We start from the raw sequence: 71,058 nt of genomic DNA, 5'->3' as shown, positions 1-71,058 counted from the left end.
ACTTCGTGTACAAAACGGACAATCTCTTTCAAAGTATCAGGATTTCATCCGGAAACTCGTCTGTTACAAAGGGATTTCATTTTTTGAAACTTATTTGAACTCCTGACTTTGTGTGTGTTCAAAATGCACCATTCAAAGCCACATCATCATTTTTCAATCCTTTCTGACTTCATTTGTTATTTTTCATGCATTTACTAATTATTTTGAGCTATAAGACCCTAAAATTGAAAAGCATTTCAAATGAACTCTGAAAAGGTTGAAAATTGGCATGATATCATCATTTCATCCACATAGCATGTGCAAGAAAGTTGAGAGGGTTACGGCATAAACTGGATGCACTTCGTGTACAAAACGGACAATCTCTTTCAAAGTATCAGGATTTCATCCGGAAACTCGTCTGTTACAAAGGGATTTCATTTTTTAAAACTTATTTGAACTCCTGACTTTTTGTGTGTTCAAAATGCACCATTCAAAGCCACATCATCATTTTTCAATCCTTTCTGACTTCATTTGTTATTTTTCATGCATTTACTAATTATTTTGAGCTATAAGACCCTAAAATTGAAAAGCATTTCAAATGAACTCTGAAAAGGTTGAAAGTTGGCATGATATCATCATTTCATCCACATAGCATGTGCAACAAAGTTGAGAGGGTTACGGCATAAACTGGATGCACTTCGTGTACAAAACGGACAATCTCTTCCAGACGCATTTTATTTTTATTTATTTTACTGCTGCTATTTTTATTTATTTTACTACTGCTATTTTTACTTAATTTATTAAGGTTTATTTATTGTAGTTACTCTAGTTTATTTTATTTTATTTTATTAAGGTTTATTTAGTTTTATTTATTTTATTAAGGTTTATTTATTTTATAAATATAAAAAAATGAAAATAGATGCGCTTATAGAGAAAATTCAACCTAAATTCATAATAAATTTCTATGAAATTTACTGTGAATTTAGGTCAAATTCCCTATATAAGGGCATCTATTTTCACTTTAAAAGGCAGAGAGGGACGGGCTTATAAACTGGTGTGAGCCCCCTTCGGTTGGCGAGGTGGGACTAAACACTGGCCGCAACTAGGACCAGCCCTTTAGTCCCGGTTTGTGGTATGAACCGGGACTAAAGGGTGGTGGGCCAGGAGCGTGGCCCATTGGTCCCGGTTTGTACCACCAACCGGACCAAAGGGTCCATACGAACCGGGACCAATGCCCACGAGGCCCCGGACGGCCCCCTGGGCTCACGAACCGGGACCAATGCTCACATTAGTCCCGGTTCGTGACTGAACCGGGGCTAATGTGAAAACTGCCCTGTGACCTTTGCCCCGTTTTCTACTAGTGCCTCGTGCCCATGGTGTGGGCCCCCTGACCTTGATTATTTCGCCAATATTTTTAATATTATCCAAAAATAAGCTCCGTGAAGTTTCAGGTCATTCCGAGAACTTTTGTTTCTGCACATAAATAACACCATGGCAATTCTGCTGAAAACAGCGTCAATCCAGGTTAGTTCTATTCAAATCATGCCAGTTAGAGTCCAAAACAAGGGCAAAAGTGTTTGGAAAAGTAGATACGACGGAGACGTATCAGTCAGGATCGTAATCCTTTATGCGTGTCATGTTAGACAGCAAATTGTAATAATGAAAGTACCGGGTGGCTCAATGCCAGCCACGGTTCAGCCCCTCGTATATATATACATATCACAGGAGATTACAGAGTTTGTTTACAAATACATCGAGACTAATATGGAAACTATCGATTCGGTGGTAGCTGGACGTGCACGCCAACGTGAGTTGTAGCTGTCGTAGGATAGGACTCTAACACGCCCCCGCAGTCTGAACCGGGAATGGTAGTGACTTGAAGACTGGAGCAAAATTCTTGGGTGTTGTTGGCAAACCTTTAGTGAATATGTCTGCAAATTGCAAGGTTGATGGAACATGTAAAACGCGAACAACTCCAAGTGCTACTTTCTCCCGAACAAAATGAATGTCAAGCTCGATGTGTTTGGTCCGACGGTGTTGAACCGGGTTAGCGGATAAGTACACAGCACTGACGTTGTCACAATATATGATAGTAGCACTCGAGATTGGCCTGTGAAGCTCATGTAACAATTGACGAACCCAGCAAGACTCCGCAACAGCCGCAGCAACAGCTCTGTATTCAGCCTCTGCGCTAGAACGAGAGACCGTTGTCTGTCGACGTGAGGACCAAGAGATGAGATTTTCTCCAATATACATGCAAAATCCGTAAGTGGAGCGACGTGTGTCCGGACATCCAGCCCAATCGGCATCTGAGTATGCGGTAAGTGAGTGTGAAGAAGTACTGTGTGTTGGGGATCGTAGCAGAATTTTTAAAATTTCCTACGCATCACCAAGATCCATCTATGGAGTATACTAGCAACGAGGGGAAAGGAGTGCATCTACATACCCTTGTAGATCGCGAGCGGAAGCGTTCTAATGAACGGGGTTGATGGAGTCGTACTCGCCGTGATCCAAATCACCGATGACCGAGTGCCGAACGGATGGCACCTCCGCGTTCAACACACGTACAGAGCAGCGACGTCTCCTCCTTCTTGATCCAGCAAGGGGGAAGGAGAGGTTGATGGAGATCCAGTAGCACGACGGCGTGGTGGTGGAAGTAGCGGGATCCCGGCAGGGCTTCGCCAAGCGCAAGCGGGAGGGAGAGGTGTTGCAGGGGGAGAGGGAGGCGCCAGGGGCTGTGGTGCTGCTACCCTCCCTCCCCCCCACTATATATAGGCCCCCTGGAGGGGGGGGCGCCGGCCCTGGAACCCATCTACAAGGGGGGGCGGCGGCCAGGGGGGAAACTTCCCCCCCAAGTCAAGTGGGGCGCCCCCCCACCCCAGGGTTTCCAACCCTAGGCGCAGGGAAGGCCCATGGGGGGCGCCCCAGCCCACTAAGGGCTGGCTCCCTTCCCACTTCAGCCCATGGGGCCCTACGGGATAGGTGGCCCCATCCGGTGGACCCACGGGACCCTTCCGGTGGTCCCGGTACAATACCGATAACCCCCGAAACTTTCCTGGTGGCCGAAACTGGACTTCCTATATATAATTCTTCACCTCCGGACCATTCCGGAACTCCTCGTGACGTCCGGGATCTCATCCGGGACTCCGAACAACTTTCGGGTTTCCGCATGCTAATATCTCTACAACCCTAGCGTCACCGAACCTTAAGTGTGTAGACCCTGCGGGTTCGGGAGACATGCAGACATGACCGAGACGCCTCTCCGGTCAATAACCAACAGCGGGATCTGGATACCCATGTTGGCTCCCACATGTTCCACGATGATCTCATCGGATGAACCACGATGTCGAGGATTCAATCAATCCCGTATACAATTCCCTTTGTCAATCGGTACGTTACTTGCCCGAGATTCGATCGTCGGTATCCCAATACCTTGTTCAATCTCGTTACCGGCAAGTCACTTTACTCGTACCGTAATGCATGATCCCGTGGCTAACTCCTTAGTCACATTGAGCTCATTATGATGATGCATTACCGAGTGGGCCCAGAGATACCTCTCCGTCATACGGAGTGACAAATCCCAGTCTCGATCCGTGTCAACCCAACAGACACTTTCAGAGATACCCGTAGTGTACCTTTATAGTCACCCAGTTATGTTGTGACGTTGGGTACACCCAAAGCACTCCTACGGCATCCGGGAGTTACACGATCTCATGGTCTAAGGAAAAGATACTTGACATTGGAAAAGCTCTAGCAAACGAACTACACGATCTTTTATGCTATGCTTAGGATTGGGTCTTGTCCATCACATCATTCTCCTAATGATGTGATCCCGTTATCAATGACATCCAATGTCCATAGTCAGGAAACCATGACTATCTGTTGATCAACGAGCTAGTCAACTAGAGGCTTACTAGGGACACGTTGTGGTCTATATATTCACACATGTATTACGATTTCCGGATAACACAATTATAGCATGAACAATAGACAATTATCATGAACAAAGAAATATAATAATAACCATTTATTATTGCCTCTAGGGCATATTTCCAACAGTCTCCCACTTGCACTAGAGTCAATAATCTAGTTACATTGTGATGAATCGAACACCCATAGCGTTCTGGTGTTGATCATGTTTTGCTCTAGGGAGAGGTTTAGTCAACGGATCTGCTACATTCAGGTCCGTATGTACTTTACAAATATCTATGTCTCCATTTTGAACACTTTCACGAATGGAGTTGAAGCGACGCTTGATATGCCTGGTCTTCCTGTGAAACCTGGGCTCCTTGGTAAGGGCAATAGCTCCAGTGTTGTCACAGAAGAGAGTCATCGGACCCGACGCATTAGGAATCACCCCTAGGTCGGTAATGAACTCCTTCATCCACATTGCTTCTTGCGCTGCCTCTGAGGCTGCCATGTACTCTGCTTCACATGTAGATCCCGCCACGACGCTTTGCTTGCAACTGCACCAGCTTACTGCTCCTCCATTCAAAATATACACATATCCGGTTTGTGACTTCGAGTCATCCAGATCTGTGTCGAAGCTAGCGTCGACGTAACCCTTTACGACGAGCTCTTCGTCACCTCCATAAACGAGAAACATATCCTTAGTCCTCTTCAGGTACTTCAGGATATTCTTGACCGCTGTCCAGTGTTCCATGCCGGGATTACTTTGGTACCTTCCTACCAAACTTACGGCAAGGTTTACATCAGGTCTGTGCATACATAATAGACCCTATGGCCGAGGCATAGGGGATGACACTCATCTTTTCTCTATCTTCTGCCGTGGTCGGGCATTGAGCCGTGCTCAATTGCACACCTTGCAATACAGGCAAGAACCCCTTCTTGGACTGATCCATATTGAACTTCTTCAATATCTTGTCAAGGTGCGTACTCTGTGAAAGACCAATGAGGCGTCTTGATCTATCTCTATAGATCTTGATGCCCAATATATAAGCAGCTTCTCCAAGGTCCTTCATTGAAAAACACTTATTCAAATAGGGCTTTATACTTTCCAAGAATTATATATCATTTCCCATCAATAGTATGTCATCCACATATAATAAGAGAAATGCTACAGAGCTCCCACTCACTTTCTTGTAAACACAGGCTTCTCCATAAGTCTGTGTAAACCCAAACGCTTTGATCATCTCATCAAAACGAATGTTCCAACTCCGAGATGCTTGCACCAGTCCATAGATGGAGCGCTGGAGCTTGCATACCTTGTTAGCATTCTTAGGATCGACAAAACCTTCCGGCTGCATCATATACAATTCTTCCTTAAGAAAGCCGTTAAGGAATGCCGTTTTGACGTCCATTTGCCATATCTCATAATCATAGAATGCGGCAATTGCTAACATGATCCGGACGGACTTCAGCTTCGCTACGGGTGAGAAAGTCTCATCGTAGTCAACCCCTTGAACTTGTCGATAACCCTTAGCGACAAGTCGAGCCTTATAGATGGTCACATTACCATCCGCGTCTATCTTCTTCTTAAAGATCCATTTATTTTCTATGGCTCGCCGATCATCGGGCAAGTCAGTCAAAGTCCATACTTCGTTTTCATACATGGATCCTATCTCGGATTTCATGGCTTCTAGCCATTTGTCGGAATCCGGGCCCGCCATCGCTTCTTCATAGTTCGAAGGTTCACCGTTGTCTAACAACATGATTTCCAGGACAGGGTTGCCGTACCACTCTGGTGTGGAACGTGTCCTTGTGGACCTATGAAATTCAGCAGTAACTTGATCCGAAGCTTCATGATCATCATCATTAACTTCCTCCCCAGTCGGTGTAGGCACCACAGGAACATCTTCTCGCGCTGCGCTACTTTCCGGTTCGGAAGGGGTGACTATCACCTCATCTAGTTCCACTTTCCTCCCACTCAATTCTTTCGAGAGAAACTCTTTCTCCAGAAAGGACCCGTTCTTGGCAACAAAGATCTTGCCTTCGGATCTGAGGTAGAAGGTATACCCAATGGTTTCCTTAGGGTATCCTATGAAGACGCATTTTTCCGACTTGGGTTCGAGCTTTTCAGGTTGAAGTTTCTTGACCTAAGCATCGCATCCCCAAACTTTTAGAAACGACAGCTTAGGTTTCTTCCCAAACCATAATTCATACGGTGTCGTCTCAACGGATTTCGACGGAGCCCTATTTAAAGTGAATGCGGCAGTCTCTAAAGCATAGCCCCAAAATGAGAGCGGTAGATCGGTAAGAGACATCATAGATCGCACCATATCCAATAGAGTGCGATTACGACGTTCGGACACACCGTTTCGCTGAGGTGTTCCAGGCGGCGTGAGTTGTGAAACGATTCCACATTTCCTTAAGTGCGTACCAAATTCGTGACTTAAATATTCTCCACCACGGTCTGATCGTAAGAACTTTATTTTCCCGTCACGTTGATTCTCAACCTCACTCTGAAATTCCTTGAACTTTTCAAAGGTTTCAGACTTGTGTTTCATTAGGTAGACATACCCATATCTACTTAAGTCATCAGTGAGAGTGAGAACATAACGATATCCTCCGCGAGCCTCAACACTCATTGGACCGCACACATCGGTATGTATGATTTCCAATAAGTTGGTTGCTCGCTCCATTGTTCCGGAGAACGGAGTCTTGGTCATCTTACCCATGAGGCATGGTTCGCACGTGTCAAATGATTCGTAATCAAGAGACTCCAAAAGTCCATCTGCATGGAGCTTCTTCATGCGCTTGACACCAATGTGACCAAGGCAGCAGTGCCACAAGTATGTGGGACTATCGTTATCAACTTTACATCTTTTGGTATTCACACTATGAATATGTGTAACATCACGTTCGAGATTCATCAAGAATAAACCATTGACCAGCGGGGCATGACCATAAAACATATCTCTCATATAAATAGAACAACCATTATTCTCGGATTTAAATGAGTAGCCATCTCGAATTAAACGAGATCCAGATACAATGTTCATGCTCAAAGCTGGCACTAAATAACAATTATTGAGGTTTAAAACTAATCCCATAGGTAAATGTAGAGGCAGCGTGCCGACGGCGATCACATCGACCTTGGAACCATTCCCGACGCGCATCGTCACCTCGTCCTTTGCCAGTCTCCGCTTATTCCGTAGTTCCTGTTTTGAGTTACAAATATGAGCAACCGCACCGGTATCAAATACCCAGGAGCTACTACGAGTACTGGTAAGGTACACATCAATTACATGTATATCACATATACCTTTGGTGTTGCCGGCCTTCTTGTCCGCTAAGTATTTGGGTTCCGCTTCCAGTGACCACTTCCCTTGCAATAAAAGCACTCAGTCTCAGGCTTGGGTCCATCCTTCGACTTCTTCCCAGTAACTGGCTTACCGGGCGCGGCAACTCCCTTGCCGTCCTTCTTGAAGTTCTTCTTGCCCTTGCCTTTCTTGAACTTAGTGGTTTTATTCACCATCAACACTTGATGTTCCTTTCTGATCTCCACCTCCGCTGATTTCTGTAGGGGAACGCAGCAGAAAACAAAAAATTTCCGACCTACGCACCAGCCCAGGACCACTATGGAGACTGCATACATGGTTTGATCTTTTTCGTTACCGACTCGTAGCGCAGCGGGAAGTAGAGTCGATGACGATCGGCGGTGCAGATCCCCGCAGCTAGGATTTACAACCTCCCAACCGCGAGGATGTATACCCTCATCTGCTCCTCAGACAGCCCTCCAGGAGGCGGTCGAACAGCCCCCCGGACGGTGTCGCGGACAGCCCTTCGGGAGGACCTTCGAAACTCGAACGGTCACTCGGACAGCCCTTCGGGAGGACCTTCGAAACTCGGACGGTCACATGGACAGCCCTTCGGGAGGCACTCACGAACTAGGACCGAAACTACGATATCTCTACAGAGTTGCACACATACGGTGTCATCTATCCGGCAGGGCTTCGCCGTCCAGAACTAGTTCCTGCCGGAACCCAGACAGCCTTACGGCTCTACGAAACTCTTTTCGTGGGAGGGAGAGAAGAAGCCAGATAATGCATGGCATGTGTATGAGAGCAAGGGATGAGTGTGGAGGGCTGCCCCTCCACCTCTATTTATAGGAAATCCCAAGGGGGTAGGGTAGTTTCACAAAAAACCCAAAATGCACATGAATGAAGTCCTTCCACAAGGACCTAGGAGTGAAACCAAGGAACAAGAGGGTCCCCAAGGGGGGATACCCCATGTGGCCGGCCACACCCCCATGAGGGGCCCAAAAAATGGCTCCTATCCATCCATGTCATCCCCAAGATCTTTTGGAGCAAAGCCCCAAAAGGTGGCTTTCCATAAAGTAACCATAAAGCTGATTTTCACTATTCACGACGACATTTTTCAGCGTCTCATCGAACTGAAAATATTTATGTGGGCTAAGAACATTTCCAGTACCCACTAAAATGATTTTCAACACGTTCCGAAACAATTCCGGTTTTAGTGATTTTCATCTGCGAAACGCATCTGAAGTGGCTCCGGCAGCTCCGGAACATTTCCGGTTTTTATCTCAGAAAATTCCAAAAAGCTTCCAGAATGATTCTGGCATCCTCCAAGAATTATCAGGCATGTGCCGAAACCAATTTGACTTAATGGTGTATCCCAAAACAACTTTTCGGTATCATCGAAACTTATCCGATGACCTCTCTCTGCGGTACGATTCCGCTGTCCGAAACTTTTCGGTGTCCGAAACTTTTTCGGTGATTTTCTCTCAGACTCCCTGTCTAGTATTCAGCAGATAGATGACCCTTAAGCGTGTGACCCTATAGGTTCGGTGAAGTATAGACATGACCCGGAACCCCTTCCGATCAATGATCAACATCGGAGCCGTGGACACCCATATTGACCCCTATACCCACACGAATAAATATTCGAGTGAACCTCCAGTTGCCGTGTGCTATTCCTGTTGCTTCGCGATATGTTACAAATACCCGAGGTGAGACATGTTGGCATTCCCGTGGATCAACAACTTGTCCACTATGCTAGTTACCTCGTTACCGGTATTGTTCTCTTTTCTCGTTATCGTGTTCCGGCATCCCCGTGATCAAATCACAAAGTGTCTGGCCAGACGATGATGGATACCGTAACACCGAGAGGGCCCAGAGATATCTCTCCATCGTCGGAGGAGCAAATCCCAATCTTGAGCTATCAAGTTACTTGACACACTTTTCCATGAACCCGTAAGCCGCCGTAATAGCCACCCATTTACGGATGACGTTTAACAAACCCCAAAGTTCATGAAGCAAGCATGAAGAAACTCGATACTCTCATGGTCTAAGGAATCATGCAAACGTTAACCATCTCTGTGTTATGTACCAATAAACTTGTGACGAATGAATCTCATAGCATAACATCATGCCGGGTCGATTCAACACAAATGTTCTCTTAACATTATGCCCTCAAGGTTGCTGACATAGACATGCCCATGATCAGGAAAACATAACCATCATGCAACACTTGAGCTAGTCTTAGAGGCCAGACTAGGAATACATTTTACCGTTTATTATTCCACACGTGCATATGAGTCTTCCTCCGAGCCTCGTGGTTATTGCAGACTCGAGAACCATAGCAGTTCTAGCATGGAACATAAACATAATTATGAACTCGGAGATAAATAATATCATTTATTATTGCCTCTAGGGCATATCTCCTACAATTTCAGCATCGAATATACCTCAGGAATGGTCTTTTCCATCCCCTGCATATTGAAGTTCATCACAAAGCTCTTGTAGCTCGGTGGAAGCGACTGAAGGATTCTATCAATGACCGCGTCATCCGGGAGATTAACTCCCAGCTGAGACAAGCGGTTGTGTAACCCAGACATTCTGAGTATGTGCTCACTAACAGAACTATTTTCCTCCATTTTACAACTGAAGAACTTGTCAGAGACTTCATATCTCTCGACCCGGGCATGAGCTTGGAAAACCATTTTCAGCTCTTCGAACATCTCATATGCTCCATGTTTCTCAAAACGCTTTTGGAGACCCGGTTCTAAGCTGTAAAGCATGCCGCACTGAACGAGGGAGTAATCATCAGCACGTGATTGCCAAGCGTTCATAACGTCTTGGTTCTCTGGGATTGGTACTTCACCTAGCGGTGCTTCTAGGACATAATCTTTCTTGGCAGCTATGAGGATGATCCTTAGGTTCCGGACCCAGTCCGTATAGTTGCTGCCATCATCTTTCAGCTTGGTTTTCTCTAGGAACGCGTTGAAGTTGAGGACAACGTGGGCCATTTGATCTACAAGACATATTGTAAAGATTTTAGACTAAGTTCATGATAATTAAGTTCATCTAATCAAATTATTCAATGAACTCCCACTCAGATAGACATCCCTCTAGTCATCTAAGTGAAACATGATCCGAGTTAACTAGGCCGTGTTCGATCATCACGTGAGACGGACTAGTCAAGATCGGTGAACATCTCCATGTTGATCGTATCTTCTATACGACTCATGCTCGACCTTTCGGTCTTCCGTGTTCTGAGGCCATGTCTGTACATGCTAGGCTCGTCAAGTCAACCTAAGTGTATTGCGTGTGTCCCGAGGCCATGTCTGTACATGCTAGGCTCGTCAACACCCGTTGTATGCGAACGTTAGAATCTATCACACCCGATCATCACGTGGTGCTTCGAAACAACGAACCTTCGCAACGGTGCACAGTTAGGGGGAACACTTTCTTGAAATTATTATAAGGGATCATCTTACTTACTATCGTCGTTCTAAGCAAATAAGATGCAAAACATGATAAACATCACATGCAATCAAATAGTGACATGATATGGCCAATATCATTTTGCTCCTTTGATCTCCATCTTCGGGGCACCATGATCATCTTCGTCACCGGCATGACACCATGATCTCCATCATTGTGTCTTCATGAAGTTGTCATGCCAACGATTACTTCTACTTCTATGGCTAACGCGCTTAGCAATAAAGTAAAGTAATTTACATGGCGTTATTCAATGACACGCAGGTCATACAAAAAATAAAGACAACTCCTATGGCTCCTGCCGGTTGTCATACTCATCGACATGCAAGTCGTGATTCCTATTACAAGATTATGATCAATCTCATACATCACATATATCATTCATCACATCTTCTGGCCATATCACATCACCAGGCATATGCTGCAAAAACAAGTTAGACGTCCTCTAATTGTTGTTGCAAGTTTTTACGTGGCTTGTATAGGTTTCTAGCAAGAACGTTTCTTACCTACGTAAAACCACAACGTGATATGCCAATTTCTATTTACCATTCATAAGGACCCTTTTCATCGAATCCGTTCCGACTAAAGTGGGAGAGACAGACACCCGCTAGCCACCTTATGCAACTAGTGCATGTCAGTCGGTGGAACCTGTCTCACGTAAGCGTACGTGTAAGGTCGGTCCGGGCCGCTTCATCCCACAATACCGCCGAAACAAGATAAGACTAGTAGCGGCAAGAAGAATTGGCAACATCTACACCCACAACTGCTTTGTGTTCTACTCGTGCATAGTAACTACGCATGGGCCTGGCTCATGATGCCACTGTTGGGGATCGTAGCAGAATTTTTAAAATTTCCTACGCATCACCAAGATCCATCTATGGAGTATACTAGCAACGAGGGGAAGGGAGTGCATCTACATACCTTTGTAGATCGCAAGCGGAAGCGTTCTAATGAACGGGGTTGATGGAGTCGTACTCGCCGTGATCCAAATCACCGATGACCGAGTGCCGAACGGACGGCACCTCCGCGTTCAACACACGTACGGAGCAGAGACGTCTCCTCCTTCTTGATCCAGCAAGGGGGAAGGAGAGGTTGATGGAGATCCAGCAGCATGACGGCGTGGTGGTGGAAGTAGCGGGATCCCGGCAGGGCTCGCCAAGCGCAAGCGGGAGGGAGAGGTGTTGCAGGGGGAGAGGGAGGCGCCAGGGGCTGTGGTGTTGCTGCCCTCCCTCCCCCCCACTATATATAGGACCCCTGGAGGGGGGCACCGGCCCTGGAACCCATCTACAAGGGGGGGGCGGCGGAAAGGGGGGAAACTTCCCCCCAAGTCAAGTGGGGCGCCCCCCACCCCAGGGTTTCCAACCCTAGGCGCAGGGGAGGCCCATGGGGGGCGCCCCAGCCCACTAAGGGCTGGTTCCCTTCCCACTTCAGCCCATGGGGCCCTCCGGGATAGGTGGCCCCACCCGGTGGACCCCCGGGACCCTTCCGGTGGTCCCGGTACAATACCGATAACCCCCGAAACTTTCCCGGTGGCCGAAACTGGACTTCCTATATATAATTCTTCACCTACGGACCATTCCGGAACTCCTCGTGACGTCCGGGACTCCGAACAACTTTCGGGTTTCCGCATACTAATATCTCTACAACCCTAGCGTCACCGAACCTTAAGTGTGTAGACCCTACGGGTTCGGGAGACATGCAGACATGACCGAGACGCCTCTCCGGTCAATAACCAACAGCGGGATCTGGATACCCATGTTGGCTCCCACATGTTCCACGATGATCTCATCGGATGAACCACGATGTCGAGGATTCAATCAATCCCGTATACAATTCCCTTTGTCAATCGGTACGTTACTTGCCCGAGATTCGATCGTCGGTATCCCAATACCTTGTTCAATCTCGTTACCGGCAAGTCACTTTACTCGTACCGTAATGCATGATCCGTGGCTAACTCCTTAGTCACATTGAGCTCATTATGATGATGCATTACCGAGTGGGCCCAGAGATACCTCTCCATCATACGGAGTGACAAATCCCAGTCTCGATCCGTGTCAACCCAACAGACACTTTCAGAGATACCCGTAGTGTACCTTTATAGTCACCCAGTTACGTTGTGACGTTGGGTACACCCAAAGCACTCCTACGGCATCCGGGAGTTACACGATCTCATGGTCTAAGGAAAAGATACTTGACATTGGAAAAGCTCTAGCAAACGAACTACACGATCTTTTATGCTATGCTTAGGATTGGGTCTTGTCCATCACATCATTCTCCTAATGATGTGATCCCGTTATCAATGACATCCAATGTCCATAGTCAGGAAACCATGACTATCTGTTGATCAACAAGCTAGTCAACTAGAGGCTTACTAGGGACATGTTGTGGTCTATATATTCACACATGTATTACGATTTCCGGATAACACAATTATAGCATGAACAATAGACAATTATCATGAACAAAGAAATAAAATAATAACCATTTATTATTGCCTCTAGGGCATATTTCCAACACTGTGTAACGTGAGACCATGGTCAAGAGTGCCATTTAGATAGCGAAGGATACGTTTGATGAGAGAGAAGTGAGGTTCACGAGGGTCATGCATATGGAGACAAACTTGTTGGACGGCATAAGCAATATCAGGTCGAGTTAGAGTGGCATATTGAAGTGCACCGGCTAGGATTTCTAGCGCCGTTGCCGGGGAGCTACGCAAAAGTCAACATACCAAGTACCCATCACAAACCCTTATCTCCCGCATTTACATTATTTGCCATTTGCCTCTCGTTTTCCTCTCCCCCACTTCACCCTTGCCGTTTTATTCACCCTCTCTTTTTCGTTTGCCTCTCTTCGCTCGCCTTCCTTCGCTATGTCGAAACCAAAAAGAGTTGGGGGTTCTCTCCCGAGCTTTAGTGCTTTGGACAATCCTTCTATTCTATCTAAACTCATAAATAATACGGCAAGGGTGAAGTGAGAAACGTGGCATAGACATCAGATTTTTTTACGAAGAGGAAACGTCCAAAAATAATGAGTGTAATCATCCACTACGACAAGATAATATAAAAAACCAGATGTGCTGGGTACAGGAGAAGTCCAAAGATCACAATGTAGCAATTCAAAAGGTTTGACACTATAAGATTTGGATGGATAGAAAGGTAATCTAACGTGTAGTCCAAGTTGACAGGCATGACAAAGAGACAGGATAACTTTAGGAGACAAAATATCCTGGTGGTGACAAAATATTCATGGTGTGACTGCTGGGATGACCCAAACGACGATGCCAGAGGTCGGGGGAGACGGTGATGATGTGGGCTTCGGCTGGTGGAGGTGGACAGACGGAGTAGAGGGGTCCTGAGCTATTGCATCGAAGAATCTCGGTCCGAGTAGGAAGTGCCTTCACAAAAAAAACCATGGATCAAATTCGATGGAAACATAATTGTTAGTTGTAAGTTTACGAACAGATAGAAGATTTTTGATGATGTGCGGAACAACAAGGACATGATTTAAGTAGAGAGGGTTAGACAGGGTGGGTAGAGTGTGAGAACCGATGTGAGATATAGGGAGAGATGCACTGTTACCAACAGTGACTATGTGAGCATTAGAAGGGATGAAAGTAGAGAGTATACCAGGGTCAGATGCCATATGGGAGGATGCACCGGAGTCCATGTACCACTCCTGGTTGCCAGGGAGCTGCATATTGTTGAGCGCGGTGATGAGAGCTGGGTCGACATGCTGATGGAAGCTGTTGTAATTTGTTGCAGGGTTGCTCACACTACAAAAAAAAGACACATCCGTGACATTTTGGGCCGAACGGAATTTTTTTCTGTCATACTTATGACACTTCTATGACGATAATTGTGACAAAACCCGGTATCATCATAGATGTGGTGGGGTCCTACTTCTATGACAAAAAATCATGACAGAAAATGGGCTTTTCGTCCTAGGCGGGCCGGAGACGCAGCTGCATGACATTCTTTCGGCCGTCCATGATGGAAAAAACCGTGGTAGAAGCAAGGGCAAGGAAAATATCGGGGTGTTCCCGGTTACGGTGGGTGGTCGGGGCCGAGCGATGCGTGTTTCTCTCATACACGCACGCGCGTGGGTGCGAGGCGTTGGGCTCTAACTGAACCCGAGTGATTGCACTGCAGGCTACGCATTACTGAACCCGAGCGATCGATCGATGGCTGTTAACTGAACCCGATCGAGCGATTCCTTCGCTACTGCTGCTAACTGAAGCCGATCGATGCTGCCTCTGGATGAACAGCATGAAAACGTAACAGTCAGGTCAAATGAACTTCTGGTGGTGCATTTATCTGCTAGACTGTTAAGTTTTATGCCAACCTTCCTTTTGTTATATAGTTGTAATTTGTTTTGGTGCGATACAAAATTTATTCTTAACGTGCAGCCACCGGCTGAAGAAAACAACAAGCCATTTTTGTATAGTGTAGGGTGTTCCCTATTTTTGCGGTGGCGACCTTTGATGCCGAGTGGATGTAATCTGTGCAATCGCCTTAATAGCCTAGCGTTAGTTTCGGCCTTATTTATTTCCTAGTCTTCTTTTTCCTTGGTTTGCTAGTGGCCGCAACTACCGTGGGCCATATACGGGCCGTAGGATCCATGGGTCTCCTACGGGCCGTCGATAAATGGGCCTGTAATCGGTGGGCCTCGGGCCGTCGGATAAATGGGTCTACATGGGCCGTAATCGGGCGTAATTGGTATCGGCCCAGCACGGTAAAAGGCCGTTAACAGGCTGTAGGACAGCAAAGGCTTAATTCTGTCACAGGCATAACGGGTCGTTAATGGGCTAGAATATAGGACGGGCTGGAAACGGCGCAACGGGTTAACAGGCTAGAAACGGGTCGACTCTTGCCATGGGCCGAATTTGGCCCATTAGGGTAACAGGCCAGTAACGGGCCGACTCTTGCCATGGGCCGAATTTGGCCCATTAGGGGAACAGGCCAGTAATGGGCCGACTCTTGCCATGGGCCGAATTTGGCCCATTAGGGGAACAGGCCAGTAACGGGCCGGAAGTAATCGAGGGCCGAAAAAGAGCCCAAGAACGTATGGGCCATCAATAGGCCGAAAGCTAACACGGGCTGGAAACGGCCCATGTAAATCACGGGGCGTTAACGGGTTTAAAGAAAATTACTATTCATTATGGGCTAGAGTCACCGTGGGCCTGTAAAGGGCCGAAAGATACGAAGGCCTCATATGGGCCGAAAGACGTCGTGGGCCATACATGGGCCGAAAGTGAAATGGGCTGGTGTTATATTCGACGGCCCACATGACGTTGTTGGGCCGATTTCCTTTAGGGCCTAACGGGCCGTAAGTTAACGGGCCGTAAAATGGCTATTTGCGAAGAGACCGTTAACAAGCTTTTCATGGGCCAGCCCGTTAACTTTTGACCAAGTCAAACGGGCCGGCTTTGTAAGCTAAATGGGCCAATGGTGGGCCGTGGCACGTGTCGACATATCATAGGCGCCTATCTGACCCATTGATGAGCTGACACGTGTTTCGTCCGACCAATAAGAATTTTATACGTGGAAATTTCCCATTGGTCGGGGCTGTTAACGGGTTATCGGATCCAAAACCCGACCCGATAGCTTAACGGCGTTCCGTTACGGTGGATGCCACGTGTCAGTCACCCTTGACGAAAGCACTTCTGTGACGCGCGATTTATCGTCATGGAAGTGGACACTTCCATGATGATAATTTTGGTAATGTCATGGAACACTTCTACGACAGCACAAGTATGACTATCTTGATTCTGTCATAAAATCGTCATGGATGTACATGCATGACAAAAAACACGACCTACTGTGACAAACACATATCATCACGGAAGTGTATTTTTTTGTAGTGTCATGTTGTAGCCAGAAGGAGCCGCATGACCGTATGTTGTATAGGCTTGTGGAGAAGGTGATGTAGGGCGAGGACCGAGCACCCCATGAGTAGGAGCAAGAGCACGCCAGGAGCGAGGCGGCCAAGAAGGCGGCGGCGCTTGTGGTTGATGATGCGGTGACGACGTTTGTTGTTGGAGATGAAGACGCGTCGGCTGCCCGGTCCATGGGTTGTACATCCAGGGAGAGTCACGCCGACCACGCCCACCACGGCCGCGTCCGCGACTACTATTGCTGCCCCCGCGACCACCAAAAGGTAGAGGTCCAGGGCTGTGGCGATCATGAGAGAAGTTGCGGCCATCGTTAAGTGGTGGAGCACGCTCGCCGCCTGCACCGGGAAGCACACTGTTGCCGCTGGCCCATAGAGCGGTGGAAGAGGAATTCTTGGCATCCGTCTTCTTCTGGGCTTCCTCGAGAACGAGCGTGGAGCGAGTCTGGAGAAAGGATGGAGAAGGCACTTGGAACGGCAAGAACGAACGTAGATGGCAGTACTGTTCATTCAGCCCGCGAAGCAAGGTGAGCACGAGAGTCTCGTCGGTGACCGACTGACCGACATCGGTGAGGGCGTCAGAGAGGGCCTTGAGCTTGGCACAATATTCGGAGATCGTCATGTCCCCTTGAGCAGTGTTGCGGAATTCGGCGTCGAGAGCCAGAGCACGACTCTTCTTGTTGTCTCGGAACAGATTGGCGATGGCATCCCAAACTTGCTTGGCGGTGGAGCCTGGTGCCATGATGATGCCGAAAAGCTCAAGAGAAATCGAGCCATATATCCATGAGAGGACGGTGAAGTCATCGCGGCCCCAATCCGAGGCGGGGGAGGTATCCGATGGGGTAGTCTCGGAGAGAACATGAGCCGAGAGGCCGTAGCGGCCGAGAGCGACGAGGAACAGCTCACGCCACTTGGCATAGTTGGAGTCCTGAAGATCAAGCGTGATGGGACGAACGTCTTGATGGAGGCGGCGTACGTGGAGGCTGCAGGAGGGACGACGGCCTTCCCCCGTTCTTCGGCTTGGCGCTGAAGTTCTTCCTCGCGTGTCCGAAGGATGGACTCGCGATTTTTGAGTTCCTCCTCAAGCTTCTTGAGTTCGTCAGCAGAGGCCATGGTGGTGGGGAGGACTGAGGAGCGAAGTCGCAGCTACAGCGGTTAGGAACAGAGGAAGACTGCAGCGACTAGGGCAGAAGCGGCTGCTGGGGCGAGGAATAGAGGCAGACGGCGGCAACGACTAGGGTAGAAGGCGGCGGCTGCTATTGTTTAGAGGGAGAGGATCGACTGCCTGATACCATGTAATAATGAAAGTACCGAGCGGCTCAATGCCAGCCACGGTTCAGCCCCTCGTATATATACATATCACAGGAGATTACAGAGTTTGTTTACAAATACATCGAGACTAATATGGAAACTATCGATTCGGTGGTAGCTGGACGTGCACGCCAATGTGAGCTCTAGCCGTCGTAGGATAGGACTCTAACACAAATGAATACTGACATCCTCAGAAGCAGAGCCTCCAAATTGGTCCTATCGAACCATATAGACTAGTTTTGGTTTTATCTCATACTCAGTGGCAGCAGCATCAGGTTGTGAAATTGGTTCACGCATGAAACTATTGCTAGGAGTAGCAAAGCTGCCAAGATTACGAGCCATGGTAATATTTTTAGGGTATTTTACTGACAACACTTGCAACAAAACAGTAAACTAATTACTAAAATACAAACTCTAACACAAAGACTAAGCACACAAATCCTCCACAACAACGGCGCTAGAAAAAGGTTTGATTAGTCCGTTTAGTGATCCAAGAAAGGAGCAAAAAGAATTCTCGCCCTTTTCCCAGAGGTTACCCCGAGGTATCGAACCCATGAGAGGGCGGTGCCCTTTAAGTCAGGGGTTTCTAACAAGCTTTTGCAAGAGAATTAAATTCCAGCTTTTGACCGGATTGGAATCAATTTGACACTAGAAACACTTATAATAAAAGTAGGCATGTGTATGAGGACTTATGCTTACAACCATATGTTTGCGTCGGGACCATTATGATCTTAATTTGTGTCCTGGAAGTCATCCATAGAGCTGTGCTTGCTATGTATCGAAGTGGGGTATGTGTCCAAATTACATCTTGACCGACACGCGTCATGCATCAAGAGTTAGTTGTCCAACCGAAGGCCCTACCCGTCGCGCAGGGTTGCTTAGGTAATTAAGATAAAAATCAGACAAAAGCATTGGGAGTTTAATGACTACACCTCCTGTCGTGGAATTGCCACGGCAGATGTCCTAGCGTGAGGACTTAGTCATGAGGCCAACGCATCTATGTAGTAGCTTGAGAGGGGTTGGGCAGAATCGAGAGACGCAACACAAGACAAGGATTTAGACAGCTTCGGGCCCCGGGAAAAATCATCCGGTAATAGCCCTACATGCTGTTTGTGGCTAGGTCTCATTATGATCATGAGAGAGTCGCCGGTAAGCCGGCTCTTTGTGTCTAGCCCTAGAGATTGTTTCTTGTTTCTTGTCCCTCTTTGGGGTGCCCTGCCCCTCCTTATATAAGTTAGAGGGGCGGGTTTAATGCGGAGTCCTAGTAGGACTAGGACTAGTCTATCTTTTCTTACAAGTTGAATACAAGTCCGGGTCTTGCTTCCTCGTAAAGGAAATATTCGTCATCCCTTCCTCCTTAAGCCGGCCCATCATAAACGTGAACCGGCCTTCTGGGCCTTGGGCCTTGTCTTCTATCTGACCTGCCATCGGGGCCATCCATGAATCGTCAGGCTCGTGAGTCGTCAGTCCTCCGGCGGGTCATCGGTGAAGCGCCAAGCCCGGTTGGGTCATACTTCCGGCCGGGTCATACCGCGGGGTATATCCTCGATATGAGCCCCCAGTTTAATTTTGGATTTATCCATGTTAAACTGATCCTATAAAACAAACACAAGAATAAATTTGACAGGTTGTGCTCCGGGTTAAATATTCTTGTAAGCAGCACCTGATCATCCTTAAGTCCTTGACATTTTCTCCTGGAAAATTTGGGTCAAGGCCAGCTTCATAATCCATTTGCTGACATTGGCTCTTGTAAAGAAATATTATAAGAAATAATTTATTTGAGTCGGTTTCCAAAACTCCGGCTTAATAAACATCTTAGACTCAAGATTCATCTGGTGATCCGCCAGTTTAAAGATGTAGAGGCTGGCTAGTTATAATTGCCAAAATTACCGGCTTGTAAATATTGATAACACCGGGTCATAACTGTTGCCGACGCTGGGTCATTATTATTGGTGACACCGGGTCATAACTGTTGCCGACGCTGGGTCATTATTATTGGTGACACCGGGTCATGATTGTTACAAACACCGGGTCAATCTGGTCCGCTCCAAACTGAGAATTTGAAGATTTTTTTCTCCCTTATATGCATATCACCTGTAGCCCCCAAGTCTTAAGAGGAGAACATAGTGATAATTTAAGACTTGCTTCAATATAAGTGTTGCAACCTAGAAGAAAACCGGGTTATTCATCTCAATCATTAGTCATAAACTGAATATTCCACATATGTAGCCCCCAAGTGTCGGGTTGTCATGCTTGCAGCAACCTGGGACTTGTAATTGCCTTATGCTCATAAAAACTTCAACCAGTGTAGCCCCCAAGGGCCGGGTCATTATATAATAATGAGCGGGGACTTTGTAAATATGATCATGTAAACTTGACTAGCAACATGTAACCCCCAAGGGCCGGGTCAGTAAGATATTACCGAGCTGGGACTTTGTATATGATTAATTGATAATAACAACATATGATGTAATCTCCACCATGGGGCTTGAACCCACGTCCACAAGGTTAAGAGCTTTGTACTCTACCAACTGAGTAGTGGATCTTTCAATATAATGGATTAAGGCTTGTGTACCTTGAATTTTCGACAGGAGCAATTGGTAGCCCCCAAGGGCCGGCTCATTACAATGTGATAAGTCGGGTCTTCAATAAGTTGAGCAAAAAATGTCTTTACATTAGCCTCCAAGTGCCATGGTGCATGCTGGCAGTGACATGGGACTTGCATATTTGATGTGATCTTAATTTAAATAATGTAGCCCCCAAGTGCCGGGTCGTAAGCCTGCAGCGACTCGGGACTATTCTTTCCATTGTAGAATAAATCATATCCATTGATGAAATAATAGCCATTGTGCCAAAGCGACTTTAAATACCTCATCTGTTGATAAGTCAATCCGGAGTTTAAATACCCGGCGCCTCTTGGCTGATGGCGATTTAATACGCCTCCATTGTAGGCCGGAATTTGTACAACCCGACGGCTTATAGCCTTTGAGAAAATCAAGAATTGATAACCCTTTTGAGACACCAATTTCAATCTTTGATGATGGGCTTGAATTTAATCATTTATGTAAGTCATAGCTCTGTAAATCCTGCATAGTTTAAACAACATATACCCTGGCGACTTAACGTCAAAAACCAGGGCGGGTAACCACCCAAATGTAGTCTTATCCTGCACATAGTTAGATCACAAGATCCCTTGGCGGTTTACCACACGGCGGGTCATAATATCTCACATATAACCATTTATGTGTAACAAGGAGTCACAGATAAGCCTGTTATGAATCATAACTTTGAAACATAACTATAATAATAATATTATACCTGTGATATTGAATTTTCACTGCCGGTTTATGTGACCTGTGCAGTAAGGGTGATAACCCCATCTTTAGAAATCAAGACTTCCAAATGTTTATGATTGTCATATGATGGCGACTTATCATCCAAAGTCAAACCGGGTTAAATAGCAACCACTCATATACACTTTAGATATGATCAAAAGAGCTTCAAATAAAATCCAAAAATTGTTTGCAAAAAGAAACTTCAAATTTTTTTGAGGCTTCTGATTCGAATACGATCAGAAAATCGTCCCAAAGGGGTTAAGCTAAGATTTGAATACGATCATATAGCCCCCAGTGGCTTTGGCGTTGCCGATCAAGAGGGTACCGACAGCTATGTTCTCTTTGGTTCGAATACAACCTATGTTTGAACAGGAAGCCCCCAAATGACCTTGAGAGTTGTTTAATGACGCTGATTCGAATACGATCCACGTCGGTTCCCAAAAGGGGTTGAGCTATGATTCGAATACGATCAAGAAGCCCCCTAGTGAGCTCGGCAGTGTGCCGATCAAGATGGTACCGACAACTATGTTCTCTTTGGTTCGAATACGACCTATGTTTGAACAGGAAGCCCCCTAGTGATCATGAGAATATTTAACGACTCTGATTCGAATACGATCAGGGTCACACCAAAAAGGGTTAAGCTAAATTCGAATACGATCAGCTCCCAATGGTCATTAAAGCAGGGTACCTATGTTTGGGTTGTGCTTTGTAACAGACTCTTTTTGGTCCCTTTAATTTTCCTGAGAACTCGAATTTCTTGAACCGGATTTTGAACCGGATTTGAGAGCTTCAAAATTTTGTGGGAGATGTCAAGTCTCTTGAGCCGGATCTAAACCAGAATCCTTCTTTTTAAGCCGGAAATTTTCTGACGGCCTTTAAACTTTTCACCAATATGGCGGTAGCCTCCGGGACCGGGTTATTTTTCCCTCCAATGACCCGGAGTTCTTGAATGCATTGAAACTGACCAATGCTGCCGAGTCATATCATTGTAGCCCCCGAGTCTCAAGACGACTCGAGGAGATGGCTTTGAGATTCTCCATATTGACCATAGCATAAAGTGTATATCATTGGTGTTGATAGCGCGATGTGAATCCACAGAAGGTTGAGGTGACTGCGGCGGGTTATAAATGATCCTGTATGAGCCGTGTCAGCAACTCGGCCGATGGCCCCTTCCAACTGGCTGTTTGAAGTTAACCAAACTGTAGTGGCGGCGACTTTTGCGCCTGCCCATTTGAACCATCCAGCGCCGACGGCGGCTGATAATACATGATAATTTGCCTCCAATTTTGTTGGAAGAAAAAACCGGGCTTCCCAAGCAGTGACTTTCTCATATTTAATAATCAGCTTACGCAGACAGGTGTGGCCTGGTATGTTGATATAGACCAGGCCACAAGAGACGGAACGACAAAGATGATCGCAGCATCAGGGGCAGCTTAGATGAATCGGATGCGGCATTGTAAACCATTGCGGACGGGGAAAATCGGCACCGGTGTTGTAAACCGGCACAGACGGGCGAGTTAATCACAGGCGTGGCCCCGGCAAGCTGATGTAAACCGGCACAGACGGGCGGCTTGCTCACGTTCATTCACCTGTAATGTGACACGGACGAACACCGGGTAGGACGTTGCCAGCGCGTGCTCCGTAACCACGTTTATAATGAATAATTGTCCTGCATATCAAAATATACGGTCCAAAGTAATTGTTCTTTTGACAAAAAACAAGATGTCAAAAATAGACTTAGATAGATGTCACCTGATATGTTAGGCCAGAAAATATCCGCCATGGTGTTGATGGTCACCACGGTGAAGCTAAAATCAACCACGGATGAGTCATCCGAAGGAGCAAACGGATGAGTCGGCCGTAGCGTTGTAAGCCGGTGCGGACGAGCAAATTGTTCTCCGTATTGTAAACCGGCGTGGACGCGTGAACCGACCGCGAGGGCGGACGGGCGATTCGCCCGTGGTGTTGTAAGGCGGTGCGGACGAGCAAATCGGCCGGCGCGTTTGTTGTAAACCGGACCGCGATACGCGTGTCCGTGAAGCTGCGCGGCACAGCCGAACGTGCCTCCGCGGTATAATACCACCCTTTTTTTAATAGCCGTCCTGCATAAATATATTACAGGCCAGAGTAACTGTTGTCGGATGAATTAACATGTACTGATAAAATACATTGGAGGGATAACACTTGATTCGCCCGGACAACAGATGCGTCGACCGTGGTATTGTAAGCCGGTGTGACGGGGAGAGTCGGCATCGGTGTTGTAAACCGGTGCGGACGGACGAGTCGGTCGTGGATGCGGACAGTTGAGTCGGCGCGGGTACGGTCGAATGAACCGACTGCAGGCACGGTCCCGATGAGTTGATGTAGACCGGACCATAGGAACGGCGACTTCGAGCGCTTACATTGATCACGGCAGTATGGACAAATACCAGTGCAAAATGATGACACCGTACGCTCCATATCTGTGATATAAAGCCGTTTTTATAATAGATGATTATCCTGATTTTGAGCGGTCTCGGTGTACGTTTTTTTCTGTGTACTGTCATTTGATTTTTGATGTAACGGCTTGTCCCTTGTGACCACGTGAGAGCTTTCTTGGAGATTTCGCTGATAGTATACTCTCAACCGGGATCTGGAGGTTTGTGCAAACAAAACACTTTAACTTGAATAGACGGCTTGCGGTTTTGCTGGATGTGAGTGCACTTCTGCCTTCGTCTGTACTACTGTGCGTAGCACTTTGTTTCTTGGATTTAACTGAACTCCACATCAGGGAAAAAGATAGCAGCAGCAGTATCTTGTTGCCTCGGGACACGAAGTCTAGGAGCCGCGGACGTGCTGCCATGGGAAACTTGGAACAACAGCTGTACCCTCATAATATATATGCGGCTCAGCGAGTTATGATCTGATGGTCTGCGAGGCACGCAGCCCGCCGTATTCCTGTCGGTCTCCGTGATTTGATCGATTGTCTTCGGATCGCCTGATGGGAGCGGTGGTTTGACTTTTCGTTGACTGCCCTTCACATATGGAAGCAATCATCATCGTCGAGACTTCTTTTTCCATCAGCTTACAATTTGACGGATCGCCAAAAGCTACCACAACCAAAATTTTTGTCTTGGACTCGGCGGATCTTCATGGCGCTCGTAGCGGCCGCTTAGCCCGCAACCCTAAAATCTTCCGAATCTTAATTTCGTATGCGTTGTTCCGACTGCTGGTTGACAACGTATATCCTTCTGAAACTGACTTTCTTCATCCGGAAAATCATGAACTTCTCGATCCTTGAGAAAAGATCCCTTCAAGAACTCATCATCACCGTACGCGAGCCCCACGGTGGGCGCCAACTGTTGTGGAATTGCCACGGCAGATGTCCTAATGTGAGGACTTAGTCGTGAGGCCAACGCATCTATGTAGTAGCTTGAGAGGGGTTGGGCGGAATCGAGAGACGCAACACAAGACAAGGATTTAGACAGCTTCGGGCCCCGGGAAAAATCATCCGGTAATAGCCCTACATGCTGTTTGTGGCTAGGTCTCATTATGATCATGAGAGAGTCGCCGGTAAGCCGGCTCTTTGTGTCTAGCCCTAGAGATTGTTTCTTGTTTCTTGTCCCTCTTTGGGGCGCCCTACCCCTCCTTATATAAGTTAGAGGGGCGGGTTTAATGCGGAGTCCTAGTAGGACTAGGACTAGTCTATCTTTTCTTACAAGTTGAATACAAGTCCGGGTCTTGCTTCCTTGTAAAGGAAATATTCGTCATCCCTTCCTCCTTAAGCCGGCCCATCATAAACGTGAACCGGCCTTCTGGGCCTTGGGCCTTGTCTTCTATCTGACCCGCCATCGGGGCCATCCATGAATCGTCAGGCTCGTGAGTCGTCAGTCCTCCGGCGGGTCATCAGTGAAGCGCCAAGCCCGGCCGGGTCATACTTCCGGCCGGGTCATACTTCCGGCCGGGTCATACCGCGGGGTGTATCCCCAGAGATAGAATCCGTTTTACCGTACTAAACTTTTTTGTCACTTGTGTTCAGAATAACACATCACGGTCTCCCTACCCTTAGTCTCTCCGTGGCTCGTTCTCCATGATCCTGAGTACCTACAGGGGCGAAGAACATGAACAAGCCAAGAGACAACTACGAAGAAATTTTATGTTACACATATGAGACGTTGAGTCAAAGTACTTCCACAGACCCCTCCAACAAATACATTGGATTACAGGGATGTGCCTTAACCCATGACCTTACCGAACTACTCACACATGGAAATCGGATCACGCGAAGAAATCATTGAAGAATACATCATGAAGATTGATTCATTGATAATATGTCTTACAATAGAAGCCAAATGTGATACACAATTACAAGGTATGGCTAGATGATGCTTGTAATCTGCGTTGGTATTTCTCCGAAGATGAGAGGATAATGCAGCACAACTGAGGTAAGTATTTCCCTCAGTTATGAATCCAAGGTTATCAATCCAGTAGAAGAACCAAGCAACACTATGTAAACAACACCTGCGCAAAAACAGCAAAAACTTGAAACCCAACGTGTAAGAGGGGTTGTCAATCCCTCAACGGTATTGAGATAGATTAAATTGTATAGGTTTTGATAAATATATCTAACAAAAATACAAAATAAAATAAATAAAGAAAAATTGCAGCAAGATGTTTTGGATTTAATATATGATAGGAAATAGATACGGGGCCATAGTTTTCACTAGAGAAAATAGCATACGGTGGGTAAACAAATTACTATTGGGCAATTGATAGAAAAGCGAATAATCATGACTATCCAACGCAATGATTATGTATATAGGCATCACGTCCAAATTAGTAGACCGACTCCTGCCTGCATCTACTATTATTAGTCCATACATCGACCGCTATCCAGCATGCATCTAGTGTATTAAGATGATGGAAAACGGAGTAATGCAACAAGTTGATGACGTGATAAACTTAATAGCAACGATATGTGGAGTTGGGTCAGTATGGGCCAGGTCTGATGTGGTGGACGGGCCGGCTTATATTTGGGAAACGGAGACCTGGATTCATTCATTCATTCTATCTATCTCCGGCTCCCCTTTCCCCTCCTTCCTTCCTTCCTTCCTAATCCTAATCCTAGCTAGCTAGCTAGGGTTCCCCGCCGCCGCCGCCGCCGCCGCCGGCGGCCAACGAGATCCAGCCAGCGAGATCCGACCGAGCGACGCCTGCAGGCAGAGGATTAGGAAGATCGACGCCGCCGGAACCCGTCTCTGCCTCCGCTGGTAAGCCATGGAGATGGATCCCCTCGTTGGATCCACTTGCAATCGCTCGCTCGGTCGGTCCGCGTTATTCTTGTTATTAGATAAGATTTATTTAGTATTTCGACCACACTTGCTAGATCTGAAACTAGCTAGTACGTAATTTTATTTAATTTCATTCATATAAGTAACTAGTGTATGATTGATTGATTGGTTGATTTAATGTATACAACCTAAGATTTAATTTCATTCATCCTAAGATTTGCTGCCATCTTGTGTTATCGTGCTACAAGATGATTGATTCATTCATGTCAGGTTCAGGTTCAGGTTCAGCCAGGAGACAGACAGAGCCATGTCGCACTCCAACCAAGTAAGGTCGGTCCACTTCACTTCATTTCATTCCTCCCCTAACACTAACACTAACACTAACACTAACAGAGAGAGCCCCTAACAGAGCCATGGCTCCTCCAATTTATCTCTTATCAGTTTCGTCATCCACAAGTGTAACAAAAATAATTGTTGTTTTCAGGTACACCGCGCGCTCCATCACTCCCCCGGCCGACAGGGACAGCGGCTCCAAGTCGCCCCCTCCCAGGAGGCGCGCCGCTTCCAAGTCGCCACCCCTGCCCCCTCCTCCCCCTTTTCCTCCCAAGGGGGTGCGCACCATCTCCAGGTCGCCACCACCTAGTAGTACAAGACGCAGCGTCTCGAGGTCCCCTCCGCCAAAGAGGCGTGGGAGGTCCAGGTCAAGGTCCAGGTCCAGGTCCAGGAACAGGAGCCGCTCCAGGCAAGTCATCATCGCTTTGATGTTTATTTCTTCATTTTGCTAGTCATGATGGATAATGCTGCTGCTGCTTCTCATGATGTATTACATACAGTATGTACATAGCTGGTCAAAAACAATAGTTACTTAATGATGTACATCATCACAAAGATACCGATATTGACATCGCTTCTCTTCTCCTAATAATATGTATGTATGTATGTATGTTTCAGGAGCAGAGATAAAGACGATGTGAGGAATCCTGGCAACAACCTCTATGTCACTGGACTGTCCACACGGACGCAGGAAACTGACCTGGAGAAGTTCTTCAGTAAAGAGGGCAAGGTACCCTTGCTTTCTCTGCGCTCTGCTTTCTTCTTTCATGCCTGATGATGTCTGCGAAGATGCTTCTCCTTTCATCCGGGATGGGACTGCTTGTTCATTGCATGATTATATCACTAAACCTGATGCACGATGTGACAAAACTGCAGGTTAAAGACTGCCGTGTTGTTATAGATCCTCGTACCAAAGAGTCACGTGGCTTTGCGTTCGTGACCATGGAGAATGTTGAGGATGCAAGGCGCTGCATCAAGTATCTGCACCGTACTGTCCTTGAAGGCCGCCTCATCAGTGTGGCAAAGGTATAACAAACTTCTCTGCGTGTAACAACCTTGATGCTAACTTGTGTTACACAACCATCTTCTTCTTTGCATTTGCATATCCGTTTAAGCTAGTTCTTGTTACCAGGCACTCATAGCATATATGTAAGCTCACATGACGACCATGGCTTACATTTTAGCTCTCCTACCCCCAAATTTCTGGGCCAACTTTATCTGGGAATAAGCCACACATCCTAGGACGCAGTTCACAAGTTAAGAGCTCAATAGTTCCATACCAGAATGAGGCCATTACTGACCTTCCTTATGTTGCTTTCTAGTCCTCAACTAAATATATCTTGATCTCTTAACAGCTTTTATACATATCAAAACCTTGACCGATGTGGTTATGTACTCGGTCAAGTGTCCCTGAAAAATCTGCCAGAGTAAATTGATTCTTAGAAACACCCATATCCTTTTGAGCAGTAAGGTACTTCTTGTTACCAGGTAGTAGTAATGCATGTGTCCCAGGACGATCTTGACTTACATTTTAGCTTTTCTACTGCCAACTTTTTGGGTCAACTTTATCTGGGAATAAGCCACACATCCTAGGGCACAGTTTACAAGTTACGAACTATTGATTTCAGTACCATCATTAGGCCATTACAGACCTTTCTTATGTCGCTATCTAGTCTACAACGCAGTATATCTTGGTGTATCTACTCTAACATCTTGTTTTGTGCAGTACACATATCAAAACCTTGACCAGTTTTGTATCTAACTTCTTGTTTCAACTTTTAAGTGTCCCTGAAAATCAGCCAGAGTAGGAGTAATTCTTATAAACACTCATTTATCTGGGCTCATCATTGCTGTGGTGCATTGGCTATGCATATATATTGGGGTGTCGTTAACATTTTCAGTGCAGGAAATGAAAAAGTACATCTTGTTTCTGTGCTCCTTTGCTTTTTTTTTTGTGCTGATTTCCACGACCATACAGCTTCCACACTGCTGGGCTAGCATTAATTCTAGTCAGTGTTCTGTGTAGAATTATTGAACTAAATGCTGGCTGCACCCACCTGTTGGTTTGTACAACCTCTTCTTCGACCTTACAATCTGTTGCCTCTCGAATCTCCATCACCCTCACGAACATCGCCATCACGCTCGTGATCATCGCCATCGCGCTCGTGATCATCGCCTACTACGCTGTCTGCACCGACTTTGAGTGAGAGCACGGCTCGGAACGGTGCACTGCTACGCGTCACCACCGACCGACCGAGCACCTCATTCTGGCGATCTTGGAGTGAGAGTGCGGCTCTCAAGGCTGCACTGCTACGCGTCACCACCGACGGACTGAGCACCTCAAGTCATTCTGGCGATCTTGGAGTGAGAGCGTGGCTCTCAAGGCTGCACTGCTACGCGTCACCACCGACCGACCGAGCACCTCAAGTCATTCTGGCGATCTTGGAGTGAGAGCGTGGCTCTCAACGCTGCACTGCTACACGTCACCACCGACGGACCGAGCACCCAAGTCATGCTGGTGATCCTGGAGTGAGAGCACGGCTCTCAAACGCTGCACTGCTACGCGTCGCCACCGACTGACCGAGCACCTCAAGTCATGCTGGTGATCTTGGAGTGAGAGCACGGCTCTCAAGGCTGCACTGCTACGCGTCACCACCGACCGACCGGGCACCTCAAGCTACTCTGGTGATCCTGGAGTGAGAGCGCGGCTCTCAAGGCTGCACTGCTGCGCGTCACCTCCGACAGACCGAGCACCAAAAGTCATTCTGGTGTTCTTGGAGTGAGAGCTATGCGTCACCACCGTAGACCTCCCCGTGTTACGTGTAGCTACTGTGGTACGTGGTACTACATTCTTGGAGCTACTGTGGTAAGTGTAGCTGGTGTTGGATGTCTTCAACGCGCCTTCCGTCAGGACCAATTTGATGCACATTTCATTCATTGCCTCGAGTAAAATTATTTATTAATGCAGAATGATTATGATCCATGCATTTGAATTCCTATTCGCTAATGACCTTCTGAATTGCAGGCAAAGAGAACTCGTGAGAGGACCCCTACCCCTGGAGAATACTGTGGTCCGAGAGGTATGCATGGAGACGAGTTTTGCTTCCCGCGGTTGCATTTGAAATAGATGCTTTGCTTCCTGTTATTGATATTTTTTCTGTAGGCTGTCTTGTCTGTATTATAGCATGAGTTTCTTGTACTTGCCTTTGCTTTGATCAGATTCCTATCGTTTGGAGTAGCTTATTATCCCACGGTTGACTTTAGCCAACATGATGGGCTGTGTATCATCTTAGATTAATTCACAGCATCGTTGTTCCTCTTGGTTCACTGGAACAAACACTTTTTCCTGTAACCAGAGGTTTTAGTATGAACATTGTATGGCTGTCTTGTTTTACACGGGCTGGAGATTAGTTAGTCTCCTGGGAAGGATGGATACCAAGATTGCGGCGTGTAGCAATCAGGTTTGATGACTTGTACTGTGATTGTCTGATCTGTCTTGTAGCAAGATTTTCTTTTTTACTTGCCGAGTTGGCTTTGCTCAGGTTCCTATTATAATTTAGAGAAGCTTATTATTCTATGATCAACTTTGGCCAACACGATGGGCTGTGTATTTTTAATTTTCCAGAGGTGTGATGTTTAGATTAGTTTACTGTATCGTTGCTCTTGGTCTACAACACTTTTTGCAGTCGTCACAGGTTTTAGTATGAAGAATGCGTTATTATTTGTGGCCGTCTTTGCTTGTTTTTCACTGGAGAATTAGTCTCTCTCCTGAAAGGATGGGGGTAGCAATCAGATAAGATGATATGTTAACTAATGCGGTTGAATTTTGTTTTCTGCACTTGCATGTGGTCTGATAAGATGCTTTCTGTCCTGTTGGTGATATATTTTGTGTAGGTTGCTGATCTGTCTTGTAGCATGGGATTCTTCTTGTGCTTGCATTGGCTTTGCTCAGACAGATTCCTTGCTAGCATCTGGATCAGCCAGCTTATTGTGCAATTACCTGTGGCCACTAGCCAGCATGATTTTTTATTTTATAGTGTCCACTTGCATCATTCAAGATCCATTCACAGGATTGGTGTGGTACACTTGCTTTAATCATCTTTAGTAAGTATGAACGCTGGTGCCTAGTGTTTATTTTGCGGCTGTCTTACCGTTCTTTGTATACACCTAAAAGATTGGGACTAGTGCGACTGGCAGGGGATGCAGTTTTTGGTTTGTACCAACAATTTAAGATGGCGTCTAATCCGGATTTGTGTGCATGCATGCAGGCGGGCGCTCCCGAGTGGAACCGCGGCGAAGCCGTTCTCCTCGCCGGTCCAGCAGGTCGTCGAGGGACCGCTCGAGGTCGCCCTCCACAAGGAGAGACAGGGACAGAGACAGCAGGGACAGGAAGCGCGACTGAATGAAACAACAAAATGATATCGCCTAAAGGGAGTTGTCGAGTATGAATGTGTCTTGGATTGTTTGCTTGTTGCTGAAGGACTATGTATGCACCTTGGTCTGTATTTCTCCTGGAGGCTGGCTGTGGCTGGAGATAACAAGCTGATTTGTCTGTCTGTTTTATCAGAGGATTTCCCTAGCATTTTCTTAGGTCTGGTAGAGATGTATTTCGTGTTTTTACGGATTCTCGCTATTGAAACGTCGTATGCGTCTATTTGGGACTTGTCTTGGCTGGATGCTAACAATATTATTATTATTATGTCTGCAATGGCGCCCAAAAATTTGAATTTGTGTCTGTCTGGTATCATCGTAGTTCTAGATACATCCCCTTTAATCCATTTTGATTATAAGTATTTCTTTTAATCCATTTTGATAACAAGTATTTCCGGACAGAGGGAATACAATACGACGGTTGCTTAAGCCGTTTTGTTATCAAAGAGTATCTTAGTCCTCTAAAATACTCCTTGCGTCTCATAATATAAAAACAAAAACGTTTTCTACTTTGACACTAGTCTAGTCTAGTGCCAGAAATACTCTACTCTTGTATTTTAGCATGGAGGGAGTATAGTACTATATACACCCGGTGTAAAGAAGTACCCCCTTCGTAAATTTTTTATGAAATATAAGAGCGTTTAGACCATTACTTTAGTAATTTAAGCGCTCTTATATTTTCACTTTACTTTAGGAGGGAGTATAAAAGATCTTTTTGATCACTAAAGTAGGTAAAGAAAAAAAAAACTTTTGGAAGCCATGTTTGAATCACATCCACTGGGCAAAACCACCTATGGAACTAGTTTCAGGGTTGGGGATTCAACTTTTTTATTTTCACAGAAAGATCTTTTTAAAATGTATAGATGAAATCGGGTGGCGCATCCAACCACAAATAGAAGAAGGAGCATTTGCACGCCCTTGACAAGCTAGCACATTAGCTACCATATTAGGCTCTTCGTCGCCAACGTTCGTTTAACGGGAGGAAGCTTCTCGAACACCCCTCCTCCTCCCCCAAGGGCGACTCCTTTCATTGACTTTCTCCCCTCGGCGCTGCTTATCCTGGCAGTGAGCCACCGCCGCGCCTTGAACAATAAATGTTTTGACAAAGCGACACGCCTTCTCCGCCTTGCACCTGGACGCGAAAACGGCACGCTCCGCACCGCGTCACTGACACGCGGTCACCGACCCTACTTGTCGGTGGCGGGCGGCGAGTGGGGCTGCGTGCGTTTCCGGGAGGAGGGAGGGACGGCGTGCTGTTTCGTCGGAAACCCTAGAAACAGGCGATAAATTGGAGGGCACGGATCAAGAAAGCCAGTTTGTGCCTCCATTTTGCAGTTCATCCAGTTCAAAGAAAAGAAAAGGGAAGGCAAAAAAAAAATGGAATCTTTGGTTCAAAAAATGAATCCTTTGCATCCATCCATGTCTTCCATCCATCTTTTCCCCTCCTCGTATTCAATTGAATGCGCCACCGATCCCACCGCCGCCGCCGCCGCCGCCGCCTCCCCAATCCCGTTGGGGCCGCCGGATTCGGTCTGCCCTAGCCCTACCGCCGCCTCCCCCATCCCGTTGGGGCCGGCGGATTCGGCCTGCCCTAGCCCTACCGCCGCCGCCGCCGGCATGGACGACTTCGTGCTCCGGTCCGGCGTGCGCGTGGGGCTGAAGCGCGAGTTCGCCTTCGCCATCGCCTCCCAGGCCGCCCTCGCCCCCTCCCTCGGCCGCACCCGCTCCTCCCGCTCATCCGCCGTCGTCTCCCCCTCCCCCGCCGCCAATCCCAAGCCCTCCCGCTCCTCCAAGCGCTCCCGCCCCTCGGACTCGGCGCCGGCCAAGCGCGCCCGCTCGCGGCCCCCGGATCCGGACCCCGCCGCCGCGGATCCGCCGCGGGATCCTCCTCCTCCCCCCGACGGCGCCGACGCCCCGTTCTCTGCCATCGCAAACGGGCCCCAACTGCCTCCCGCCGGCGCCGACGGGGATGCGCCGCTCGCTGCCGCCACGCCCACCGCAAACGGGCCCCAGCCGCCTCCCGCCGTCGCCGTCGCCGGGGATGAGCCGGTGCTCGCCCTGTTCGCCGCCAACGCGCCCACCGCAAGCGCGCCCCAACCGCCTCCGCAGCAGGGGCAGCAGGAGGAGGCCTTCTTCATCCCGCCGGAGACGCCGCCCAGGCGGGTCACCCGCTCCATGCTCTCCCAGCCCGCCGCCTCCCCCGCCCCCGCCCCCGCCACCGCTCCCCCCCAGCCCGCCAGACCCAAGCCCAAACCCAAACCCAAACCCATGCTCAAACCCAAACCCATGCTCAAACCCAAGCAGGAGCCCGTGGACGAGCCCACCGACCACCTCCAGCCCTACCCCGGGGGACTCGCCGGAGGCGTAGCAAGCCCGGCCTCACCGCGCCGCTTCACCAGGTCGCTCTTGCAACAGGTCAAGCAGCCGCCCACCGACGACGGCGACAACGATGAGTCGGGCACCACCACCGCCAGCAGCTCCCCCTCGCCCTCCCCCAAGAGCACCAAGCGCGGCGCCAGCCTCAAGGCCAAGTCCGAGGGGCCAGATGGAATCCCGAAGAACCTCAGGGAGCTCTTTGCCACCGGCTTGCTCGAGGGCCAGCCCGTCAACTACTTCATGAACAAGGGGAAGGTAAAAGTGCACGTCCTTCTTGCTAGTTCAGTCAGTATGCATTTCAATCAGTTATCAAAGGATTCAGCCAGTAAGTTAAGATGTTTGGGAGGACATGGTTCTAACAATTCGATACAACTCAGACAATGATTCGATTGTTACACATTCTGGCAATAATGAAATGAAACCGAGCATTTGATTCAATTGTTACACATGCTGGTTTCATTGGGCCTGGTTTATGTATCCATTCAAGCATTGCAAGCTTAGGCATACTGAAACTTGTAGGAGATGCGAGTAGCACTTCCCTTTTCTCATCCTAATAATGTTAGTACTGCCTGGTTCCATTTCACTCCTGCTGTAAATTTTGATCAGGAATTTGTTTCTCCTCTCGTTTCAGCGACCAGTGCTCCGTGGAGTCATCAAAGACACCGGCATATTGTGCTCCTGCACTTCATGCAAAGGCCGAAATGTAAGCCCTCCCTCTCTCTTCTGCCATAACACGACCAGTTTGCAATGCCACACCATATGCCAATACCCAACCAATCTGCATGGCTCGCAGGTCGTTTCACCTTTTTATTTCGAGGTGCATGCCGGGAGCCATAAAAAGCGCCCCTCCGATTACATTTTCCTGGAAAGCGGAAATACTCTGCATGATGTATTGAGGGCGTGCACGGATGCTACCGTAGACACACTGGAATCTGCAATACTGGGAGCAATAGGCCCAGTGCCTAAGAAGAGGACAGTGATATGCCAGGACTGCAAAAGTGAGTCCCCCCCTCCACCTCGCTCATCCACATCAAGCTTTGTTTCATTTGATGCTGCAACTTTGGCCAATGTTTTACCTGTTAGGTTCATTCAAAACTTTCCGCGCTGGAAAATTTGCTTCCTTCTGTGATACATGTCTGGAGTCTAAGGAAGCTCAGAGTACGGCAAGGTAATGTCTGAAATATAGTTATTTGGCCATGTGCTCATTCCAGTTTCTCTTCTTCTTCTTCTTCTTCTTCTTCTTCTTCTTCTTCTTCTTCTTCTTCTTCTTCTTCTCTTATTGACCATTTGTTTCTACTGTTGGTATTTAGGCCGAGAGGACGTCCACCGAAGAATCTCTCCCCAGGAACGAAAACCACAAGTGCAGCAAGCCCAACTTCATCATATGGTAGGGCACCTAAAAACACCAAGTCCGACTTCATCTGGCAGGGTATCTAAGAATTTCTCTTCACTCCAGGAGCGAAGACTACACGTGCAGGAAGCCCAACTTCATATGGCAGGGTGCCTAGGAATTTCTACCCAGTAGCCAAGACAATAAGTGCAGCAAGCCCAACTTCATCTGGTAGGGTGCCTAAGAATTTCTCCCCAGGATCCAAGCCTACAAGTGCAGGAAGAATTACAAGAAAGTAGGCTCTGCTGCTTATCAAACTACTTTAGCTTTGTTTCTCCTCGACTTCATCATCTCATTTTTTTTGTTGCTCTATATTATATGTTGTTGCATGCTGCAGGGACCATGGCTTGCACAAGTTGGTTTTCATGAGTGGTGTTTTGGCAGAGGGCACAGACGTCGGCTATTATGTCCAGGGAAAGGTTTACTTCTTATGCAACTTCTTTCTTCAGCCACTCCGGATAAATAAATATTGTATTGTTGTTATTAATACTGTTATTGACTAACATTCTAGAGGTTGCTGGATGGCCACATAAAGGAACATGGAATCTATTGTTATTGCTGCAACACAGTGGTAAAATAAATTACCATCCCTTCCTTCCATTAGTTTAGTTTAGATACATGAAACAACTCAGTCAAGGAGTCAGCCTGGACTTGTAATTAGTTCCTTTATTTATGTTAGCGCCATATGCTACTACTGAACCTGACCAGAAATACCGTTGTGCTGGATTAACAGGTTAGCCCTTCACAGTTTGAAGGCCATGCTGGCCGAGCTGCTCGGCGCAAACCGTGAGTTTATTATATTCTTGTAACAATGTATTCTGCTGGGCCCTGTTGTTCATACTCTCAATTCCCTTTGCTAACACTATTGCATGCAGTTACCACAACATATACATTTCCAATGGCGTTTCACTACATGAGCTGTCGGTTTCTCTTTCAAAAGGCCGAAAACCTTCAGAAAAGCAGAACGATGACTTATGCAGCATCTGTTCAGATGGCGGGGAGCTTCTTCTTTGCGACTCCTGTCCGAGAGCTTTTCACAGAGGTAACATCATACATTACGCACCTATATATTATATGCCTAGCCAGTAGGGGGTGCATGTTTCCCAGTTAAGCCAGCTTCCATTCTTCTTGGGTATTCATTCGGGCATGCGACCATCCAGATATTTGTTTGATGGCGGAATCACTGCCTTTACCATGTAGTCACATCGCGATTTAGAGTGTCACAAAAGGCCCCTCACCACTGGTTGTCTTGGATTATTTATTGCAGAATGTGTTGGCTTGTCTTGTGTACCGAAAGGAGCTTGGTGTTGCCGGTATTGTGAAAATAGGCAACAGAGAGAAAGTTATTTGGCATACAACAACAATGCAATAGCCGCTGGGAGGGTCGATGGAGTTGATTCCATCGGACAAATATTTACGCGGTCGATCCGTATTGCCACAGCACCTCAGGGTGCATTTGGTGGATGCGCATTGTGCAAGTAAGCGTCCATCCATCACCCTTGTATGTTCAAGTTCTTGTTCATTATCTTTCCAATACAACCATATAAAACTATCCTCCACAAACAAAGGAAGTAGGTAAAATTGATATCAAATTTCCTTTATGGATTATGGACTGCTGGAGTTATGGATTCCTAATATCTGAATATCAACTTGTTGAGTTCCTTCATTAATTTGCTGTTTCCTACCTGAAAGGAAGTTACAGAATGATTTCATTGGATTCTAAGTCTCACTGCATCTGATCTAGGATTCAGGATACTCACTTGTTATTTAAACTATATGCTGTCCATTTGGCTCTCTGATGCTCCAACAAGCCTTTTCGTCTTTTGCTTTTGCAGGCAACATGATTTTGGCAAAAAGAAATTTAGCGAACGAACTGTGCTGCTCTGTGATCAAGTAAGTTCATCAATCACATCCATCCATGATATGCCTGTATTGAGTTGTCATGCTGTTTTTTAGCTGCGGCAACCTCATTTTGTGATAAACTGTCAACTGTGTGTTGCTATTTGTTCAGTGTGGGAGGGAATATCATGTTGGATGCCTGAAAGAACACAACATGGCTGACTTGACGGTGATTTCCCTAGCCCGATATATTCTGAAATTTTTGTATAATAAAAACGAAGAAGTATATTAATGGGTTGACTGCTGCAGGCATTGCCCGAGGGAGCATGGTTTTGTTCCACTGTATGTGTGGAGATCTGCGAGGCACTGAAAGACCTGGTCAGTCGTGGAGCAGAACCTGTTCCTGCCGTGGATGTCGATCTCATAAAGAAGAAGCGTGCGGAGAAAGGTTTGGACGACGATGGCGACCTTGATGTTAGATGGAGGGTTTTGAGGGACAAAAGTTCTGAAGATAGTAAAGTGGTGCTGTCCAAGGCGGTTGGTATTTTCCATGTAAGTTCCCGTGGCTTCTTGAGTTGCCGGTCCCTTTGATTGTGTGCAACCAAACCAATGATACATCCTAGCCTAGTTATGGGTGGTGTGGGCTAATTTTTCTAATGCACTTTTGCAGGAATCATTTGATCCTATCATCCAAGCTGGGACCGGGCGAGACCTGATTCCAGCCATGGTCTATGGGTATGCCATTTACGCGTACCATACTTGAGCGTAAGTTGCAGGCACAAGACACCTAAGTCGTATGATGTTTCTCGTTTCAGGAGGAGCGTAAGGGATCAAGATTACACAGGGATGTACTGTGCGGTGTTAACTGTCGGGTAAACTTTTTTTTCTTTCTCCTCTGGGTGTTGTATTTGGCAAAAGGAAAATGGTAGTCTGAACCAACTGTCGGGTTGTGTTGATGCAGCAAGACGGTGGTTTCTGCTGGACTCTTCCGTGTCATGGGCAACGTAGCCGCGGAGCTCCCCTTGGTCGCGACGAGCAGGGATAACCAAGGCTTGGTAAGTCGATACCTATTATATTATTATCCGTGTAAACAAGTGATACCTGTTTGGCTGTTTGTAGCCAAAAGAAGGGGAAAAAAAAGAACCGTACCTAGAGCAGTAAACCAAGCAAGTAATAAAGCTGTGAACCAACTAATGACTGTGTGAGCATGCATGCAGGGGTACTTCCAGGCGCTGTTTGCGTGCATCGAGCGGCTGCTGTCGTCCCTGAAGGTGAAGCACTTTGTGCTGCCGGCGGCGGAGGAGGCGGTGTCGATCTGGACGCAGCGGTTTGGGTTCGGCACGATAACCCAGGACAAGGTGTGTCATGTCTGTCGCCTGCCTTTTGCAGTCGTCCTCTGTCATGTCACGCACGCGTTGGTAGATAGAAGGGAGGTTGCTCGCTGATGTGTGTGTGTGAAAATATCTTGTGGTGTGTTGCAGCTGCTGGAGCACCTCAAGGGCGGGCGACCGACGGTGTTCCACGGCACGTCGACCCTGCACAAGCCTGTCCCGGTGGCTGAGGCGGAGGCGCGGGTGCCTGAGGAGGAGGAAGAAGCGCGGGTGCCCGAGGAGGAGGAGGAAGAAGAGCCGATGCCCGAGGAGGAGGAAGAAGAGCCGGTGCCGGTGGGCTCGGAGTGAGGAGGAGCTAGGAGGAGTTGTTTCTCTGTTATTTTGGGAGGGGGGGAGGATGGATTTGTAATGGTGTAATGTAGAGACAGAGACAGGGATTTTCCTTGATTTTGGTTTGGTTTGGTACTGCGCTGCGCTGTGGTGTGCAGCTAGTCTAGTCTAGTCTAGTCTCAGTCTAGTTCTAGTAGGAAGGATATGGATATGGATATGGTGTGGGTTTTGTTCAAGGAAGGGTGGTATGGTAGTGGTGTGGTGTGGTGGATTTATGTTGATCCTTCCTTCCTTCCTTCCTTCCTAGATGATAGTTAGGCAGAGGAAGAGGAAGAGGAGGAATGAAACTGTGAGCATTCAGTCAGAAGCATACATCAGAATTTAAGGAACCCTACATGCATGCATCCATCAGAAGCACATCTAGTATTAATTTGAGGAATGAAACACATCTAGAACGCATAATACAAATCATATTCTTCAAAAAGAGCCTTCCTTCCTTCCTTCCTTGACTGAACCCAATCTGCCTTGTCTAACATTACAATTTCACATTAACCCATTTCATTTGGCTAGCAATATTTATAGCATCTAACATTTCTCTAACATCTGTCTTGACTTATCATTTCTAATACTAACAACCACTAATATCATTACTATCATTACTTTTTCAAAAAAGCTGCTGCATCTGTACTATCATTCTAGTGTTCATATTGAGAATTCCAGCAGCCCATTTGAGTTTTTCTTGTACATTCAAAAAGCCAGTGCTACTAGTCAATACAAGAAGAGCAAATCTCACAAAAGTTTCTCTCATGCCACCAGCGCCAAAGTAATAACCAAGTCTTTAACTTAATGTCATGCTCAACTTCTTTAGTGACTAGACTACTGGGACAACAGATTTGTAATCTAATTCAGTCAACCACTAGTGAACTGAGAACAGATTTAAAAAAAAAATCCTACTAATAACTAGATTAAATCACACAACGAAGCAACAAAAGAGAAACCACTTTGACTCATACTATACAACAATGTTGATTAAGCCGCTGAACTGCAGGGGCCGGCCACTAATACGTGCTACTCCCTCCCCCCGTAAAGTAAAGAAATATAAAAGCGTTTAGATCACTAGGGGGCTATAACGTAGCTCCGCCATTGATCCAGATGTGTGGCCTGGGCGGCGTCGAAGAACTCCTCACCCAGGAATGGGGCTACTGCCTCGGCGGGAGCCCAGTCCATTGGCAGAGCGACGAAGGCCGGCATCGCAGGTGCCTGGTAGGCTAGGTGGACGGCCGCGGGCGTGTTGCTTGATCTAGCGCGGCAGGGCCAGGGTAATACTGACGACCACGGCGGCCGTTGCCTAGGCCCCAAGGGTGATCTGTGTCGTCTGGCAGATGGACGGATTTTCCGTCCGATGAAACGAACAAGTGCAGAGGCAATGTTGTGCAGGTTCATCCCTGCCATCTTACCTTCTCTCTCGCTGTTCGTGCTCTGTTGTTAGAGGCTGATAACGTGTAAGAATTCGTGAGAATACTTGTGTCATTGGTAGTTGGGCAAAGCCCTTTATATACAAGGATTAGTGCCTCAATCCGTCATCGAGAAGGCCTCCGTACGAACGATCGCGTTTGAACACTAATAACTGTAGTATTTACGCTAATCCTAATGACGGCTCGCTATGACGGTTCAGTAGGGACACGTCGTTTGATTCTTAACAGCGTTGCAGGGTAGTTGGGCTGGCAGAATCATATTGCTAAGCTTTTTGCGGGATGGATGATCGCGTATGTTTTGGCCTGCAAAGTTTAGATCACTAGGGGGGGCATGTGTGCGTGTTTATATCAATATAAAATCATAGTATGTGAGAGCATTTGATTTCTACATCAACCAATCAAATGTTAGACCAACTCTAGCTGATTCGACATATTATGGCCCTGGTCGTTGAAATAAACCGAGGGCCAAAATGAAACTCTAGCATAGTCATTATAAATTGTGGATGGAGCAAAGCGGCTCGGCATCGGCGCACTTACTCCATCCACATTGGAGGGCGGTGATCTATTTATTTTTATACTTGCATAATAAAAAAAGCAAAAAAAAAGGAAGAAGACCAGCACTAGTTGATGTGCCGCTGACCTGCGAGGCCCGCTCCTCCGCTGGCCAGTTTGATCAAACCAAAACCAGATCAGACCGGCCAGCGGAGGCAAGGAAGGAAGGAAGGAAGGAAGGAAAAGACGCCACTTTTGCTTCCTCCGCATTCCGTCCGTCCGTCCGCATCAACCAGTGCCTCTCTTTTGCCTCCTTGCAGACCGGCCAGCAGAGCAAAGAGGCAAGGAAGGAAGGAAGCAAGGAAAAGACGCCACTTTTGCTTCTCCCCTGTTCCATTCCGTCCGTCCTCACCGTCGCTGTCGCCGTCGCCATGGGCTCCTCCCCGCCGCCACCACCGACGACGACCGTTACCAAGGTACCTCCCCCTCCTCCTCCTCCCTCCCTTTCTTCTCCGACAAGAACAAGCCTGGCGAGCCGAGCCCCCTCCCGCTCCGACGATGCCCTCCTCTCCTCCCCTCCCTTCCCCTCCCCTCCCACCGACGAGAGGAGAGGAGACGCCGACGTCGGAGCAGAGGCATTCCCCGCTCCCAGCCCTCTGCTTCGCTCTGCTCCGACGAGGGTTTTGTGACGATCAGATCAAATTAATCTCCAATCCAATCTGTCGGTCCATGGGATGGGATGGGATGGGGGCGCAGACCCGATGTGGGAGAGGCGGACGGACGCGAGGATCCTGGTCCGCGACGCCGACGCCGGCCGCATCATCGGCAGCGCGGGGTCCTCCATCGCCGCCATGGAGAAGGAGGCCAGCTCCGGCGCCCGCATCACGCTCCCTGCCAGGGACCAGCTCCTCGCCGGCACGGACCGCCGCGTCGTCTTCCACTCCGGCCCCTTCCGCGCCGTCATGGACGCCGCCGACCTCCTCCTCCACAAGATCCCCCGCTACCAGGTGAGTAAATAGCAAAAAACTACCAGTTTACAGGCTAGGGTTCCAAAAAACTACCAACTTTTAATTTTTCTCAAAAACCTACCAGTCGCGTGGTTCGCTGTTTCAAAAAACCCAAAACACCCGTGACTAGTGATTTAACCCTTTTTCTGACCGTCTGGACCCACATGTCAGGCCACCTGGCCACGCGCGCTCACGGCGCGGCCGTTGACGGCCGTTAGCCCGTGCGGTCCGGTCGGAACCGAAGCCGCCGGTCGGTCGCACTCGCTCTCCCTCTCACCCTCACTCTCCCCCCGCACTGACCTAGGTTGGCGATGGCGGCGCCGCAGCGAAATGGCGTCGGCGGCGAGCTTTTGAGGCAAGGCGTCACCGGCGAGGAGGGCGGTGGACATTCAGTGGTTCACGCATGGCTAGGCAGCTCTAGCTTCCCAACGCAGCGGTCGCCGCGGCCATCACCGCCCGTGGCTCAGGTGGATCGAGAGAGCTCAGATCCGGAAGTCCGCGCTGCTAGGGCAGTGGCCAAGTCCATCCACGCGGATCCAGATGGCGGCCACAGGTGGGCGTCCACGTTTGGTGGAGTGAGGTAAGAAATTTCAGTAGCAGTTAATTGAGATTTTAAAATTAGGGTTAGAAGATGATAGTTTTAGGTTTAGTTAGGTTTAGAAGATAGTGCAGTATTGGGAATGAGCAGTGTAATTGTTTGTTGGCATGCTTATGCATCTTAGTAATGTTCAGTACATTTCATCATTGTTTTAAGCTTCAGTTAATTGAAAAATAAATGTTTGTCAATTAAATCTCCTACAGCTTAGATGAAGACATTTGGGAAATGAGGCTGCATTTCTAAGGAGCAGATAATATGGAGAGAAAGTATTCAGTTTCTTCAGATATTAGTTATCTGACCATATTAGCATTGGCTGAGTTGGAGGGGTATGGAATGGAGGCTTTTCTGACTTATGTAAAGGAAGAGGGAAAGGGCTTGGAGGGGGTGGAGGTCCTGGATAGTGAGGAGGCATTAGAGCAAATGCTTGACTTATTTGTTGATAAGAAGATCCTGAACATCACTGTCGGAAAGCCTACTGATCCAAGCCCAGCAGATGTTAATATGGATCACAGCTTGCTTGAGGAACAGATTCCCATTAGTAATGTTGGTGAGGAAGTTGTTTATAGTGTTTCCCAACAAGGTGTCCTGTATCCACTCCAGAATGCAACTTTGGCACCAGAAATCCCTGAGGAGCCCTATCTTAACACACAACATAGTTGTAATTTGAACAAGGGGAAAAATGTTGTGGAAGAAGAAGAAGATGTAGAAGTAGAACATGAGGAAGATGGAGATGAAGATGAAGATGAGATGGACAAATCTTCTTCAGATTTTGAGTTTTTTAGGGGTGATTACAAAGGGCAGACAATATCATACAAGGCTTGGTGTAGGTGTAGGAGATATACCCTAGAGGCAATAATAAATGTTATTGATTATCTCCCTGTTCATAATTATGTTTATGTTCCATGCTATAACTGATGTGGTTCCCGAGCCCGTATATCCATAAAGGCTCTGGGGAGAACCCATATGCACGTGTGGAATAATAAACGGTAAAATGTATTACTAGTCGTGCCTCTAAGACTAGCTCAAGTGTTGCATGATGATTATGTTTTCCCAATCATGGGCATGTCTATGCCAAGCAACTTTGAGGGCACAATGTCAGGAAGGACATTTGTGTTGAATCGACCCGAATTGATGTTATGCTATGAGATACATTCGTCACAAGTTAATGGTTTATAACACAGAGATAGTTAATGTTTGCATAATTCCTTAGACCATGAGAGTATCGAGTTTCTTCATGCTTGCTTCATGAACTTTGGGGTTTGTTAAACGTCATCCGTAACTGGATGGCTATTACGGCGGCTTACGGGTTCATGAGAAAGTATGTTAAGTAACTTGATAGCTCGAGATTGGGATTTGCTCCTCCGACGATGGAGAGATATACTCGGGCCCACTCGGTGTTACGGTGTCCATCATCGTCTGGCCAGACACTTTGTGATTTGATCACGGGGATGCCGGAACACGAAACGAGAAAAGAGAACAAAACCGGTAATGAGGTAACTTGCATAGTGGACAAAGTGTTGGCCCACGGGGATGCAATAAATCTCACCTCAGGTGTTTGTGATATATCGTGAAGCAACAGGAATAGCTCACCTCAACTGGAGGTTCACTCGAATATTCATTCGTGTGGGTATAGGGGTCAATATGGGTGTCCACGGCTCCGATGTTGATCGTTGATCGGAAGGGGTTCTAGGTCATGTCTATACTTCACCGAACCTATAGGGTCACACGCTTAAGGGTCATCTATCTGCTGAATACTAGACAGGGAGTCTGAGAGAAAATCACCGAAAAAGTTTCGGACACCGAAAAGTTTCGGACAGCGGAATCATACCGCAGAGAGAGGTCACCGGATGAGTTTCGGTGAAACCGAAAAAGTTGTTTCGGGGTATGCCATTAAGTCAAAATGGTTTCGGCACATGCCTGATAATTCTTGGAGGGTGCCAGAATCATTCTGGAAACTTTTTGGAATTTTCAGAAATAAAAACCGAAAATGTTTCGGAGCTGCCGGTACCGCTTTGGCTGTTTTTCGCAGATGAAATTCACTAATCTGAAATTGTTTCAGAACGAATCCAAAATCATTTTAGTGGGTACTGGAATTATTCTAAGACCCACAGAAATATTTTCGGATTTTGTGGACGCGAAAAATTGTCTTCATGAATAGTGAAAACGCATTCTTGTTTGCTTTTCGCAGATGAAAATTACTAAACCGAAATTGTTTCGGAACGCGTTGAAAATTATTTTAGTGGGTACTGGAAATGTTCTGAGCCCACATAAATATTTTCAATTCGAACGGATGCTGAAAAATGTCGTCATGAATAGTGAAAGTGCTTTTTGCTTGGCTTCTTGGAGAAGCCACCTTGAGGGCCTTTTTGGTATTTCCCCCTTGGCTTCTTGGAGAAGCCACCCTTGGGCTTGGCCTATAAATAGGGGTGGAGGGGGCTGCCTAAAGGATCATCCCTTCTCACATACATGCCATTGCAATGATCTGGCTTCTTCTCTCCCTCCCAGCGAAATAGTTTCGTAGAGCCGAAAGGCTGTCTGGGTTCCGGCAGGAACTAGTTCTGGACGGCGAAGCCCTGCCGGATAGCTGACACCGTATGTGTGCAACTCTGTAGAGAGGTCGTAGTTTCGATCTTAGTGCCCTGAGGGGCTGTTCGAGTGTGCCTCCCGAAGGGCTGTCCAAGTGACGGTCCGAGTTCTATGGGTCCTCCCGGAGGGCTGTCCGAGTGACCGTTCGAGTCTCGAAGGTCCTCCCGAAGGGCTGCCCGCGACACCGTCCGGGGGACTGTTCGACCGCCTCCCGGAGGGCTGTCCGTATGGGTGATGAGGGTATACATCCTCGCGGTTGGGAGGTTGTAAATCCTAGCTGCGGGGATCTGCACCGCCGATCGTCATCGACTCTACTTCCCGCTGCGCTATGAGTCGGTAACGAAAAAGATCAAACCTTGTATGCAGTCTCCATAGTGGTCCTGGGCTGGTGCGTAGGTCAGAAATTTTTTGTTTTCTGCTACGTTACCCTACAGTAGGGGTGAAGATGAGGCTGGCACAGGGACAAGTTATAAGCCTAGGGAAGAGGAAGATACTGCAGAGCACTATTGTGGAGCAAACTCAGAACCATCCGAGTTTTGGGAGGAAGACCAAATCCTTTCTGAACATGAAGAACCCTCAGTTGTACCAGAGAAAGGAGCAAAGAAGCTTAAGCCTGTCAGAAAACCAGGCCCAACTATCAACTCACACAGTGAGCCTGAAAACATCAAGTTTGAAGATTTTGTGCCTGAACCTGATGAATACTGCTTTCCAGGTGATTTTGGCCTTAGTGATGAAGAAGAAGTTCCAAGGTTGCCTTCTGGTAGGAAGAGAAGGTTGAAGAAGAGGAAGGAGAGGAGGTGGTATGATCCATCAGTCCCTGATGCACATGAGTAGTTTGCATTGCATTTTTGCTTCCTAAATGTTGTGGAGTTCAGAGAAGCACTAAGAAATTTCCATGTCAGGACACTTAGGAATTTTGAGTATCACAGAAATGAACCAACTAGGGTTATTGCTTGGTGCTCTGATAGAAAGCAAGGTTGTCAGTTTTACATAGTGGCCTCTAGAATAGCTAATGAGTCAACTTTCAGCATCAAGAAGATGAATTTGAATCACACTTGTGGAGCAAGTGGAGAGAGCACCAAGGTTACAGTCAATTGGGTTGCCAAGGTTTGTGAGGATACCATTAGATCAAACCCTGGAGCTGGTGTTGAGACAATTCTGTCATACACAAAGAAAACATTTGGTGTTCATGTGCCTAAAAGCTTGGCATATAGGGCAAGGAAGCAAGCACTTGAAGTTGTGCAAGGAGATCACAAACTCCAATATCACAGACTAAGGGACTATCTCCAGTGTGTGCTAGATACTAATCCAGGCAGTAGATGCATAGTGACAACAAAAGAGGACCTAGAAAATCCAGCTCCTACCCCCCAGGTTTCACTACATGTACTACTGCCTTTTTGCATGCAAAGAGGGCTTTCTAAATGGATGCAGGCCATTCATAGGTACATGATCCTTACACATATATCTAAGATGGTTGCATTCATGTTATTTACAACTAATGTGATCATATTTCCAGGTTTAGATGGTTGCTTCATCAAGCTCAGCACTGGACAACAAATATTGGCAGCTACTGGCAGGGATGGGAACAACAACATCTTCCCCATTGCATTTGGTGTTGTTAACAAGGAAGAGACAGACAGCTGGACATAGTTTCTCACACAGCTTAGAACTGTTATTGGGAGTGGGAACAAGTTTGGCAAGTACACAATTATGTCTGACAGACAAAAGGTATGTGCTCCACTTCTCTTGACCACCACACTTTAAACTTACCATCATACTTAGCCATCATTCTAAGCCATCATAATTAACAGGGATTGTTGAATGCAATCAATGATGTATTCCCTGACTCCCCACAAAGGTTTTGTCTTAGACATATATATGCCAACTTCCAATCTGCTGGTTTTAGAGGGGAGGAACTCAAGAAACACTTAGATCAAGCTGCCTATTCCTTCACCAAGAATGGTCATGAAAAAGGGATGGAAAATTTGAAGAAAGAAAGTTTTGAAGCTTGGCAGTGGTTGTCACAAATACCAGACCATGCATGGGCTAGATATAAAATGGATACTGTTTGCAAAACTGACCTGGTTGTTAACAACCTTAGTGAAGTTTTCAACAGGGTGATATTGGATGTTAGGAACAAGCCAATCAGGACTATGCTGGAGGGCATGAGAACAAAGTTGATGATCAAGTTTCAGAAAATCAGAGAGAAAACAGAGTCATGCAGATGGGAGATCACACCAACATACTCAGAAATTTTAGAAGAAGCCAAGAAGTGGGCTAAGTATTGTGATGCATACATGGTAGGTCCAGGGATCTGGCAAGTGACTAGTAGCTCTGAGAACACATATTGTGTTAACTTGAACAACCATACCTGTGACTCTAGGAGGTGGGACATGACAGCTGTGCCTTGCAGTCATTCCATTGCTGCAATGCAGAAAGTGAAGCTACATCCTGAAGACTTTGTCAATGCTTTCTTCAAAAAGCCCATGTACTGTGAAACATACAAGCATATAATTTTCCCAGTTCCAGGTCCTAACCACTGGCCTCATACACCTGGAGATGACATATCTCCACCAGTGTTCAAAGAAAAGAAGGGCAAAAAGCAAACTGCCAGAAGGAAAGGTGTATTTGAGGTGCCAGCAAAAAAGGACACCTCAAGAATTGGTACTGTCACATGTAGCAATTGCAAGAAGCAGGGTCATAGGTTCAACAATTGTGGTGACCCTTTGAAGCCTAAGTTTCAGATGAGGATGAACAAGCACCAGGTCATTTGAGGCCATGTTTCATTTCAGATTATTGTCTCATTTCATTGTTAAATTTCTTACAATGTTTCTTAATTGTGTTGGAAAATAGAGCAAATTACTCTCAAGCTGGTTCTTCTATGGCTACAAATGCTCAGAGGCCTCCAAGAGTACCTGCTGCTACTACACCTGAACCAAGACCAGCTACAGCAAGAGCTACAACTTCTGCACCTTCACTAGCTCCAGTTGCTACTTCTAGGAGAAAAAAGGGCTGCTTCAACTATTACAGCAGCAATTGCACAAGGAGCACCAGCTAAGAGGAGCAGGCCTAAAACTTCTTCTGCTGCTAACACTTCTTCTGCTGCTAAGAACACCAGATCTTCAAGTGCCCAGAGAAGAACTTTCATTGCACCAAGGCAATCAAATTCAACTGTTGTCTAGGAGGGGTCAAAGAGGATCAGGAAGCCAAGTGGGAGGCTGAAAGACTATTTTTATGCAAGTGGTAACTAGCTCTTGGATTTGGGTAACTTGAGTTCATTTGGTATGGTTCTGTTTGTGTCAGTGAACAAATATGGATGGATTTGGGTCTACTATGGTCTGTAATGACTATACTTTATTTTGTTTCAGAGATATTCAGTCAGTTGACCTACCATGGTTTGTAATAACTACTATGCAGTGTGTTCATTCAGACAGTCATTCATGTGTCGATTCAGTCAGTACATTTTAGTCAGTGTATCTTCTGTCAGTTAATTCAGTCAGTACATTTCATATCCACTGCATAATTTCATTGAGAGTAGCATAAATACATAGATACATTGGTTCAGAGTAGCATCAAACACCAGTTATTACATAGAATAGAGTAGATCTTACATAGTACACCAGATCTTACATAGAACACCAACATAGAAAGATAGATAGATAGGTACATAGATGGATGAGATGAGATTGACATATCAGTCATAGCGCTCGAAGAAACGGACCCACTTGGCCCTAGTTGCTGGATGAGGAGCCATGACTGCCCTCATCCTTGCCCACCTAATGATCTCCATGAATGACCTTCCCCTGCCACCAGTGAAAACCAGCTCTAGTTCTTCATCATTGCACTTCTCCAGTACCTTGTCGGAGAGTCGGCGGTTGAACTCCTCTTGCTGCTCATCCTGGGCCGCCTCTAGTGCCCTCTGCCTGCGCCTCCTCCTCCTCCTCGGTGCTGCTGCTGCTGTCCTAACCTCCACAGCCTCCCCCTCTTCCTCTGTGACATGTCCCATGTCAAGATCCATCTGTAGGGTTTCTTTTGGGTGGCGGCTGGTGGAGTCACTGGGAAAGGGTGGGGGTGGGGAGGGGTTTATATTGACAGATGGATGGGGTTGGGTTTAGTAGGCCTAGGGTTGCATTTGGTCAGAGACTAGTGGGCCACTAAGCCCAATTACCCACAGAAATAATATATGTAGGCTAACAAATAACATATAAAAGATATAAGATCAAGTTGAACACTTAATAGCATACAAGATCCATTTCCACAACTTAGTAGCATAAGAGATCCATTTCCACAACTTAATAGCATAGGAGATCCATTACAAGACTTAATAGCATAGGTGATCCATTACAACTTAACAACATAGGAAATAAGGTTCTTACACTAGGTTAAACTTCACATTCCCCCAAAATGTACACCCATAATCACTTGTAGTCATGCCAGGCCACATCCTTATATAAAGGCCTTTGGATGTACTTCACCAACATATCACAGCAAGTTCAAGACTCAAGGATGGCCTTGATTTGCTCTAACTTCTCCTTGCTGCCATACCCTTCTTTCAGCAGCTCAGCAACAACAAGCTCAAGCTTTTCCTTCTCCTTAAGAACATCTCTGTCAACTTCAACATCCTTCATAGCCTTCCTGGTGTTCTTGATGTATCAGCTTGGCTCTGCAAAATGCACCTCTGCTCTTTTGCAAGTTTGAGCTTTTTCATCTGCACCTTCAACATAGCTTTCTCCTCTAGCTCCTTCTTCTTCTTCTCAAGTTCTTCCTCCCCCACTTGTTTCTGGTACACCTGCTTGTCCACCCTACAATCCTGCCAATCAAACATCTTGGATACATCATCAACAAGCTTGGTGTACTCAATGCAAAGCTTGTCATTTTCAGTCCTAAGCTTGGCCAACTCCCTTTCATGTTCACTCTTAAGCCTGGCCAACTCCTTCTCAAACTTCTCCTTGTCCTGTACCCTTCCAAAGTTCTGCTCATGGAACATCTCCCATAGCTTGCACAAACATCTCTGAAGAACAGTTGGCCAAGGCCCATCAACCCACTCTACAACACCACAATTCACACCATTTTCCTGCATTTATAAATGTGATAAGTTATTACAAATGGACTAGGAGCTTATTTCAATTCCATGATTAACTTGTATAGACTTGATATTTTCTAACAATGCATAACATAAATGAGATATGATAAGTTATTACAATGCCATGATTAAGTTTCCAAAGTAACAAAAATACATATGTGACTGTCATATCAAACAAAGTGCTGCATCATATCAAACATCAGTGAACATACATAGCAGAAAAGTTTATTGGCATCTAACCTGGACTGGACAGCCATAGAAACGCCTTCCTGTTACAGGCCCTTCGAAAGCAACACGCTTAATAGGCCTCATTTGGTGCAAAATGCACTTGGGATGAGCAAGCTCAAGTTGGCCACAGAAAAGGGGCTCCACAGTGGTGTCTGGTTCCTCCTGCAACCAAAATAACCAACAAACACTAGTTTCAATCTCCACTCAACACCAGAATCAACTTGCACAGTTCATTAAACATGAACACTAAAAAAAATCCCCAACTCAGCATGAACCCTAACACTGTACAGAGATGAACCTTAGCTTACATCAATCCTACAATCAAACCCCAGCCTCACTTTTGAACAAGAATCCTACAACAGCAACACTACACTTAGCAAGATCCATGGCGGTAGCCTCGGCCTACTAGCACCTAACCCTAACCCTAGGTGGCAAAGAACTTACCATAAATCCCATGTCCATGCTGACGACCTCGCACTCCTCCTCCGAGCTCGTTTCCTCGTCGTTCCAGGAAGGCATGGCGGCAAGGAGGTCGATGGCGACCGACCTCAAAGACGGCGAGCGGCGGCGAGCTCGTACTGGAGCAGGGGAGTGGGAGCAGGGGAGAGAGCGAGCAGGGGAGTGAGCGAGCAGCGAGTGGGAGCAGGGTGGGGTATTTACCCTGGTTCCGACCGGACCGGACCGCACGGGCTAACGGCCGCGCCATGAGCGCGCGTGACCAGGTGGCCTGACATGTGGGTCCAGACGGTCAGATAAACGGTTAAATCGCTAGTCACGGGCGTTTTGGGTTTTTTGAAACAGCGAACCACGCGACTGGTAGGTTTTTGAGAAAAATTAAAAGTTGGTAATTTTTTGGAACCCTAACCTGTAAACTGGTAGTTTTTTGCTATTTACTCCTACCAGGTACTCCTCTCTAAAGTAACCTGTCAAATGTTCAGGCTCCTCTGCTGTAAACAAAAGGCTCAACATTTCTTTCTTCAGAGTTACTAGTTTTTTTTCCTCTGCTGTGGATGATTCATTGGGTTTGCTTGCTGAAGCAAACGTTCGATTCGGAGACTCTTCCAATCCTCCCTCTGCTGTGGTTGTGGTGGTTGCAGGGCGACAACACGGTGGTGCTGGAGGTGCCCTACGCCTGCTGCGGCACGCTCATCGGCAAAGGAGGGACGCTCATCAAGTATGCTCTGCTCTGCTCTCTTTCCTTCCTTTTCTCATGGCACCACATATCCGCTTGACGTGCTTGCAATCGCTGCCCGGACTACCGCTGAAAATGGGAATCATGAGATTCATTCATTCAGATTCAGAGGGATAACTGTGACAGCTTTGCACCACATTATTTGCAACCTGTTGTATCATCTGACTGATTGTCTGTCCGATGTGGAGTTGTGTATTTTGGATGCCTTGTTTGGAATTGTCATGAAAAACTACACCTATGGAATGCTCCAACAGTGCTGGCTGCCGTTTGTGTTTGTGCACATAAACAGGGCAATGCTCTGCTCTGCTTCTTCCTTTTCACTTCTTGGGAGCATAGCATAGGTGGTTTTAGCGTGTGTTTACTATTTGGAATATTAGCGTGTCTTTACTATTTGGAATATTAGCGTGTGTGTGTTTACTATCTGGGAGCATAAACAGGAGTACTACTTTTCAGTTGTTCTAAGTTTGATGATGATGATATCTGTTCTATTCCCCCTTTTTGTTTTCTTCATCATATAACTAGGTGGTTAGCTCAAGAGTCAAATGCTGGAATCACGGTCTCACACCACCGACTCTGCTACGGTTTCAATGACAGACTGGTTAACATCACTGGTTACTTGGAAGATCAGCTGCAGGCCATATTCCTTATACTCTCCGAGTTGCTTGACGATGTCCACTACTTATCCTCCTACCAAAGTATTAACTTTCATTTCTCTTCTTTTATCCATTCCATTGCCTGCTACTCAATTCATTGCATCTTGTCTGCTTCGAGGCATTTTTGGTTTACTGGATTACTATCTATCTATCTATCTACTTATCAATGGCTTGCAGCAGTAAGATAAGATCGAACCTGAGAAACACGTCGCTTCCTAATCGTTTCCGCCATGCTTTTCGTATCGACATGATCGATCGATTAGTATTATTACAGTTTGCTGGCATTGAGCTGCTAGCTACTAGAGTAGTTCATATCACATTGCCTTTTGCAGTAACTAGTAATTGGCTAATCGCATTTCTGAAATGAAATACTCAGGAGTTGGTTTTCCGCGTTATCATGTTTCAAGCGTTGGGCGTGACGGCGATGGGCAAGATGAGCATGTCGAAAGATACCACAGCAGGGCTGTTGAACTGAGATACAGCTACTCGATCTACATGCTGTGATCCCATCACCCCTTAATCTAGACTGCCTTCTCTTCATGCATTGCATAGTTGTTCTGTTTAATGAAGCTTCTCGGTACATGTCTTGTTAACAAGTGATTTAAAACATGTAAATAGAAAGAGAGGGGAGTTTAGGAGAGCAGGCAAAGAAAAAGGGAGCCGGTTCTGCTCTCTATTGCTGCTCTAATTCTGTAGTAATGTTATCTTGATTTTCTGCGAGAATGTAATCAATGTTAAATGGACAACATTTCCATGCAGAAAATTATAGTGTTGTAAAAATATGGTAGGTCCACCCCTACTGTCTCTGGTGTATTTGATGCTTCATCAGTCAGAAAATTTAAAGCATGTGCTGTCTATTATGTTTGTCTAGAAGAAATATGAAAGGGTTGTCGCCAGTAAATAATCTATTGACAGAATAAGCTGAAATGAAACCGTTGGCTTGACTCCAACCAATCTGTTAGCATGATTTGAATATGCAAATCGTGTGCCTGCACCCAGTTAAGCAAACCCTTGTCCCTTTTTGCTTCATATATCATCATCGTCATCATCATCATTCAGGGACCTTGCCACATTTTCTTTTTCATATATAATACTGGATGCAACCCATTTACTGTTGATGCCCAGTTAACCAACCGGCCGAACCATCTTCTTCTCCTTGGATTCCTCCAGCCCGACACTCCCGTGGGGTCACCTGCCGTCGACGACGGCAGAGACGTACAAGGGACTCTGAGTACGTGGGCGCCGTCATTGGCCGTGGTGGGAGGGTCATCAAGGAGATCCAACAGGTATGATAGTATATATATATATATATATATATATATATATATATATATATATATATATATATATATATATATATATATATGCTTCTCTCCTACGGAGTACATGAGTCACTGCCATTACTCTGGTCCTATATATACATATGGTGAGGGTGTGCTCGAGTGGAGCGAGTAAACCGAATTTGATTGCATTGAGAAGAAGAGGGCGGTGGACGCCTGGGTACTGAGTACTGACTGACTGCAGAGTAGTGTTTTGCCTAATAAGTAATAACTGTGGGTGATGGTTTGGAATGCAGGCTACGGGCGCGTTGATCACGGTGTTCAAGGGGAAGCTCTTACCTGGGATGAGGGAAAGGTGGGTGGGTATGAACAACATACAGCAGGTTTCGGTCAGTGCTGCGCCTGTTGCCTATCTGTGTGTATGTAATCTGACTTGCAATGTGTGTGTGATGTGTGTGGCATGCAGGGAGGTGGTGATCAACGGGACGCGGGAGGCGGTGGATGCCGCAGAGGCGATGATCGCGGAGCACATCTCGTACGCCATGGGTCGCCGCGGGCGGAAGCTGGGTGGCGAGGGGAGGAGGCCTTTTGTGAAGCCAGTGGAGTAGCCTCAGCAGGAGCAATGCAGCAAAGCAGAAGATAGAAATGGTAGTGGTAGTAGAGCAGGAAGGAGACGTTGCAAGTGTTTTTTGGTGGGTTGCGTTGCTTTGCTGGAGTAGTTAACTAGCAGCAAAAATGACTAGTGTACTTGGGAGGGGTTTGATGAACCCAAGACAACCAAAGATGAGAGGATTTTTGAACTGAAACAATTTGTTGTGCGGTTGGATGGCCCAGCCAGGATTGCACTAGTGCTGATGCATGAGAAGTTTGGTTAGTGAGGTCAATTTTTTTTTGGAATAGAGTTTTGCGCAATCTCACTTCATCTCATATCATCATATGGTTTTCATAGTACAATCTTAATTGCTTTACTTTGCATGAAGAAGAGTCAGTGTACCATATCATGTTATCGCTTCAAGGTCCTCTTCATTAAGGGGCCTTTGCTGCTTTTTAAGAGCAATTGATGTAATCATCAACCTAAATAATGCAAACAAAGACTAGTTAAGAGGTCTGGATGGTCATGCTGTGATTAGTAACACAAGTCTTAAAATTGATCTAGGCCCCTCGGGGGTGATCGCCGGGAACAATGAAACTGATAGCATGGAACTGCCGGCAGTTTGAGCTTTGCTGGAAGTACCCATCCCGATGTGATGTGATGTTCTTGTCGGAGAGAGACTCACCTTGATAGATAGCTAGCTATCCGGCTGAATGTTTAGACGTCGATTGAAGATGGATCAAAAGATGGTTTGTACTAGCTAGTGATGGGAGAAGAGGAGGAGGTTTGTTATTGCTTTGGAGAAATGGTCCAGCGGCGGCTCAGTCTGGATCCGATGTTTATTGATGTTCAGGTTTCTTGCGACGGAGGTGCAATTTGGCGACTAACGGGTATGTACGGCGAGTTCCGGTGGGCGAATAAATACCTGACCTGGGAACGTAACCGTACTTTGCATCAGAACAATACTTTTACCCTGGCTGTTGTGTTGATAGGGGACCTGGATGAAATTCAATTTTTTTTTTGCATGATAAGGAGGTAGGAAACCCACGTCCACAACAATATATGATGGCCTTTCAGCAGGCAATAGATGATTGTGAGTTGCACGATATGATATGGAGATTTGTTTACTTGGCCGTTGGCGTCGAGGGAGAATAAGGGAAAGATTGGACAGAGGCTTGATAAATGATGAATGGGCCAGTTTATTTCCAAATGCAAGCAAGCTTGGAACGACATATGAATTATAACCATTAATTCTGACCATCGTCCCTTACTAGTGTACACCATACTGATTATTATGTTGGTGCAACACCGATCGAATCAGCAAGGGCCGAGGAGAGGAGGTTTGAAGCGAGATGGCTCAGAGAAGCTAGTTTTTCAGATTTGGTACAGGAAATGTCTCAGGAGTGTTCGAAAGACTAACACGCATGCACTCGATTTTCCATGAATGGGATCAGCGAGTTCTGAAAAAGCCAAAGAAAAGACTTAGAAAAGCACTCGATTTTCCATGAATGAGGACGTGTGTAAGGCTGTATTAATTTAGCATCGGTGATCTAAAGGCCCCGGACCCATATCACCACCGTTGCCATCTCATTCTCTTGGATGAACAAACCCACCGTCGAGCTTGGTTTTGTCCAAAATGGAGCAGGCAGCCCGCCAAGATGCCATAGAGCACACGCGAGGGAGCTAGGCGGCGCCGGAATCGTGGCCACACTGGTGTAGTTCTGAGCACCACAGTTCAGTCGCGGCGAGTTTGGCCAGTGACCGGCGAGCACGGGCACGGCTTGATGAGAAGCTCCCTCCTTGGAAGGTTGCATGCCGTCTCGCTGCCCCATAGTCCACCCATAGCCTCGGCATCGCCATCGATGCCACCGACGTAAGCTCTCACCTCCTCAACTCGAAAGTGTTCGACAAATTGCCTAGGTGATTTTTTTTCATTGCATTTTACTTTGTTTGTAATCAAATACAACATCGAATATTGCATAGTAGTGTAGATGAAGACGAGGCTACAGGTCGGGGAGGAGGAAGATGTTCTTCGAAGACTCTTCATTATCGGAGGAGGAAGAAGATGACGATGATTTTGAAATGGCCACTGGCGTGATCGTTCATGAGGACACTCGGTGACCGAGACTAGGATCATAGTTGGGCTGCTTGTACATCAATTGGGATAGAGCAGAGGGCCATGCCAAGCTTATGAAGGATTACTTCATTTGAACTCTTTCATCTGTTTGAATTTGAATAATTAAACTTGTTCATTTTGAATTTGCAATTTTTGTGAATTGTGTGAACCTTAATTATCATGTTTGGATTTTAACATGTGTGCAAATATGTAGTTCAGATGGAGTATGTAAACAACAATTTAAAAGAATTGGCAAAGAAATAATTATAGGAGTTGAGGTAGATAAAGTGTATGAGTATCTACGCCCATACTATATGTTAAAAAGATATATTTTTTTGGCGATTTTATGTTTGAGAGGACATTTGAGGGTCTAAATTTTGGGGTCTTGACTAGAGATGCCCTAACCTTGATCAACACTACTTAGGGCATGCATGGACAATGGTGCTATCTTAGAAGTGCCACATAGGATAAATGTTGAGGTGAAGACGAGAGAAATCATAAAAAAAGAAAAGACTTGTCTTCTGTTATTTAAGAGATGATCTCTTAGCATACTATGTCACCATGTTTTTAGGAATAGAAGATAAGATTAAGAGATAATTCATCGTAGACATGTTTTTTATTGTCACCTCTAAATTACGCACATGCAAAGCTTAAAATAAGACTGCCTTATTATCGACCAACCACTGTACATGCCCTTAATTTGTAACGGGCCCGAGAAGGATTCAACGCAACGGACTATGTGTGGTGCTAAAAAAAACTGGACGCCAAACGACCGGTGAAGCTTCCCACACACACGGCAGCGAGCAGCACGCGTACAAGGTGAGTTTCCTTGGTGTTTTCCCGGAAGATGCTAATGCACTTGCCCCCAAACATATACGATGATTTCTAGGTGTAAAACATACACTGATAAAATTAAAATAAGCTTATCATGCATACCGTAGCGTAAGGACTGGGCAAGATCGAAGTTGACGGTCATACATACATACTATGTGGGAGTAGTATATAAGGGACGTTAACATACATACATTCGAAAAAACACTCCGTGGTGGAGAATGTAAGAGAAGTGAAGTGAGACGCAGAAGAGAAGAGAAGAGAAGAGAAGAGGATGGGTGCACCATTCTCGAGTGCTGTGCAATGGTGGGGTGAGTGGCAGCTGCACGTCCTGGCTCTGGGCAGCCTTGTCATCCAGTACTTCCTCGCTATTTTTGCCGGCTGCCGCAAGGATGAATCACCGCCGTGGTTCAGATTTCTCACCTGGCTCGCGTTCCTGGGGAGTGACGCCGTGGCGATATATGGCCTCGCCACGCTCTTCAACCGGCAAAGGTGCCAGCAGCTACGCAGCTCTGCCCAGGAAAGCCATGCTCTGCAGGTGCTTTGGGCACCTATCTTGCTGATGCACCTTGGCGGGCAGGTCGTCATAACAGCCTATAATCTCGAAGATAACGAGCTATGGAGGCGGCACATCGTTACCGCGCTATCTCAGGTCAGTCAGGGTGGTCAAGTTTCTTCATTTTTTTTAATAAGTTGCCAATAAAATCCACTGTAATATTGTATGCTATATGCTGTTGGTTGATGGGATTTCTTTTCCAGAGCTCCATATGACCATAAAATCTATTATTAATGACTTTCCAAAAAAAATTAGATTAATTCGGAACCAAAGCCGCCCATTCTTATTATTAAAAGCAGAAACATGTGTGATGAACTCTTATCAAAATTATATCTGAGAAAATATAATTAGAAAAGTTCTAAGGGTTGGAGTCAAAAAGTGTAATGGTCAATTCTGTTCATGTGTTTGGTTGGAGGGATGTAATGAAAAAAAAAATCTTGATTCAGCTCACATCTTCCGCTCCATAGGAATGGTGAGATTAGCTCCCACATCGATATGATGATGAATTCAACAATGTACCTCTTTGCATTTATAGTAACCATATTATATTGAAACCAAAATCGATTTGATACAACATATATTGAAACCGAAATCGACTCATACTGCAACATACGACATCATATAACAAAAATAATTATTTCACAGATTTCAACGCAAGGGAGATAGATAGATAGAGATAGAGATAGAGAGAGAGAGAGAGAGAGAGAGAGAGAGAGGCTGCGGAGAGATAGAGTGTTTCCTTTCTTTCTCTATTGGCTAATCGAGTGAGAACCATGTAGTTGCACCGATTAGAAGGAACCACCCGGTTCAACAGCTGAGGGGTCTATTTTTGCTTTAATGAATCAGTGTGTCCTGGTTATCTTCTCCAACCAAATATATGAATGGGGGACATGAGTGGAACTGGGACATTACATTCCACCTCATGACCCCAACAAAACAAACCCTAAATGTTATGTATGAACCATCCCTTCTTTGCTATATACCCTGATGCAAAATGTGTAGGTATGTTTTTCATGTACAAAAAAACTTATAAGTGTATCTAAACTTTTGGGACTATGGAAGAAGTGTAAAACTTGACCCTTGTGTGAAAGTTATTTAAAAATTAAATTTATTATAAAGTTGTTAAATATTATCGGTTAGTATGACTTCAGAATGATGCCACACATTCACATATGCATGGTAATAATAGTTGAGGTCGTCAAAACATTGAATCGGCCAGTATTACTTTCAAAATTTATTTATTCTCGACCATTGTCTCTCTCAGGTTGCAGTAGTCCTATGGGTGCTCTACAAGTCATGGGGGTCGCCACTAGAGACTAAGAGGTTTAAAGCTGCTGCGATATTGCTTTTCATTGCTGGGATTCTCAAATGCTTACAGAAGCCATGGGCTCTTAAGAGCGCTAGCTTTCATAGCCTAGCTAATTCTTGCGGTCCAGTTCAGCGGAATGAAAGCAGGGAAGAAGAGCTTAAAAAATATGTTGATGAAGCAAAGGCTTTTGTTCTAAGCGACGCGACCAACAGGCGAACGCAACTATGTTTGGCACCCGAGAAGCTATTCATCGACTTTGCCTATCCCTATTGTGATCGCCTTACCAATCTGAAGTCTTTTTTGGTGGATGGCGTTGATAGAGCTTATGGGTCACTCCAGGACGGACTATCCGACATTTTTGAAGTTCTCTACACCAGAAAGAAGATGAAAGATGATGATACATGTCTTGGTTGTTGTGGTTGGATCACAACACATATTTGCTTATATCCGGTAGTTATTGCCTATTTGCTCATCTCCGGCCGTGTAAAAAACCGTGTGGATTTTGCTGTGACAACTGCACTATTGTTTGGCACTGCTCTGCTGGAGCACATTGCCCCAAAATGTACGAGTGAAGAGGACGCGTGGCCTAGGAGGGTTTCCCAGCATAGCGTTATAGGATACTTTGCCCGCAACAGAAGGCACACCATGTTGAGGAGATTCATGGGGTTCTTTCAATGCAAGGACTTGCTTGACCAAAATTGGTCTATGGAACCTTGCTACTCGTCCGTGGACATCACAAAGTTAGTCCATCGACATGTTCTAGATGGGTGGAAGGAGTACATAAATGACGCCGAGAGCTATAGGGAGTTCAGTGACATAAGGGGACAGTGGTCACTCGTGCGTGAGAGCTGTGATGAAAGCCTGGGCTGGAGCTTAGAGAAGCCGTTTGATGAGAGCGTCCTTCTCTGGCACATGGCCACAGATTTCTGCTTTCATCAGATGGACACATCCACTGACAATGAATGTGTCTCTCCGTCTAGAGAAATATCCAATTATATGATGCATCTATTGTTTATGAATCCTGAGATGCTAATGGCAGGCAGCCGAAGCAATCTTTTCAAAACTGTTTATCGACAACTCAGTGGCATCCTTAAGGGTGAGAGCACATCAGGTCAGGAGAGGAGGCTTGTGCAGATCACCATTGACAAGGTGAAGGCCAATGATGACTTAAAGGAAACTTTTATTCACGATGCTTGGCTACTTGCTGAAGGATTGATGGGTATAGGTGATGAGAGTTAGACATGGAAGGTGATCCAGGGTGTGTGGTTGGAGATGCTCTGCTTTTCGGCTGGCAGATGTCGAGGGTACTTGCATGCCAAGAGTCTAGCCACTGGTGTGGAGTATCTCTCTTTTGTTTGGCTACTCCTAGCACATATGGGCATGGAGACATTCTCAGAGAGGCTTCAACGAACCATGTCGATTGAGTTGTTGAAGCAGAAAAGAGAGCAACGCCCGAATATTGTTGCCCTAGTCGAAGAAGGCGTCGTCCCCTTTGATGAAATTGTTGTCATGCCATGACAAGAGCTCTTGTCACCTTTGTTTGTATTTTGTGCATGCCTGCACCTCTACTCTAAACTAATCTACTTCTCAGTGCCACTTTTTTGTGTGTTGTTAGTCTCACTTGTGTTTTCTCTTTTGTGTAATGTGTTGTTATTCTCACTTCTGTTGAGCTACTAAATAAAGTTATTCAGCGATAGTTTTGTAATTAACAGAATAAGATAAAACCTAAAACAACATTTATCTTACAGTACAAACATCTTCAATATTGTAATAGTCAAAGCAACATTTTCGACTGCATACTTTGTATTAGACCATCTGTTTATGAATCGGAAGGTAGTATACTCTGAGTGTAGAACTCATCAATAGTGGAGTCTCCCTGCTGAAGAGCATGCTCCTGACGGACCACAGACAAGTAGAGAGCATCACCAGAGGGCTGATAGCGCTGACGAAGATGAGTCCACATCTCAAAGACAGTACCGATGCCTATAAACTCAGAAGCAAACTGAGGCAAAACACTAGAAGTGAGAACAGTCACAGCATGAGCATCATCATCACACCACTGAGTGTAAGCAGCTAGACCGTCACGATAAACAGAAAGAGCATTTGAATAATCCAAGACCTCCTGGTCATAAGCGGCAGCTGCATCATCAGGAGCAACTATGGCTGCAGCCCTATCAGCATCAGAAGCATCTGCGTCAAGAGCCGGTGGCGTCGGCGGTGGGGTAGGAGCCACAGGAGGCACTGAGCGCGGAGGATAGGGGACCTCACCGGAAAGAACATCCCACAGACGAATGCTGCCATGCATGTGAATGCGCATAAAGGCAACGAACTCAGCATAGTTAGCCCCATCGAATATCACCGGGCAGCGCGGGATGGCAACATAGCCACATGACGCCAAAGACATGGTGCTCCTTTTCAGTCACAAAGACTCAACTGGCGGTGAGAGCGGCCAGAACCAGCAGCAGATCAATTAGACGAAAAGCCAGCCGAATCAGGACCAAATCGATTAGACAGAGTCACGATCTGAAGCAGTAGACACCCGGACAAGAAACGGCAGCAACCACTCACGTAACCACGCGATCGCCCCGCAGGCAGCCACGGAAGACAGCAGCGTCGCGGAGGACCGGGCCGGCAGCCGGTAGCAGCGGCGCAGACGGGGCCGGCGACCGGTGGCGCCGCAGAAGGCAGCAATGGCGCGGACGAGGCCGGCGGCAGCGGTGCGGACGCAGATGGGGACGGCGGCCGGTGGCGCTGCAGAAGGCAGCAGCGCGGACGAGGCCGGCGGCCGGCAGCTGCAAAAAGAAGCAGCGGCGCGGACGAGGCCCACGGCCGGCAGCGACCTTGGAGGAGGACGAGCGGCCAGCGGCTGGATCGATTGAGACCAAGTCCGATCGGATCCAATATTAGCTAGCGGATTCCACGCGAGGGCCAAATCGATTCACAGTGGATTCCACGGGAGGGCAACAACTAGCCAGCGGCTGGATCAACTAGCTAGCTTGGATGGGAAGTTCCTGTAGGAGATTGAATCGGGAGCGGTACGAGTTGCGCGTGCCGAAAAAAAACACCTAGAGCTCTAATATCATGTTGAGAATAGCAACTTATATTATTAGAAGGCCAATGCCAACATATATATACAAATAGATGAGAGTGCTAAAAGGCTACAAGAGGATGCCAAGAGACTAGAATACATACAAAAGGCCAAAAGACATACCGTATCCGTATGTAACCTGACTTTGTGTGTGGGATGCAGGGAGGTGACTGTCAGTGGCACATCAGATGCGATCCGCGCAGCCGAGGCGATAATGATGCACCGCGTCTCCGTGGCCAGCGGCGACTTCACGGGGTGGAGGGTGGAGGGAAGAAGCGGCAAGGGTCTGCTTACTACCAGGCTGGACGAGGAGGAGGAGGATGCATCAGCTGAATCTGAGTGACGAGAGTGTGACACACTAGTAGTAGATCATCGGACAGAGTAGGCTGGGAAATCGAACCATTAGTGTTTTGCGTCTCTCTCTGGTAGTGGTAGAGAGAGTGGTGATTAATCAAATCAAATCAATCGCTAGCTTAACTAGTTCAATGGATTAGTCAGGTAAATGGATGATGATGGTTCTGCTGGTCAATGCTGTTTGACAACCAATTTGCTTGTTAACATTACATTGGGATCTTGCATGTTTTGCCTGGAGGATAGATGAATGATCTGCGATTCAACAAACCAAAGGTGTTTGATACTACACTGGAATCTTATCTCCCCTGAATGTTACCTTGCCTTGATGCTTCTTTTTTGTTTGTTCGATCAAATTTGCAAATTAGTTCAGATGATTTTTTTAATGTGGTGGGTTTAGTTTCATCTTTCGGAATTCACATGCATTAATTGCCTTCCCACACCAGAATTTCATGGGTCCAACTAGCAACATTGTTAGTTGTTGTTCAACACCAGAAAATTCATGAATTTTACTCGTAACATGCTCATGGTATGTATCGTGTCCTGTTTTCTGTCTATTTTGTCCTGAATTTCTGGTTTGCAAAGAAGAAAGAAGAAAGGTCTAAATAGGAAATAACAAAATGCATGGACAAGAGTATGACATTGCTTTCCTGAACAAGAGTATTTCCTATTTTCTGGTTCCAGTGGGATTTTTGAATTAACTAAAAACATGCGAGAATATGAGATGCAAGCATATTTTTCCTCAACATGAGTGGGAAATTGGAAAATAAACTAAAAACTGCATTAGAAAAAGCGGTGTGTGGCAGCACATCTTACAAAAGAGACCCTAAGAAAAAACTAGGAAATAACACACAAGTTCTTAAAAATTCTAAAGAGGACCTGACTGAGAAAAAAGAAAAGCAATTGGGTCCAAACTGCTAACAAATCTTGCCGGTGCCAGGGGCAAGACCGCTTGTTCCGGTGAGACCTCTACCACAACAAGACTCCTATCCTAGAACAACATTGTGTCCCCTTTGGCACTGACATGGCCAGGAAGAATAAACTTGGTCGCCTTTCGACCAGAAAGAACGACGACTCGTCGAAGAAGGTCGACAATCTACTAGCGTTGTAGCCCTTCTAGAGACCTCACCGATGAAGCTCGGGAGCCCCCTCCCCCCCAACATCTCCATGTCCGGGCTTCTTCTCCAACCTAATATGTATACTGCAGCAGCGGAAGATGAGGATCCCCTTTTTTGAATTAGGGAGCAAATCCACCCTCGCCGGAAGCTAGGGTCCAACGATGCAAGGCAGCGGTAAAGCATGCGGCTGCTGAATCCCCCCCATGCTCCCTCCACCATCAACACTGAGAGCTTATTCAGGAACGAGCTGCCACCATATCCATCCCTGTCCCCTTGCCTTCACCATGGAGGATGGCGACGGCAGTTACACACCAGACGTTGCTTGCTAGCAGCCATGGCTGAGCACCCAACGACATCTCGCCACACAACGCCATAACGCCAAAGACCAACACGAAGCTGACAATCAAGACTAAGGCCCAAACTAACTATACCATGCCTACTATGTACAAGAACATCCTGAGCTCCCCTTCCATCCATGATCCAGGCTTTGCGGCAGCGCCGCTGGAGGAGGAGGAAAGACGAGCCGGGGAGAAGGAGAGAGGGGGAGGGGAATGAGAGCTCAATGCAAACATGCATGTCCAAGTATCCTGTGAAAATGGGCAACCAGTGAAAATATGAAAATTCCATCATGGGCCATTAGATTGAGAAGAAACAGCACGGATTGGAGGTGGGATTGTAACCATCCACTTAAACCCACATTAGCAAATAACCCGCTTCTTTTACCCACCATCATTAGGTCCTTCAACCACGATCGTGATCTTCTTGCCGTGATGGAGATTTGTCCTACAGCAGCCACGAAGCACCCTAGGCGGGCCCTAAACCCTCTCCCTCTCAACCTCCTTTTCGAAGAAGAAAATGTATGCATTGTGCATGGTCAAAAGATTGATGGGCTAATTATATGCTAGCTGGCAGCAAAGTATATAAAGCGCACTGTTAAGTCGTAGTTGCATGCAACTCAAAAGGCAATAAAGCGATCGAGGAGAAATATACCTATCTAGTGAGGCCGAACGTTAGCTAGTCCATCTGGAAAGAAGAAGAAAGACGAACGGTCCATGTCAACATACAATCGACATATAGTATCTATACTTTGGTTAGCTATATAGTTAGCGCTAGTATTCTTCTGGTTAGCTTTATTAGCTCGACCGCCTCCAAGCAAAAGATATACCACTATACACATCACACTATCTATCATATATATATATAGTATCTAGCTTTGTTGATAAGATTTCCGTTCACTTTTTCAAAACAAAGAAAGTCAAATTATATATGTGCAATTATTATGCATGTACGCAGTGATTGGTGATTGCTTTTTTTATTTTTCACGGTCGCCAGAAAGAGGTGGCATTTGCGAACGATTTTGATGACATTTTTAGTTTGAAGGGATGGCAGTTTCTTTGAAGTGACATGACAGTTTCTGTAGGAAGGTAATTTTTTTTTAAATGCCGTCGTTTGATCTCGTTTCAGAGCTGAAATTGCCATCAAAAAGGGCTCGCTTGCCACCTTTCTCCCAGCGACTGGTCACCAGATAACTTTTCAGTAAAATAATGATTGGTTAATTAGTTATGTGCTACTTGGCAACCAGTACAAAGTAAAGTAAAAGTAGTGCCGCGTGTGGTGGGGTGTAGTTGCATGCAAAAGGAGAAATATACTTAGCTATGTGGGTTGATCAAAGCGAAGATTCGTTCTTTATTTCTTTCTTTTGCTTACAGATTTTGGAGCAATGGAGGGAATATATTCTCCCTCACCATCACCGCCGTCGTCGCGGCGGAAGCCAGGCGGACTACGTGGTCCGTCGACCATCAGGACTTCAGCAGCAGGATCGCTGCTATCGCACTCAGATGCGGTCTCGACGGAGCCAGTCGAACAGGCCGTAGAGAGTTTCGTCGGGCTCGATTGCCGCGACTTGTGGGGTGGCCGACTGACGAGCCACCACGTGTTTCACCCACCGCTGAAGCCGCGATCGACCGGATTGCTTGTGTCGGCGTACAGCGGGGAGCGAGGACACCACGGGAGCCGACCGATACTGGGTCGACGGCTGCCGGAGAAGGACGCGCGAAAGTGCGTCACCCCGCGGACAGGGAGCGTCTCGACGTCAAGGGGAGCTTCCTGAAGCCAGGCGGAGTCGTCGGCGACGAAGACGAGCGCGCCGAGACGGATCTCGCAGCCCTCAGCCAATCCACCGCCGGAAACCATGATGATGGGAATCAAAAAAATCGCAACTTCACCAAAAAATCGCTAAGACACCGGCCCCACGATGGGCGCCAACTGTCGTGGTACTAAGACTGACAGTAGAATGGGGGGTAGGTATGAGAAGGCAAGATCTCAGCTATGGTGAAGTTGTACACACAAGGTTTACGAGTTCAGGCCCTTCACGGTGGAAGTAATAGCCCTACGTCTCGGTGCCCGGAGGCGGTCGACTGGATTATATGTGTGTTGAGACAGGGGGTGCGAACCCTTGTCCCTGAGAAGGGGTGTGGCTTATGTAGAGTTCGCCAGGCCCCTCCCGTCCTCAGTTACACATGGTTTAAGGTACATAAAGATGGGGCGTTTCTGGTAACGCCAGTAATAAAGTGACATAAATGATCATTAAGTCTACAGAGTAAACGTCCGATCGTTGCTGTACAGAGTGACTTTAGGTCTTCTGTCCGTCGAGTGATTCCTGTTACGGTCGAGTGAACTTGAATCTTCCGAGTGGAATGCTTCTGGTCGAGTGGATGATAGTTTCCCTTGAATGCTTCTAACTTTAGGGTGATGTCCTAGGGGAGGGTGTCTAGGTCAGGCCTATGACCCTACCCTAGGTACATAACCTCATCAGACGAAGAATCCCGACCGTTATCGTGGGGGTAGCTTCTCCTTCATTCCCATGTGCTAGACAACTTGGTGTAATGCACTCGGGAATGAAAGGAGGAGCTACCATCACCGACAGTTGAATATGTACACCACGTGAGCTCATATTGTTTTCAAGAAAAGACTCGACAGACCGATAGTCAACCCGTGATGAATAATAATGATCTAATTTAGGTTTTTAGTACATATATTTAATTGTACAAGTTTAATATTTGAATTATGAACATAGGAAATGTTGTACTCGGACGACGGAAGTCTCCTGGGGGAGTGCGACTGGTGCCACGACGACCGAGGTCTGTGCGACAGGCCTCACCTGGACGAAGATCGGTGCTTCAGCATTAAGCTGGAGGAGACCTTCGATGTTGAAACAGTACGCAACGACGACAAGTGTTATTTTTTCGTAATTAAGCACGACTTCAACTATTTCAATGTGTACTTTTCATCTTTTACAATTCGACTAGCTTATCCCATGCCATGCAAGACGCTATGTCTTGGAGAGGATGGGTTTTGAAGACCATGAAAGTTACGAAACAAAGAAAATTCACCTAAGGACCCAACATGGTGTGGATTTTGAAGTAAAGCTGTACAATTTTGAGAGCGTAACCCATTTTGGTTGCAAAAAATGGGAAGCACTTTGCAAGATGTATGGTTTTGATGAGGGTATGCTTGTCACCATGGATCTTGGTGATCCTGAAATCGAGCAAGACAATATGGACATTTGGGTTTTTGTTGATACGCCACCAATTCTACTGCTACGTGAATTTCTCAAACATAGTTATTAGCTAATTTATATTGTTTATTTCAAAATAGTTGACAGCTTATTTGCATTGACAGCTTATTTTCATTCTTCAAAAAGTGTGCGGAAGATGGTAGACATAACCTACTACACCAAAGGCTCCGAATTAACTTATTAGGAGAAAAATCATCTGATCGCATTTTGTACTGATCTTGAGAATTACAATATCTACAATCAAACTCCTCAACATTATGGTCAATACGTGCCACTAGTGCACGTGTTGAACTACGGTAACTTCCATGGAGATGCCCTGGTAAGATTTTTTACTATTACGACGTCCGTGCATCTTTTGCATACTTCTAAAGCTAGTACATCATTGGTAACTATGAAGTTATTACTATGTTTTTCAACAGAGAATCCCGATGGCTTGTGTGCCTCATTTGATGTATCAGAATGGTAGCCTTGATGTTTTGAACATGCAGCCAGGTCATCCTACGAATCTCAACTGTCCATACCAGATTTCTAAAAGAAGTGGAGACATGAAAATCAAAGAATGAAAAAAATGTATGGACAGTCGTAAGGAGGTTCTTGGAAGCAAAAGGAAGCGAAGCGCAAGAATTGTAGACAGGATGATCTCCATTCTCCATAATGGAGAGTCAGGGTCTATATTGTTTTATGTTATTTTACCTTAAAGAGGGTATTTAGGTCCTACCTAATACTGATGATCATGTGCTAAGAACAATTAAGTAGGGTTGGTTCGATGACTATGAGGATGATGATCGTATGACTTGTTATTAATAACGAGTAGAAAGTTGTATGATGATGATTAGTAGGACTTATTATTATTATGATGCATGATGCGAGCATGAAGAGTTATTATATATTAGTGAGTGAAATGAACATGATTGGATTGAAGTGAAAACAACATGCATATGTGGTGCATGTCGAAAGTAGTACTAATCCAAACTTGATCAAGTTACGATTAGTATTACTTTCGACATGCACCACATGTTGCCTTCACTTTAATCTAAGCCATGTTTAGGCATAGCAGTAGCGTTGGTAAACCAAGCACGGAGATAAGAGAGGATACTTCTCTCTATTAGCTAGCTAACACACCCTAAATTACCCCCTAAACCACCCCCTTTCAGAAAAAACAAAAACCTCAGCTCCTGCCAGCTGCTGACGCGTGGATGCCTATTAGTCCCGGTTGGTGCCACCAACCGGGACCAAAGGCCCTTCTGCCTGGGCTCGCCGCAGCGGCCACGTGGAGGCCCATCTGTCCCGGTTCGTGTAAGAACCGGGACTAAAGGCCTAGGGCATTAGTGCTATAACTAGTCCCGGTTCGAGAACCGGGACAGATGGACCTTACGAATCGGGACAAATGGCCCTTTTTCTACTAGTGATACTTTGGTTAGCTAGTTATAGCACTAGTATTCTTCTGGTTAGCTTTATTAGCTCGACCATCGAGAGCAACTGGCACCGTCATCATTTCTCCTTGAACAGGTGACTCCGAGTTAACCGAGGATGACCAACCAAGAGAGCCCGCACCAAGTCGTTCTCTCGTGAAAGATGTTGTAGTTTTGAGTTTTGACATTAAGGTTTGCTGTTAAGATCTAAAGGATAATAAGTATATGGTAACATCTGAAGAGGTGTAATCCCTCCATTTTTATTTACTCTGCATATTAGAGTTGACTAGAGTCAAACTTTATAAAGTTTGACCAAGTTTGTATAAAACAATATAAACATTTACAGTAAAAATCTATATGATGTGAAAATATATGCAATGATAAATCTAATGGTGTTGGTTTGTTATTGTATATGTCAATATTTTTGTTTATAAATTTTGTCAAAGTTTACAAAGCTTGACTTTGATCAAAGTTAATACGCGACTAAATAGAAACGAAGGGAGTACGCACGTAGATATATGTGATATGTGAGCTAGGTAGTAGTATGTAGGAAAGGAAAGAAATGTGAACTATCGATCGAAAGATAGATAGAATACGACCTCTTGCAAACTAAAGTAGTGACATAAAAGGTCTTATACTATACTCCCTCTGTTCCTTTATATAAGGTGTAACTGTTTTTTCAAAAGTCAAACGAGTGTAAGTTTGACCAAATTTTTAGAAAAATTTATCAACATTCACAGTATGAGATTTATATCATTTGATCCATCATGAAAAGTAGTATCATATTTTACCAATTAGGTAATGCGGATGTTGTTATTTTATTCTATAATCTTGGTCAAATTTTTAAATAATTAACTTGCATGGAAATCAATACACGTTATATTCTGAAACGGATGGAGTATTAGTTTACAGAGAGAGTATATAGCTACTACGTGGTACTTTAGCTAGTGCAACATGCATTTTAGCTTTAGGATTTCTTCTTCTTTTCCTTTCCTAGCTTTTCGCACTTAGGGATTAAGTTTTTTTTTCGCACTTAGGGATTAAGCTGGTAGTGTGATGCATCTTTCGGCCGAGGGACTAAAAAAGATGACCACTATTGATCCATGTATATGTATTTATGTATGTTACCTAAATCTTGTTGATGAGAAGAAAATGATGGACAAAAGTCATGCAAGTCAGATTATATATACGGACACTCCCAATGTGCAGTGTGAATTATTGGATTGATTTTTTTCCTGTTGCAAAGTTGGTTGGCATGGCACCCAGCCGGTAAAGTAAATAAAATTCTCAAAGGAAAAAGGAAAGTAAAGTAAAGAAGTGCAGGTGTGTTGCATTGTACGAGTAGGTTGCATCAGGCGGAAGGAAAGGGAAGCGGCTGATCGGTTGTCGAAAGCTTCCTTGATCCTTTTTCTTTTTCCCTGATTTGTTATACAACTAGGAGCAGACAGAAATGCAGATGGAATATGTTCTACTCAGGTCGACTCGATCGTGGGTTCGAAAGGATCCATGAGCTGCTCAACCTACCGAGGACTAGCTCGGTTCGGGGGGGGGGGGGGGGGGGGGGGGGGGGGAGGGGGCGCGGGCCCTAAGAAGGTGAGTCGGCGTGGCTATTTATTTATTTATTGAGTGAAATGCCAATCAGTCTTATTGATAACAAAAAGCATTGTGCATGGTCAAAAGATTGATGGGCTATTATATGGTAGCTGGCAGCAAAGTATATAAAGTGCACTGTGAAGTCGTAGTTGTATGCAACTCAAAAGGCAGGAAAGCGAACAAGGAGAAATGTACCTAGACTAGATGGATGAAGGCTATCTAGTGAGGCCGTTAGCTAGTCGATCTGGAAAGAAGAAGAAAGTCGAACGATCCATGTCATCATACGATCGACATATAGTATCTATACTTTGGTTAGCTAGTATATGTTCTTGCTTAGCTTTATTTGCTCCATTGCCTGCATGCAAAAGATGTACCACTACAATTCACACTATCTATATAGTATCTAGCTTTGTTGATAAAATTTATGTTCATTTTTTAAAAGAAAGAAAGTCAAATTGTAAATGTACAATTATTATGCACATACGCGGTGATTGGTGATTGATTTTTGTTTGTGAGGCGATTAAAAGACGTATTGGTTAATTACTTATGTGCTCGTAGTTGGCAACCAGTATAAAAAAAGTATAAGTAGAGCAGCATATGGTGAGATGTAGTTGCATGCTATATGGGTTGATCAAAGCGAAGGTTCCTTGTTTCTTTCTTTCAATTATTTACGTAGAGATTGGAGATATATTCTACTACCTGTGAATTTGCTAGATACGTACTACAGCAAATCAATAAAGTAGCGTGCTCGTGATCGTGCATGCGTGCACGTGATCTTTGATGCTCAAGCTAGCGCTGTACTTGTACGTACCTCGTGGAGTCGTGGTCGTACTTACGATTTGAAATTGGAACCTCAATCTATTATATATTAATTAATAATGGTAGTTGAGAAGATAATTGCATGATTTATTAATGGAAAACCGGACGAAAATTGGTACAACACACCCACAAGACATAGCACCTCGGTCGAACTGGCTACCCACAAAGACTATTAAAGAGAGAGGGACTCCATCACTACTTCTCCTCAAGGAAAGCGACTCCGACTTCAGCAGCACGGAGGACCAACCAAGAGCCCTCACCGTGGTCGATGCACAAGATAAACCTATGTCAAACAATCCACCAGGCACGTCGAGGACTACCTAGGCAGCTCTGGATCCACCCTCCCATGGATGCAAGCTGTAAGTGTCCATGTCTTCCTCTTGTGAAAGGTGGTACGGTGTAACCATGAGATAAAGGTTTGTCTTTAAGATCTAAATAACAATGCTATGTAATAGTATTTGTGATATGTGAGCTAGGTAGCCTGCAGGAAAGGGAAAAAATATGAAGGGTCATCGAGGGAAAGAGAGTTAGGCACTATGTATTTTATCTGCTGCAGCATGCATCTTAGCTTTAGCCTTTCTT

The 71,058-nt window shown here is 46.1% G+C and overlaps 4 protein-coding genes and 1 pseudogene across 5 annotated transcripts; all 5 read left to right on the top strand.

Annotated features, from left to right (window-relative positions):
* The first annotated feature begins 26,221 nt into the window (after positions 1–26,221).
* LOC109765710 (uncharacterized) lies at positions 26,222–31,544 on the top strand. 2 transcript variants are annotated; one of them, XM_020324494.4, is made up of 7 exons: positions 26,222–26,469; positions 26,761–26,820; positions 26,975–27,232; positions 27,442–27,553; positions 27,700–27,849; positions 29,849–29,903; positions 31,092–31,544. In XM_020324494.4, exons 2-7 carry the CDS (start codon positions 26,798–26,800, stop codon positions 31,223–31,225), a joined length of 732 nt encoding a protein of 243 aa, XP_020180083.1. In that variant the 5' UTR covers positions 26,222–26,469; positions 26,761–26,797; the 3' UTR covers positions 31,226–31,544. The 2 variants fall into 2 exon arrangements, with proteins under 2 accessions (XP_020180083.1, XP_020180084.1); XM_020324495.4 differs by having other exon boundaries at positions 26,260–26,469; positions 26,767–26,820.
* A 1,024-nt stretch (positions 31,545–32,568) lies between these two features.
* LOC109775867 (uncharacterized) lies at positions 32,569–38,914 on the top strand. Its single transcript, XM_040395332.3, has 19 exons — positions 32,569–33,885; positions 34,262–34,333; positions 34,424–34,628; positions 34,714–34,798; positions 34,941–35,017; positions 35,087–35,255; positions 35,358–35,439; positions 35,532–35,591; positions 35,754–35,806; positions 35,896–36,062; positions 36,288–36,498; positions 36,856–36,913; positions 37,032–37,088; positions 37,169–37,411; positions 37,530–37,594; positions 37,675–37,731; positions 37,821–37,914; positions 38,077–38,217; positions 38,341–38,914. The coding sequence occupies exons 1-19, from the start codon at positions 32,632–32,634 to the stop codon at positions 38,536–38,538; spliced, it is 3,348 nt and encodes a 1,115-aa protein (XP_040251266.2). The 5' UTR covers positions 32,569–32,631; the 3' UTR covers positions 38,539–38,914.
* A 2,334-nt stretch (positions 38,915–41,248) lies between these two features.
* LOC109775868 (protein BTR1-like) lies at positions 41,249–53,722 on the top strand (annotated as a pseudogene).
* Positions 41,497–46,651, top strand: LOC141026521 (uncharacterized). Its single transcript, XM_073503214.1, has 2 exons — positions 41,497–42,919; positions 45,116–46,651. The coding sequence occupies exons 1-2, from the start codon at positions 42,348–42,350 to the stop codon at positions 45,510–45,512; spliced, it is 969 nt and encodes a 322-aa protein (XP_073359315.1). The 5' UTR covers positions 41,497–42,347; the 3' UTR covers positions 45,513–46,651.
* Positions 53,723–56,927: 3,205 nt separating the features above from the next.
* LOC141027620 (uncharacterized) lies at positions 56,928–59,757 on the top strand. The gene is made up of 2 exons (XM_073504709.1): positions 56,928–57,305; positions 58,474–59,757. The coding sequence occupies exons 1-2, from the start codon at positions 56,928–56,930 to the stop codon at positions 59,755–59,757; spliced, it is 1,662 nt and encodes a 553-aa protein (XP_073360810.1).
* Positions 59,758–71,058: the final 11,301 nt, after the last annotated feature.

This window comes from Aegilops tauschii, chromosome 7, assembly GCF_002575655.3.
Source record: "Aegilops tauschii subsp. strangulata cultivar AL8/78 chromosome 7, Aet v6.0, whole genome shotgun sequence".
Lineage (NCBI taxonomy): Eukaryota > Viridiplantae > Streptophyta > Magnoliopsida > Poales > Poaceae > Aegilops > Aegilops tauschii.
The sequence above is the reverse complement of the archived record's forward strand: the minus strand, read 5'-3'. Positions and strand labels throughout refer to the sequence as shown.

What these genes read in the sequence shown, in the direction of transcription:
- LOC109765710 (XM_020324494.4), top strand. Translation starts at nt 26,798, where the DNA reads ATGTCGCACTCCAACCAAGTAAG. An exon ending in TCGCACTCCAACCAAGTAAG is followed by an intron (nt 26,821 to 26,974) that starts GTCGGTCCACTT and finishes TGTTGTTTTCAG; the next exon opens with GTACACCGCGCGCTCCATCA. An exon ending in TCTTCAGTAAAGAGGGCAAG is followed by an intron (nt 27,554 to 27,699) that starts GTACCCTTGCTT and finishes ACAAAACTGCAG; the next exon opens with GTTAAAGACTGCCGTGTTGT.
- LOC109775867 (XM_040395332.3), top strand. Translation starts at nt 32,632, where the DNA reads ATGGAATCTTTGGTTCAAAAAATGAATCCTTTGCATCCATCCATGTCT. An exon ending in GCAGGAAGAATTACAAGAAA is followed by an intron (nt 35,256 to 35,357) that starts GTAGGCTCTGCT and finishes TGCATGCTGCAG; the next exon opens with GGACCATGGCTTGCACAAGT. An exon ending in ATTCCAGCCATGGTCTATGG is followed by an intron (nt 37,595 to 37,674) that starts GTATGCCATTTA and finishes TTCTCGTTTCAG; the next exon opens with GAGGAGCGTAAGGGATCAAG.
- LOC141026521 (XM_073503214.1), top strand. Translation starts at nt 42,348, where the DNA reads ATGGAGAGAAAGTATTCAGTTTCTTCAGATATTAGTTATCTGACCATA. An exon ending in TCATACAAGGCTTGGTGTAG is followed by an intron (nt 42,920 to 45,115) that starts GTGTAGGAGATA and finishes ACCCTACAGTAG; the next exon opens with GGGTGAAGATGAGGCTGGCA.
- LOC141027620 (XM_073504709.1), top strand. Translation starts at nt 56,928, where the DNA reads ATGGGTGCACCATTCTCGAGTGCTGTGCAATGGTGGGGTGAGTGGCAG. An exon ending in TCGTTACCGCGCTATCTCAG is followed by an intron (nt 57,306 to 58,473) that starts GTCAGTCAGGGT and finishes TGTCTCTCTCAG; the next exon opens with GTTGCAGTAGTCCTATGGGT.